Here is a 72,089-nt window from a genome sequence, read left to right as displayed (position 1 = left end):
GGGCAATTTCAGTTACCCGCTGAGCCAGCTCTGAAAGCGCCAGCTCGTGTCGACCTAAAGCAACCCCCTGGTGACGAAGCACGTCAATCACAGGGGGAGTCTCCGCTGGGTCCATAACTGGTCGCACCTTTCTGTAATGAAGAGAGGCGTAGGACCCAAAGGTGCGGAGCAAAAAATTATATTTATTAACAATAAATTATATATACAGAAGAACAAAGGAAAGGAGTTAAACAAAAAACAATTCGGGAAATCCCGAACGACGCCACTCTCGTCACTGGCAACTGAAAAGGAAACACAAAAACAGAAAATAGAAAAACAGCCAACGCGAGGCGCGAACCCGGGTCGCTCACTCACGGTATTTATAACCACCCCGCTACGCTACGGCGTTGCTGAGGTTATACACTCGCCTTCTGAATAAAAGGCTGAAACGAGAAGACGGATCTTAGTAAATAATCCGTTAAAAGGGGCAAAACTTGTAAAGATAATTGAAACGGGAATAGTGGATCGGTTATGTCACCAGTTTTAAAAGGCTGGGAAGAACTCTGATTGAGTTTGGAAAAAGGGTTCAGGCGAGTGGATTCGAACCGGGGATTCACACATGGAGGAGCGGAGACTTACCGCTCAACCAAACCAGCAGTGAATAACCCTGGAAAAAGTACACGCCTTTAAAGGACTGCGGAAGGTGGCAATTAGCCTGAGGCTAACCCGCTGCTAGCTTTGCAAGCGGGGGCATTATGTGGCAACGCCAAAACAACCACAGCTCGAGGGCTGCAAGGAATCGCACCAGCTCTCCCTATTAAATGAAACAAAACCCTAATTTACCTCAGTCTTTCAACTTACACACCCAACCGCGCTACAAGGCGCCTGGGGTACCGAACTAGCCCTGCAAAAGGAATGGCTGCAGCAGTGCAGCCGGTCAAAAACAAAGAACAAAGGTGCGACGTCTGCAGACTGGCGACGCCCCCTTAAGTAGGAAGCTGACAGCTGCAGGTCGTTGCCCTAATCAGCTGGCCTCCTATTTGAGGCCACGCTGCTCTTTGTTCTGTAACGCCTGCAACGCTGTGAACTGGTGGTATGTTCACCAGACGTTGCAGGCACCCTAACAGAAATAATACAAGAATTAAGATTTAGATGTTGGTGCTTCTATTTTTTAGCTTAATGATAAACAGTTCAAGTTAAACAGTCAGAGGCAGGCCCGGAGTGGCTAATCGGGAGATTCGGGAGGATTCCCGATGGGCCGGCTTATGTCAATCTCGAGTTTGGGCCGGTTGGATGGGAAAAATAATTTTGACACTTATCTGTCACTTATCAAATCTTCTTCTTGCATTCATTCATCTGACAGAGCAGCCCCTACATTGCAGTAGATTAGGTGGGTTCTACCATCTGAGGGAATTCTCCCCTCCCAAATGTTTAAGTTGGTTTGGCCCACAAGGCATCTTTGAATAGCGCAAACCATCAGTCGGTGGTGATGGAGGGCAGGAAGAGGCCAGGTGGAGCCAAAAAGGCCAGGTTAAAAAAAAGCTGCCAAATGTGCCAAATGTGCCAAATGAACAGACCTCTTTTCCAGAGGACAGACTCCAGTTGCAGCAGGTACAGAGATTTGGAAATAATTTTGTATTGTCACTGCAAGGCTATTGCGCAACATTTGCAACATCAACTTAGCGTAGTTTATTTTGTAGAACCCAGTACACACCATTAATCACAAATATCCAGTTTCAAGCTGAAAATAATAAACATAATTTGAAGTGTAATATATTAAATAGCCTAACTCATTAATGGAATGTTTTGTTCCGACGCTACTGTACTGATGATCCCGAGGAGGCCATGACTACTGAAGGGACAGGTAGAGGATAGTCTAACAGAGTTATTTAAACTAAGATAGTTATTTGTAATGTAAAATATAACGTAGAGAATATACATGATATATGTTAAATTGTTTAGACATTCAGAAAGATGTCAGCACGATAGCCTAATTTATTTTAACAAATGGAGACAAATAGCCTAAATCACTATCAATTTAAGAATTAACAAAAGAAAAGTATCAGTAATGCCCCAGTCATGCCTCTTTTGAGTGTGTTGCAGGAATCAAGTTCTGAATGTGTTTCTGTTTGTTCCTGATGTTCGACTGTAGAAATAATCTGGTTGTTTGAATAATTAATGATTCTGGGATTTACCGTTTGTTGTTGGGGTTGATATTGTTTTATCTGAAAGAGGAGAGAATAACATGTTCTGTAAAGAATTAAGCAGGATGGACCGTGTATTATCAGCATATGTGAATGAAACCCATTCATTTAAGAAGGCCTGATCATCCCAGTGGTCTTTGGTGGGGTCAGGGCTTTGTGCAGACCACCCAATAGTTCCATTCTCCACACTAATGCCAGGTTAACACTACACGACTTTCCAAGTGGTCAGGTCTCTGTACAGTTCACACTACACAACTGGATCTCTTGTAATCGGGAGTATTTCAGGTCGGTGTGTATTTCACACTACATGACTGATCGGTGATAGGGGGTTTCACACTGGAATCACAGGCATGCTTCTTTGGTCCTCCAAACTACGCTTTGTCATGAAAACAAACGCGAGAATTTGAGAAAAGGAGTCCAAAAATGCACATCAACAAGTAGCGAGTGATCAAAGTTGTTTGTGCGCTGATGTGCAGCGTAAAATCAAAGAGAAAAATAAATGAATACGAGTGAGTTTTGTTCTGTAGCGAGTTGGAGGTTAATAAAAAAATTTTTGTAATGCAGCGTGGGTATTATGGTTTGGCGTGGACGATAAGTTCACAAATATTGTAAAGCTTGTGTGTCCCCCTCACCACACTCATTGCCAGTCGCAACCAACTGTGCCAGATATTCAACATGCAAGAAATCTCTCTTCAGTTGCCGAATGCTCGGCGAGCCGCTCGAATCGAGTTGTTGAGTAGTTCACACATAGCGACTGAGAGCCGAGTTTAGATTGAGGAGCGAACGCAGAGTTGCTCCCAAGCCGGCAAATCTAGCGCCAACCAGTCTCTGAGCGAAAATCAGGGCAAAAATCGTGTAGTGTGAACTAGGCATAAGCCCATCAAGCAATTATATCAATTAGAATACATACTATGTACTATGTAGTAGTCAAGTCATGGCAGTTCCTCACAATTTTTACATGTATATCAAAACAGTGAGCTGAGCCTAAGATCAAACCAGGGACCACGAACCATTTCAAGCTTTTCTAATGAACCTGCGTCAAAGAAATCGTTAACAATGCTGATGGCTGAACAATAAACACCCTCCACCGGATTTATTCATTCACATATTCCATCTTAACTGAGGCCCTACTTAACTCAAGGGAAAATGTGCTTCATTTCACTGACATCGTTTTTCAAAAATCACAGATTTCATTTTGTATTCATGAAAAATTTCAATCAGGATTTAGACCCAACCATAGTACCGAAACCGCATTAATTAGAGTAGTTAACGAGTTGTTAATGTCTTCTGATAATGGATGTGTCTCTTTTCTTGTTCTATTAGATCTTAGTGCAGCGTTTGATACGGTCGATCATAACATTTTACTGGAGAGGCTAGAAAATACAGTAGGTGTTAAAGGACTCGCACTCTCTTGGTTTCAATCATATTTGACTGACCGCTCGCAATTTGTTTATGTAAATAATAAATGCTCAGAAACTACAAAAGTAAAGTGTGGTGTTCCACAGGGGTCGGTACTGGGACCCCTATTATTTACACTCTATATGCTTCCACTAGGTGAAATTATTCATAAACATGGCATAAAATTTCACTGCTATGCAGATGACACTCAGCTGTATATATCAGCCAAACCAAATGATACCGACACAATCAGTAAGATAGAAGATTGTGTAAACGACATAAAAAACTGGATGTCGTGTAATTTTCTTTTACTTAATTCAGATAAAACTGAGGTTTTACTTGTTGGCTCTAAAGCTGCAAGAGACAAGTTGTCTAACCTGGTGCTAAACTTAAACACGTTCTCTGTTACTCCCAGCCCAGATGTAAAAAACTTAGGTGTCACACTAGATTCAGATCTCTCCTTTGATACACACATTAATAATATTACTAGAGTTGCTTTCTATCATTTGCATAACATTTCTAAAATAAGAAATATACTATCTGTTAATGACGCTGAAAAACTGATCCATGCGTTTATAACTTCTCGGTTAGATTATTGTAATGCTCTTCTAACTGGATGCTCTGGTAGATCCATAAACAAACTCCAGTTAGTTCAAAATGCAGCAGCTCGAGTGCTAACTAGAACTAGAAAATTTGATCATATTACTCCTGTTCTATCATCTCTACACTGGCTGCCAGTTAAATTCCGCATTGAATACAAAATAATTTTACTAACCTATAAAGCGCTACATGGTCTGGCTCCACAGTATCTGAGTGAACTTATTAATCACTATAATCCAGCGCGTCCACTTCGTTCACAAGATGCAGGGTTACTTATAGTTCCTAAAATTAAAAAGACCAAAGCTGGTGGAAGAGCATTTTCTTACAAAGCTCCACAACTCTGGAATAATCTTCCTGCCTCTGTTCGGGATTCGGACACAGTCTCAATGTTTAAGTCTAGACTGAAAACATATTTATTTTCTCAAGCTTTTGAGTAATATAGACAAAGGCGCAGAGCTTGGGGGTTCTTGGTCATAGAAACTTGTGGTGATCAGGGATGTTGGGTTGCTGTCGTTCTGCCTCTCTTGTCCGATCACTCAGGTTTGATGACGGTGGGGAGATGGGCGCTGATGTCCTGTGAAAGCCTTCATGACCTTGTTACCTGCTTGCTCTCCCTTTTGCTGTAATAATTAGGGCTGCCGGAGTCTAAAACTCTCTGTAAAACTGTTTTACTCAACTAGCATTGCACATTATTAACTACATTCTTTGTTGTTTTACTCCAAGGGCATTCTGATGGAAACCTGTTTACCCGCCGAGGTTAAGGATTAAAGTCGAGACTGCTGTGGCGACGACACTGTTCCTGCCGGATGTGACGGGTCTGGAGTAATTTCCACCAAGAATGACAAGAAATCACTACAGACTTTATTGAAGATTATTTATCTATTTATTACCAGTTATAACTTTTAGTTCATTTAATTCTGTGTTTATATGCTTTGTGTAAATTATGTATTTATTTAAAGTTTCCTCCAGACCACCCAAGAAGGATGGGCCCTGCTGAGTCTGGTTCCTCTCAAGGTTTCTTCCTGTAATTTTTAGGGAGATTTTCCCTGCCACAGTCGCCCTCGGCTTGCTCAACAGGGGTTTTTGTATCTATTGGTCATGGATTTTGTAAAGTTGCTTTGTGACAATGTCTATTGTAAAAAGCGCTATATAAATAAAGTTGACTTGACTTGACAGATTTCACAGATTTTAAAAGAAAAGAGTCACATTTTACGGCAGTCATTAAATGACACTCATGAACTGAATGATAGAGTAAATGGAAGCTACAACACACAGCACAGCGACCTTAATGGTTGAATGTAAACCTAAAACTCGTCTGTGTTTTGACCCCCCACCCATCCCAAGCTGTGTCCACTTAATCGGATCAAACGCAGTTACCTGAGTCGTGTTTTTAGCTGCTTTAGCTGATTTTATCTAACCGATTTCTAGTGTAATTGAGAGTCTTTACATTTTCAACAATTAGCAGACACTTTTATCCAAAAGTGACTTACAGTACTGTGACAGTATACTGTCTAAGCAATTGAGGGTTAAGAACCTTGCTCAAGGGCCCAACAGTGGCAACCTGGAAGTAGTGGGGTTTGAACCAGCAACCTTTGGATTACTAGTCCAGTACCTTAACCACTAGGCCACAACAGTCCAGTATTTAGAGTTTGCTGAGTTTATAAAGAAAGGAAGGAACTGTACATAGACAGACTACCGGGAGCAGAGTACTTTACTGGTGTCACAAATTCAGTGTTCAGTCTCAAGCCAACGCCCTTCATTTTGATTGGTCCACTGGTAAAGATCCACAGCTGCATCTCGTTTTAGGTGTAATGCTGTGAGCATTTAAGGAAGGAGCTGTGGATCATTTGTTGGAGGTTATTGGTGGTACTCTTGCGCATGGGCTTGATTTTCTTGCTCATGTAAGTTTGGTAGTCTTGCTCCTGTTAGTTAGCTTACGTTATGTCATACTCAGAAGTCTTGTAAAGTGTTAATCTTGTTTGTTCTTTGTTAGCAAGTGTTAGCTTAGCTTAGGGTTTAGGTTCAGGTTTTATGTGTTTAGCAATTAGCATTAGTGTGTTGTGTACTCGTCTTTTCTCTTGTTGCTATTATTAAACATTTTTGTTAAACATCTGTGTGTGTGTGTCCGCCTATCATCTCAGCTAACCCAATTCATTACTTGTTTGTTCTTTTGAGTACAGAGTACATAAAGAGAAGCGACACTTCCATTGATTATGGAATCCACAAAGGGACAAGATACACTCGATACGTACACACATACATCAAACATTGTCAGCACACTACAGCACAGAACGTCTCTTACACTAACTTAATTGCTGTATTATTGCTAGGACGCCTTGCTATATTACACCGCATATGTCACTAAACACAAACCTTACTTTGTGAATTTAAAGAAAATTGCATATTACACGTGAAACGGCTCGTTTGTAGGCCTGTGACGTGACTTTCAAGGCCGTGAATTAGTTAGAACCTTAATCATAATGCATCAACAGAGGAACACATTCAGACTACATCTGAATAAAACGATTCCTCAGTGCTGCTGGAAGAGGGAAGATCTCAAAAAGCACAAAACCTACAAGATTTTACCTGCACGGATCATTTTATACCTCATATATAAACAAACATCAGTATTCATGTACTCACCACACTGAGCTGTGTGTACGAAGATCAGAAAACAGATCAGAAGCTTCATCGTCTGATGTTCACCTCAAACTGATGTTCATGTGAATCTGATGTCCATGTGAAACTGATGTTCATGTGAATCTGATGTCCATGTGAAACTGATGTTCATGTGAAACTGATGTTCATGTGAAACTGATCTGAGGTTTTTCAGTACAAACCAACAAGAGGAAGTTCTGCACCCAGACCGACAGACTGATTGGTCATTTCCTGTTTTAGTTCCATCATTTAAACCACACTCTCACGATCTTATTTTCTTCTTCTTTTTAAGAACAGCTATTCAGGGCATGAAAGAAACTGTGGCAAGTAATTTATATCACCATACAGACTATGGACAGAATATCAGAAACCTCCTATCAAAACACTGTTTACCTCAATAACAGCTTCAGCTATCGTGTATAATTACAGCTCTATATATGTGTCACGCTCTTCCTCCAGTGTCTCTAACCAAACCGCAAACTCCAACTATTATGATTCAGCGGGTTCTGACCTCACAGACACACATCCACCTTCCACCAATCCTGAACCACTACACACACCCTCTTTACCAGAATTCCAATCATCCTCACCTGTGTGTAATAATGTCTATATGTATACACCAATCAGGCATTAAACTATGACCACTTTCCTAATATTGTGCTGGTCCCCCTTTTGCTGCCAAAACAGCCCTGACCTGTTGAGGCCTGGACTCCACTAGACCCCTGAAGGTGTGCTGTCGTATCTGGCACCAAGATGTCAGCAGCAGATGCTTTAACTCCTGTAAGTTGTGAAGTGGAGCCTCCATGGATTGAACTTGTTTGTCCAGCACATCCCACAGATGCTCGATTGGATTGAGATCTGGGGAATTTGGAGGCTAACTCATTGATGTGCTCCTCAAACCTCAAAAAGGGTGCATTATCCTGCTTAAAGAAGCCACAGCCATCAGGGAACCGTTTCCATGAAAGGGTGAACATGGTCTTCAACAATGCTTAGGTAGGTGCTACGTGTCAAAGTAACATCCACATGGATGGCAGGATCCGAGGTTTCCCAGCAGAACGTCGCCCAAAGCATCACACTGCCTCCGCCGGCTTGCTTTCTTCCCATAGTGCATCCTGGTGCTATGTGTTCCCCAGGTAAGTGACACACACACACCGGCCATTCACGTGATGTAAAAGAAAACGTGATTCATCAGACCAGGCCACCTTCTTCCATTGCTCCGTGGTCCAGTTATGATGCTCATTGTTGGCGCTTTCGGCGGTGGACAGGGGTCAGCATTGCACCCTGACTCAACAAACTGTGATGCTCTGTGTATTCTGACACCTTTCTGTCAGAACCAGCATGAACTTCTTCAGCAGTTTGAGCTATAGTAGCTCGTCTGTTGGATCGGACCACACGGGCATCAATGAGCCTTGGTCGTCCATGACCCTGTCGCCGGTTTACCACTGTTCCTTTCTTGGACCATTTTGGATACATACTGACCACTGCAGACCGGGACACACCCCACAAGAGCTGCAGTTTTGGAGATGCTCTGACCATCCGCTAACAATGGGCACGTGAGCATCAGAACTGGACCACGAAGAAATGTAAGAAGGCGGCCTGGTCTGATGAATCACGTTTTCTTTTACATCATTTGGATGTCCGGGTGTGTGTGCGTCTCTTACCTGGGGAACTCATGGTACCAGGATGCACCGTGGGAAGAAGGCAAGCCGGCAGAGGCAGTGTGATGCTTTGGGGAACGTTCTGCTGGGAAACCTCAGATTCTGCCATCCATGTGGATGTTACTCTGACACATAGCACCTACCTAAGCATTGTTGCAGACCATGTACACCCTTTCATGGAGACAGTATACACTGATGGCTGTGGCCTCTTTCAGCAGGATGATGCTCCCTGCCACAAAGCTAAAATGCTTCAGGAACAGTTTGAGGAGCACAACAGCTGGTTTGTGGTATTGACTTGGCCTCCAAATTCCCCAGATCTCAATCCAATAGAGCATTTGTGGGACGTGCTGGACAAACAAGTCTGATCCATGGAGGCCCCATCTCACAACTTACAGGATTTAAAGGATCTGCTGCTGACATCTTAGTGTCAGATACCACAGCACACCTTTAGGGGTCTAGTGGAGTCCATGCCTCGATGGGTCAGGGCTGTTTTGGCAACAAAAGGGAGACCAGCAAAATATTAGAAAGGTGATCATAATGTTATGCCTCATCGGAGTATATATACTGGTGCTGGTCATAAAATTAGAATATCATGAAAAAGTTGATTTATTTCAGTAATTCCATTCAAAAAGTGAAACTTGTGTATTATATTCATTCATTACACACAGCCTGATATATTTCAAATGTTTATTTCTTTTAATGCTGATGATTATAACTGACAACTAATGAAAACCCCAAATTCAGTATCTCAGAAAATTAGAATATTGTGACAAGGTACAATATTGAAGACACCTGGTGCCACACTCTAATCAGCTAATTAACTCAAAACACCTGCAAAGGCCTTTAAATGGTCTCTCAGTCTAGTTCTGTAGGCTACACAATCATGGGGAGGACTGCTGACTTGACAGTTGTCCAAAAGACGACCATTGACACCTTGCACAAGGAGGGCAAGACACAAAAGGTCATTGCTAAAGAGGCTGGCTGTTCACAGAGCTGTGTGTCCAAGCACATTAATAGAGAGGCGAAGGGAAGGGAAAGATGTGGTAGAAAAAAGTGTACAAGCAATAGGGATAACCGCACCCTGGAGAGGATTGTGAAACAAAACCCATTCAAAAATGTGGGGGAGATTCACAAAGAGTGGACTGCAGCTGGAGTCAGTGCTTCAAGAACCACCACGCACAGACGTATGCAAGACATGGGTTTCAGCTGTCGCATTCCTTGTGTCAAGCCACTCTTGAACAAGAGACAGCGTCAGAAGCGTCTCACCTGGGCTAAAGACAAAAAGGACTGGACTGCTGCTGAGTGGTCCAAAGTTATGTTCTCTGATGAAAGTAATTTTTGCATTAACTTTGGAAATCAAGGTCCCAGAGTCTGGAGGAAGAGAGGAGAGGCACGGAATCCACGTTGCTTGAGGTCCAGTGTAAAATTTCCACAGTCAGTGATGGTTTGGAGTGCCATGTCATCTGCTGGTGTTGGTCCACTGTGTTTTCTGAGGTCCAAGGTCAACGCGGCCATCTACCAGGAAGTTTTAGAGCACTTCATGCTTCCTGCTGCTGACCAACTTTATGGAGATGCAGATTTCATTTTCCAACAGGACTTGGCACCTGCACACAGTGCCAAAGCTACCAGTACCTGGTTTAAGGACCATGGTATCCCTGTTCTTAATTGCCCAGCAAACTCGCCTGACCTTAACCCCATAGAAAAGCTATGGATTATTGTGAAGAGGAAGATGCGATACGCCAGACCCAACAATTCAGAAGAGCTGAAGGCCACTATCAGAGCAACCTGGGCTCTTATAACACCTGAGCAGTGCCACAGACTGATGGACTCCATGCCACGCCGCATTGCTGCAGTAATCCAGGCAAAAGGAGCCCCAACTAAGTATTGAATGCTGTACATGCTCATACTTTTCATCTTCATACTTTTCAGTTGGCCAACATTTTTAAAAATCCTTTTTTTTGTATTGGTCTTAAGTAATATTCTAATTTTCTAAGATACTGAATTTGGGGTTTTCATTAGTTGTCAGTTATAATCATCAACATTAAAATAAATAAACATCTGAAATATATCAGTCTGTGTGTAATGAATGAATATAATATACAAGTTTCACTTTTTGAATGGAATTACTGAAATAAATCAACTTTTTCATGATATTCTAATTTTATGACCAGCACCTGTATATATATATATATATTTACACTGGTACACTTGCAGTAAAAGTGGTTGATATTACAGCAGACACACACGCTCATTTGTCTGATTTTATTTTTGTTAGGTCAGTATACATTTATTACAAAGTGTTAGAAAACTATTACTGTTTATAAATACAGACATCGATCAGCCATAACAGTAGTCAGTCAGTGGTGGAGTCTGACAGAGATCCTCACTATACAATTGACAAATTATTATTTTTAATGAAATTCAGTAAAAAAAAAAAAAAAGAAGAAGAAAAATGAATAATAGATTTATTGTTTTATTTTTTTGGCTTGTTGACTTTGGTATAAAGCTGCTCAATCTTCTTCTGACCTGGAATTAAAAACAAACAAATACTCTGTTAAAATAGCTCTTTTATTTTGTTTATTTTAAAAAGAATGTACAGTATATTGTAAGAAACACATTTTCCATGGTAGTTTTGGTAGTGAGTGATTCTGTGACTGAAGAACTGGAACACAACCTTATATGCTGAATCTACAGCACTTCTGAACCATGTGATCTCTGAACTGGTGTCCCACAGGGTTCGGTACTTGGTCTGTTTATATTTTCCCTATATACCCCTTATTTTGGTGTTCTCTTGTCCTCCACCTTCCTTTATCCTACCATTTATCTTTGAACAGCTGAGTCTCTTGGTGTATTCAGTTGAAGACTCTTCTCTTCTTCACCCAAATTGCATCCAAGCTATTTGTCTCCGTTGGAATCAGTCACCAGTCGCCAGCCACATACAGGCACAGTCCTACGTGTCTGTGTGGGCGCCAGGGTCGGGTCCCAGTGGTGGTGAGTTCGCGCATTAGCCTGCCGCACCAACTTGGCCACGAAGACACACCTCTTTATTAAGTACCTGTATGGAAACTATTGCGTACTAAGATCAACACCAAGCTCCATGTGACCAACGCAGGCACCCGGACAAGACCCGGAGACGTCCATTTCCACGCAGCAGCGGGAAGTGAAGCCCCGTCCAGCAACGTTCTTGACTTGTGAACATCTAGTCCGCTTGCTTTGACATCTGTAGACTTGAACTCCCTAGACTTAAGGTCTACCTTGAGAGCTCAGCTTCTAAGACTTTTGTACAGAAATGCCTGTAATTTGTTCTAATAGGTACAGTCAAACTAGCCCAGTTTAAATGGGCACTGAGAAGTCACCAGCTGTAGTTGGACATAATTTGTAATGAGGAATTAGGAGGTCAAGTCAATTTTATTTATATAGCTCTGTTTACAATGAATACATTGTCTCAAAGCCACTTTACAGACTTCAGGACCAACAGACCAAAGACCCCTGTTGAGCAAGCCGAGAACAACAGTGGCAGGAAAAAGTCCTTTAAAAATACAGGAAGAAACCTTGGAGGTCAGGCTACACAGTTAAATGACATTATAGAACCTTTTATACCACCAATCTGATTTTCCCCCTTTTATCTCCCAGTAGTAATTTCCAATTCCCGATTGTGAATCCGCTGCCACTTGCCCGATCACCACACGTCCCCTCCAACACATGTCCAGTCTGTAGCCTCTTCTTATGACCTGCCAGTGTTGGGCTCCCACATGGAGCCATATGACATACGGAGAGTCACGCTAAGCTCCACGTGACCAGTGGGGGTGCCTGGACCCGACCCAGAGATGGCGTATCGCAGCGGCAATGGGAAAGAGACGCTCTGGCAGACCTTCCCTCTCTCAAACACGGCCAATTGTGTTTGTGTGTGTTGGTGCAGAGTTTGATGTTACCTTTCCTTTTGGTGAAATATATCGATAGCAAGATGATTAATGCCACGGCAGCTGTGCAACTCACTGCCATGATGCCAACCACAACCTTCCACACATCTAAAAAGAGAGTAAAGACAATTTATTTAACAGAAACCATGCAAAACTGCCGTGTTGGGTCTACACCACCATCATTCATTCATTTATACATTTATTCATAGTGTGTTTTAACAGCACTTTATCGTATTCAGGGTCACAGTGGGTACAATTCACTGGGCGAAAAGCAGTAAACACCCCGGACTCCAGTCCATCTCAGTCCACACACACACTCATGACTGAGTTAATTTAGTATCTCCAGTTAACCTGAATGCACGTCTTTGTACTGTAGGAGGAAACTGGAGCACCCACATGAAACCCACACAGACACGGGGAGAACATGCAAACTCCACACAGAAAGGACCCGGGGAATCGAACCCAGAACCTTCTTGCTGTGAGGCGACAGAGCTACCCACTGTGCCGCCACCTCCATCAGTAACTGGAGCACCAGTGTGTGGACGACTCGGTTAGAAGCACAGCTGGACAGATGAGACAATTAGCACCCAACGTTAGTGGAGGTCTGAACTGCAGGAGAATTAGCCATACCATGGATACACTATATGATCAAAAGTATTGGGACATCTCCTCTAATTAAGCTAATTAACCCAAGCTCTATACAGACATTATGAAAAGGTTGGTTTTCAGTGCAGTGACCTGCATAGAGTTGTGACCTCAGCCCCACTCAACAGCTCTGAAATGAACCATCAGCTTATCAATTAGCACCCAGCCATACCAATTCTGTCATCTTTTGACTGAATAGGCACAAATTCCCATACACAGACACACTTTAAAGTCTTGTGAGAAGGCTTTTCTAAAGAGCGACTGTTGTTATAGCTGAAAAGGTCACATAGAGGTCACTCTAGTTTAATACCGCTTGGTTTTGAAACTGAAAGTCTGACAAGCTCATCATCAGGTGTCCATATACTTTTAACCATATAGTGTGTATACATATGGGTCAATGTATAAGGGTGTTACTAATACCCCAAAATTAGCCCAGACCAGATACTGTATGCCCAGAGAACTGAATAAGCACCTCTATGATACAGTGTCAACAAAACCTTACAGTGGTTTGGAGGAAGCCAAAGGATACTTTCAACCCAGTGTCCACTGCTGGATGTTCAGTTATACACCGATCAGCCATAACATTAAAACCACCTCCTTGTTTCTACACTCACTGTCCATTTTATCAGCTCCACTTACCATATAGAAGCACTTTCTAGTTCTACAATTACTGACTGTAGTCCATCTGTTTCTCTACATGCTTTGTTAGCCCCCTTTCCTCCTGTTCTTCAATGGTCAGGACCCACACAGAGCAGGTATTATTTAGGTGGTGGATGATTCTCAGCACTGCAGTGACACTGACATGGTGGTGGTGTGTTAGTGTGTGTTGTGCTGGTATGAGTGGATCAGACACAGCAGCGCTGCTGGAGTTTTTAAATACTGTGTCCACTCACTGTCCACTCTATTAGACACTCCTACCTAGTTGGTTCACCTTGTAGATGTAAAGTCAGAGACGATCGCTCATCTATTGCTGCTGTTTGAGTCGGTCATCTTCTAGACCTTCATCAGTGGTCACAGGACGCTGCCCACGGGGTGCTGTTGGCTGGATGTTTTTGGTTGGTGGACTATTCTCAGTCCAGCAGTGACGGTGAGGTGTTTAAAAAATCCAGCAACGCTGCTGTGTCTGATCCACTCATACCAGCACAACACACACTAACACACCACCACCATGTCAGTGTCACTGCAGTTCTGAGAATGATCCACCACCTAAATAACACCTGCTCTGTGGGGGTCCTGACCATTGAAGAACAGGGTGAAAGGGGGTAAAAAAGCATGCAGAGAAACAGATGGACTACAGTCAGTAATTGTAGAACTACAAAGTGCTTCTATATGGTAAGTGGAGCTGATAAAATGGACAGTGAGTGTAGAAACAAGGAGGTTGTTTTAATGTTGCAAACCCCTATGGTGATGTTCTACTATTCCAGGACACTAACGACATGCAAACATTAGTGATGCTTTATCACTTTGTCAGGAGAAATGTATGTGGAAAATAATCGGACAGCATCAGCAAGACAGAGTATTAAGTAATAGTGGTGTGATTGAAAAATGTAAGAAGGTTCGAACCGTTTTTCTTAGCTGTGTGCTCCGTGTGATCTTCACTCTGGTCATCAGTAGTAGGTTTGAAAGTCTCTAAAGGAAACACAAACACATTCATCTCATGTGTCAGTCAATAGAGTCAAATTCATACCAAAAATGTTGAGACCAAGGCTCTGTATAGGCAATTGCACAGAGAACCCACTATGCAGGATGCTTTACCAAGGTACACCAATACTGTGGTTTAAATAAATGCTGGAAATAAAAGCATCACGGTTCCAGAGAAAGCAGGTTTCCACTAGAGGAGCTGGCAAGTCTCTGAGGAAGAAACCGTGATGAATAGAAACACTTCCACCTGGAGCAAACTAACACTCAATAAGGCGACAACAGGTCACTGTCATGTAAAAGGAACCGACATGTCAATCATCTGCGCCTCCGTGCTCCCTCTGCCGGCCATTTATGAGAAGGCAGAAAGACACGGTTTTAGGATTACTACTCAATTCTTCAACCTATTTTAACCACTGTGAGTATATTCTAAAGAACTGATTATTATTATTAGAAGTAGTGGCAGTATTTATGCTGTTCATGGTTGTGGTGGGTCCAGTGCCATCCAGAAACATTAAGTACATAGTAGGAACACTTTTAGATTTTCATTTTCAGCATTTAGAGGACGCTTTTATCCAAAGATGTGAGCAATTGAGGGCCCTTACCTTTTTTATGGGGCCCAACAGTGGCTACTTTGGCAGTGGTGGGGCTTGAACCTGCAACCTTCTGATTACTAATCCAGTACTCTAATCACTAGGCTACAACTGCCTCAAAACAGAGCATTTATGTTTGCAGCATTTAGCAGACGTCTGTATCCAAAGCGACTCACAATTATGACTAAATACCAGAATTTAAGCAATTGAGGGTTAAGGACCTCGCTCAAGGGTCCAACAGTGGCTACTTTTGCAGTGGTGGGGCTTGAACCTGCAACCTTCTGATTACTAGCCAAGTACCTTAACCACTACGCTACAATTGCCTCAAAACAGAGCATTTACATTTGCAGCATTTAGCGGACGCTTTTATCCAAAGCAACTTACATTACTGTAAACAATCTGAGCAATTGAGGACGCTTTTCCTTAAGGGCCTTGCTAAAGGGCCCTACAGTGACTACTTTGGCAGTGGTGGGGCATAAACTGGCATCCTTCTGATTGCTAGTCCAGTACCTTAACCACTGAGCTTCCACTACTCCATTGCAGGACATTACAAAGTGACCTGATCAGTTTGGAAGAAGAACAACGTGGTTTCTGGGCACCTATGGTTGTGGTAGTCAGAAGAGAAACGGGGGTAAAGAAGTTATTTCTGACACTTATAAGTGCTACTACCTACATGATATGTCTAAAAGTAAGTGGACACATCTCCTAATGATTGAATGTAGCTGTTTCTGCCACATCCATTGCTAACAGGTGTATAAAAATGATATGAGGTAAATGATCATATTGATTAATGATTAATATCGTTGAAACAGTTTGGGGAAGTCCTCTTTCTCTGTCAGCAAAGCTCTATAGAGACCTGGTTTGACTAGGTGTGTTGTGCTGGTATGAGTGGATCAGACACAGCAGCGCTGCTGAAGTTTTTAAACACCTCACTGTCACTGCTGGACTGAGAATAGTCCACCAACCAAAAATATCCAGCCAACAGCGCCCTGTGGGCAGCGTCCTGTGACCACTGATGAAGGTCTAGAAGATGACCAACTCAAACAGCAGCAATAGATGAGCGATCGTCTCTGACTTTACATCTACAAGGTGGACCGACTAGGTAGGAGTGTCTAATAGAGTGGACAGTGAGTGGACACGGTGTTTAAAAACTCCAGCAGCGCTGCTGTGTCTGATCCACTCATACCAGCACAACACACACGTAGAAACAAAGAGGTGGCTTTAATGCAATGGCTGATCAGTGTATACAATTCAGGCAATTGAGGGTTAAGGGCCTTGCTCAGAGCCCACTCAACACTTTTGGGTGAATCAAACTTGGAGCATTACTGACCTCACTGACTCTACTGACTGAATGGGCACAAATTCCCACAGATACAAAGTCTAAAGTCTAGTAGAGTGACTCATTAAAGCTACGAAGGAAAGAAGGAACAATTCAATGTAAATGCAGATGGGTTTGGAACTGGACGTCCTACAAGATCATGATCAGGTGTCCTAATACTTTTGTGCATTTAGTGTACAGGAAGCACCTGTGGGTTTTATGTTTTACCCCCCTGATAGTAACTCTGATGTTCTAACAGATTCACTGGGGTTCCACACTTACTCTTTGGTGCCACCGTGAGTTCCACCACAGCTCCGTTGCAGTAGTATTTACCAGCATCAGTACGGGAGGTTCTGAATATAGTCAGAACCAGATTCCCTCCTAAACCGTAACGGTTCTCTGGATCAGCGTGTTTGGTTACGGTTCCGTTACGAGAAGTGAGAAGGTCCACCCTCTTTCCATGAACGTCTCTGCTCCAGGTCACCTCCCCTCTGGTCAGATCACCACAGGGAAGAGTGGCCACGTTTTTCTCTTGAACCTTTATGTTGTACATCACTGTCATGAAGATCAAAGAAAAAAAAACATTATTACCACTATTCTAAACAATAAAGTCATGTCAAATTTATTTATGTAGCACTTTTTACAATGGACATTGTCTCAAAGCAGCTTTACAGACTCCAGAACCAACAGATCAAAAACCCCTATTGAGCAAGCTGAGGGTGACTATGGCAGGAAAAACTCCCTTAATAATACAGGAAGAAACCTTAAGAGGAACCAGACTCAGCAGGGACCCCCGTCCTTCTTGGGTGGCCTGGAGGATCATTTAAATAAAAAGGATTTAAACAAATCATACATATACAAAATTAAATTTAACTGAAAGTTATAACTAGCAAAAAAAATAAAAAATAAAAAAAATAATGTGAGTTCTTCATTGTTCAGTCCAGTCTGTGATAAAGTTCTGGACATTTTTGGTGCAAACATGCCAGGTTTCCGTCACATCTTGTAGGAGCAGCATTGTTGGCACTGCAGTCTCGACTTGCGAGTGCATTGGTTACATCATTCACGGTATAACCAAAAGTATGTGGACACCTAACCGTGAGCTTGTTAAAAGCCTTCGTGATAAGATAAGATATCCTTTAAATGTCATATATACATATACAGATGTACAGTACAATGAATTTCTTTCTTCGCATATCCCAGCTTGTTTGGGAGCTGGGGTCAGAGCGCAGGGTCAGCCATCGTACGGCGCCCCTGGAGCAGACAGGGTTAAGGGCCTTGCTCAAGGGCCCAACAGTGGCTGCATGGCAGAGCCTGGATTTGAACCACCAATCTTCTGTTCGATAGCCCAAAGCTCTACTCACTAGGCTACCACTGTCCCTATTATTATTATTGTAAGGTCAGGCATTGACGTTGGACAAGAGCGCCTGGCTCTTAATCAACATTCTAATTCATCCCAAAGCTGGTCAATGGGATTGTGCATGCTACTGGAGTTCCTCCACTCTATACTCATCAAACCACCAGTTCATAGACTCACTTTAAACAAAGGGTACAGTCATGCTGGAAGACAGCTTCACAATTATCCTAATGTTAGTGCCAAACTAGCATCATACATCACCAGTGATACACTATATACACAAAAGTATTGGGACACTGTTTCTTATCATTTATCTGACTACTGTCCTGCACAGAGCCCTGACCTCAGCCCCAGTGAACAGCTTTGGAATGAACTGGAACATCAACTGAGGCTTTAGACCAGCATCAGTGCCCAGCCATACAAACGCTTTTATCTTTTGATTGAATGAGCACAAATTCCCATACACATACATACTTTCTTGGTCCAGAAGTCTTGTTAGAAGCTGCTCAGAAGAGCGGCTGTTGTTCTAGCTGAAAGATCACACAGAGGTCATTATTTTTTAATAGCGTGGTCAGGCGTCCAAATACTTTTGGCTATATATTACCATAAGAACAGCAACTGTTGCTTCTTTGTGGTCTTGGCCGATCTTTTTGGCATGACCTAGACACACATCATCGTGCTCCAGAACACCAAACTGTTAAAGGTTCTGCTATTATAGAGGTGGTGACACTTGGGTGGCACTGTAGTCTATTACGCTAGATTCAGGTTTGAATCCACAGCGGTGCTACCGGCCTGCCAGGCACCAGAGGGGGTGAGATGGGGGTGAGATGGCCGAAGCCCTGCGATGGGTTGCCTTATCAGTGATGATGATACACCGATCAGACATAATATTATGACCACCTTCCTAATATTGTGTTGGTCCCCCTTTTGTGCTGCTCTGTGTATTCTGACACCTTTCTATCAGAACCAGCATGAACTTCTTCAGCAGTTTGAGCTACAGTAGCTCGTCTGTTGGATCGGACCCCACGGACCAGCCTTGAGCCTTGGCCGCCCATGACCCTGTCGCCGGTTTACCACTGTTCCTTCCTTGGACCACTTTTGATAGATATTGACCACTGCAGACCGGGAACACCTCACAAGAGCTGCAGTTTTGGAGATGCTCTGACCCAGTCGCCTAGTCATCACAATTTGACCCTCGTCAGACTCGCTCAGATCCTCATGCTCGCCCATTTTTCCTGCTTCTAACATCAACTTTGAAGATAAAATGTTCACTTGCTGCCTAATATACCCCCCCCTCCACTAACAGGTGCCGTGATGAAGAGATAATCAGTGTTATTCACTTCACCTGTCAGTGCTCATAATGTTATGCCTGGTGGGTGTAAATAGTGACCAGTCACAGGAAATGAACTGCATATGATGAAGCGAGGCATTAAAACCTGACCACACTGTACGTACTGTGAAGCATGGTGGTGGTAGTACTAATTGTACAATTTGATAGAGTGGTGGAAAGAGCTAAATGATACACCACTATATGACCAAAAGTATATGGACACTTGATCATGAGCTTGTTGGACGCCCCAAACAGAGTGACCTCTATGAGATCTTTCCAGCTTGAAGAGGCTTCTCACTAGACTTGAGACAGAAGTATGTCTGTGTATGGGAATTTGTGCTATTTTATGCTAGGTGCTACAGGTGTGAAGAGAGTGAACAATACTCACCGCTGCTGGCCGTGTGGACGCTAACACACAGCAGGATACAGAAGAAGCAAACACACTCCATCCTCATCATCCTCATCCTCATCATAATAACCCAGTGTGAGTGACAGAGATGAAATGTCAGAGCTTATAACAGTTAAAACTGCCCACGCTGAACAAACCCACCTATTACTGAAACAGGAAGTGCCCTTCCACATCACCCACAATCCATATTAGTCTATTCGCTGTGCTGTGCTAACCGACGTACTGGAAAAACTGTTACCCAATCGATGTGTGTCAGACGTTCGTCTGTATAAAAACAAGAAGTGACCTAATATCCTTCTGCTCTGTGTGGCTCTGTGCATCAACGTGTGGCCAAAAGTATGTGGACACTGCTTCTAATGCTTGTGTTTATGTGTCTAATAACACACATTTCATACATAAGGTTTTGGACGTGTTCAATCCAAACTGGTGTAAACAGTTTGGGGAAGGCCCCTCCTGTTCCAGCATGACATGCCCCTGTGCAGCATCTTCAGAACTTACAATATTTACATTTACATTTTCAGCATTTAGCCGATGCTTTTATCCAAAGCGACTTACAGAATGAGCGGAACACGATGAGCAATTGAGGGTTAAGGGCCTTGCTCAGGGACCCAACAGTGGCAACTAGGTGGTGGCGGGGCTCGAACCGGCAACCTTCTGTTTACTAGTCCAGTACCTTAACCACTGAGCTATCACTGGCACTATACAATAGTGGCGTTCCATTTTAAAAAACAAATGGTATAAAAATGCACTGACATCTATGTGATCTTTTCAGCTAGAAGGCTTCTCACAAGACTTTGAAGTATGTCTGTGGGAATTGGGGTCCATTCGGTCAAAAGATTACAGCATTACATAGCATTTTTTACAGTTGATGTTCTTGTTCCTTCCAGAGTTGTTGAGTGGTGCTGAGGTGGTGCAGATCACTGGAGTTTGTTTATAGAGCTTATTGTGGGAAAGGACCTTCCCTAAACTGTTGCCACAAACTTGGAAGCATATCATTTCCTTTATATAACTGATTTATTACACCTGTTAGCAACAGCGTGTAAAATAACTTTTTTACTTCAGCTATCATGCCATGACTTATTAGGCCAACAGAGGGAGCTGCTCATTCCAGCAGTTGTATCTTCTCACAGTGATTGTACCACTACATGCTCCAGTCTTTATAATAATAATAATAATCACATCTCAGTTAGTTTATTTGTGGACTAAGGCTGTTCACTTTCATTATTATTGAGAGCAGTGGTAGCTCAGTGGGTAAGATGCTGGACTAGTAATCATAAGGTTGCCGGTTCAAGCCTCACCACCACCACTGTTGGGCCCCTGAGCAGAATCCTTAACCCTCAGTTGTAAATCACTTTGGATAAAAGTGTATGCTGAAAATGTAAATGTATTATCATTCCATTATCCTATCTGTCTGAATGTCAAGAACTCACCACACACTGGACTGAATAATGAAGAACTCACATTGTTTACATTATTATTTATTATATTATTTTATTTCTTTATTTTTTGCTAGTTATAACTTTTAGTTCAATTTCATTTTGTGTATGTATGATTTGTGTAAATCCTATTTATTCAAAATATCATCCAGGCCACCCAAGAAGGATGGGGATCCCTGCTGAGTCTGGTTCCTCTCAAGCAGGGCCGGCGCCTGGGGGGAACTGGGGTCGGCATTGCCCCCCTAGATTTTCTCACTGCCCCTCCAAGTGCAACGCATGCATAGGCTTTTTTTGTTTTTATTATCTCCGAACCAATCAGAAAAATGCGTGTTGCTGTTCAGTGTGAAGTTATTTCTTTGTTTATTTCTGCTTCGAGCAGCTTAGTAGAGCAGACAGGTTCAGTGTGAACAGGAGAGGTGATTACATATCAGGGCAATTTAAAACACTTCATTGAGTTTAAACTCACTTCCACATGGTAATGTTTGCTTAAAGTGGTGATTCGTTGCTTAAAATTACTTACCCCTTATTATTATTTAAATTATTTTATTAGCACTTAGCTGCTAGTTAGTAGCAGCTAATCTGTTGGACTTAACTTTACTTGATACCTTTCTAAATGTTTTTTGTGTGAATTCTGCATTTAATAAACATATATTGTAGGAAAACCTATAATGCATCGTCTTCTGTTTTTAAAAAAAATCAACCGGACTTGCCAGTGTCCCATCTGAGGGCTCCCATTATGTTTTACTGCAAAGCAGTCCAGAACCGAATCTGCTGTCAAGGTTCTTCCTGTAATTTTTTGGTCTGTCGGAGTCTGAAGTGCTATACAAATAAATTTGACTAGACTCTCTATGGTCCACTGGTGGCAGGTTCCTCTCTACGCGTCTCACGCTGTGGGTTGGTGCCAGCATACAGAACCAACGAATGTTCTTCTTGACACAACCCTCCTTTTCAATCTAAGCTTGGGACCAGCACTAAGAGTGCACTGACAAAGTGAACTGCCCCATAGCTAGGCTGTTGAGATTCAAAGCCTGGATCTCAGAGGTAGTGGGCTGGCTTACTTTACCTCTGTGTTCTCCTTTTGGGCTCTGATGTTCTTCTTTTTTGGGGGTCTGATGCTCTACCTTTTGGGGGTTTGATGTCTTCTGATGTTACCCCTTTTGGGGTCTGATGTTCTCCTTTTTGGGGTTTGATGTTTCTTCTTTTTGGGGTCTGATCTCCTTTATGGGGTTTGATGTTTCTTCTTTTTGGGGTCTGATCTCCTTTATGGAGTCTGATATGCTTTTTAGGGTCTGATGTCCTCCCCTCAGGGTCTAATGTCCTCCTTTTGGGGTCTAATGTCCTTCTTTTTGGGGTCTGATGTTCTCCTTTTTGGGGTCTGATGTCCTTGTTGCGGTCTGACATTGTACTTTTTGGGGTCTGATGTTCGTTTTTGGGTCTGATCATCTTTTGAGGGTCTGATGTCCTCCTTTTTGGCGTCTGAGCTTCTTTTTACAGTCTGATGTCCTCCTTCTTGGCGTCTGAGCTTCTTTTTAGGGTCTGATGTTCTCCTTTTTGGGGTCTGAAGTCCTTCTTTTTAGGGTCTGATGTTCTCCATTTTGAGGTCTGATGTTCTCCTTTTTGGGGTTTAATGTTTCTTCTTTTTGGGGTCTGATCTGCTTTTTAGGGTCTGATGTCCTCCCCTCAGGGTCTAATGTCCTCCTTTTGGGGTCTAATGTCCTTCTTTTTGGGGTCTGATGTTCTCCTTTTTGGGGTCTGATGTCCTTGTTGCGGTCTGACATTGTACTTTTTGGGGTCTGATGTTCGTTTTTGGGTCTGATCATCTTTTGAGGGTCTGATGTCCTCCTTTTTGGCGTCTGAGCTTCTTTTTACAGTCTGATGTCCTCCTTCTTGGCGTCTGAGCTTCTTTTTAGGGTCTGATGTTCTCCTTTTTGGGGTCTGAAGTCCTTCTTTTTAGGGTCTGATGTTCTCCATTTTGAGGTCTGATGTTCTTTTTGGGGTTTAATGTTTCTTCTTTTTGGGGTCTGATCTGCTTTTTAGGGTCTGATGTCCTCCCCTCAGGGTCTAATGTCCTCCTTTTGGGGTCTAATGTCCTTCTTTTTGGGGTCTGATGTTCTCCTTTTTGGGGTCTGATGTCCTTGTTGCGGTCTGACATTGTACTTTTTGGGGTCTGATGTTCGTTTTTGGGTCTGATCATCTTTTGAGGGTCTGATGTCCTCCTTTTTGGCGTCTGAGCTTCTTTTTACAGTCTGATGTCCTCCTTCTTGGCGTCTGAGCTTCTTTTTAGGGTCTGATGTTCTCCTTTTTGGGGTCTGAAGTCCTTCTTTTTAGGGTCTGATGTTCTCCATTTTGAGGTCTGATGTTCTCCTTTTTGGGGTTTAATGTTTCTTCTTTTTGGGGTCTGATCTGCTTTTTAGGGTCTGATGTCCTCCCCTCAGGGTCTAATGTCCTCCTTTTGGGGTCTAATGTCCTTCTTTTTGGGGTCTGATGTTCTCCTTTTTGGGGTCTGATGTCCTTGTTGCGGTCTGACATTGTACTTTTTGGGGTCTGATCATCTTTTGAGGGTCTGATGTCCTCCTTTTTGGCGTCTGAGCTTCTTTTTACAGTCTGATGTCCTCCTTCTTGGCGTCTGAGCTTCTTTTTAGGGTCTGGTGTTCTCCTTTTTGGGGTCTGAAGTCCTTCTTTTTAGGGTCTGATGTTCTCCATTTTGAGGTCTGATGTTCTCCTTTTTGGGGTTTAATGTTTCTTCTTTTTGGGGTCTGATCTGCTTTTTAGGGTCTGATGTCCTCCCCTCAGGGTCTAATGTCCTCCTTTTGGGGTCTAATGTCCTTCTTTTTGGGGTCTGATGTTCTCCTTTTTGGGGTCTGATGTCCTTGTTGCGGTCTGACATTGTACTTTTTGGGGTCTGATGTTCGTTTTTGGGTCTGATCATCTTTTGAGGGTCTGATGTCCTCCTTTTTGGCGTCTGAGCTTCTTTTTACAGTCTGATGTCCTCCTTCTTGGCGTCTGAGCTTCTTTTTAGGGTCTGGTGTTCTCCTTTTTGGGGTCTGAAGTCCTTCTTTTTAGGGTCTGATGTTCTCCATTTTGAGGTCTGATGTTCTCCTTTTTGGGGTTTAATGTTTCTTCTTTTTGGGGTCAGATCTGCTTTTTGGGGTCTGATGTCCTCCCCTCAGGGTCTAATGTCCTCCTTTTGGGGTCTAATGTCCTCCTTTTGGGGTCTAATGTCCTTCTTTTTGGGGTCTGATGTTCTCCTTTTTGGGGTCTGATGACCTTGTTGCGGTCTGACATTGTACTTTTTGGGGTCTGATGTTCGTTTTTGGGTCTGATCATCTTTTGAGGGTCTGATGTCCTCCTTTTTGGCGTCTGAGCTTCTTTTTACAGTCTGATGTCCTCCTTCTTGGCGTCTGAGCTTCTTTTTAGGGTCTGATGTTCTCCTTTTTGGGGTCTGAAGTCCTTCTTTTTAGGGTCTGATGTTCTCCATTTTGAGGTCTGATGTTCTCCTTTTTGGGGTTTAATGTTTCTTCTTTTTGGGGTCTGATCTGCTTTTTAGGGTCTGATGTCCTCCCCTCAGGGTCTAATGTCCTCCTTTTGGGGTCTAATGTCCTTCTTTTTGGGGTCTGATGTTCTCCTTTTTGGGGTCTGATGTCCTTGTTTTAGGGTGTGATGTTCTCCTTTTAGAATCTGATTCTCCTTCTTGGGGTCTGATGCCCTCGTTTTGGGGTTTGATCTCCCTTTTAGGGTCTGATGTCCTTCTTTTAGGGTCTGATGTTCGTCTTTTTGGGGTGTGATCTTCTGTTTAGGGTCTGATGTCCTTCTTTTAGGGGTCTGATCTCCTTTTAGGGTATGATGTCCTTCTTTTTGGGGTCTGATGTTTGATTACTTGGATTGTACTTCGTCTTTTCTAAAAAGAACAAAATAAATCCCCTTGTTGCACTTCATGCCTCCTAGTGGCAACTTGATTTCTAATCAGGCGAGAACGGTCTACCTCTATGGGTCTTAACATGGAGTTACTACACGCTTTAGATAAATAAACACATAAAAACTACATATTACACCTTTAATTCTCTCTGTCCTGCACATTACAACTCACATATTACACCTTTAATCCCTGATCATCTCACACACCCAGTTCTGTTATGCTAGTTCACAACACTGCGCTCTTATACTCATATTAAATACAGTTTTACACGCTGAGTGTCTTATTATGTGACTTTGAACTGTTTTATGATGAATGTATTATATAAATGTGCATTTTAGAGTGAAACTATTATAGAATTATAATAAAATCGATTACAAGTGAAGATGTGATTAGCAGGGCGACCAACGGAAAAATAAGTCCCGCCCTGTAAATATGGAGCTGCGTAAGGGCTTTGGAGGATCTGATTGGTTGTGGTTGTTGTCAATCAGGATTTCCAGGGCTGTGATTGGATGAGTCTGAGAAAAAGAACGACGAGTGTATTTTCCTGTAGGTAAATGGATTTCCTGGTGTTTGTGTATCAGATGTGTGTTGATACACCGATGATTTTATCATATAAATAATACTTATATGTATTTATTAATATAGAGTTTATTTAGAGTAATATTAACTCTTCATTCCACCATGAGTGCGGATTTACTGTCTGATCTGGATAGTCGATTTTTCGCTGATAATCTGCTGACCAGCGAGGACTGGGGTGAGTATAACAATGCATTAGTATAGATATGTTTATATAGGATTATATTATATTTATTATTGTTTAACTACATGTTCAGCGTTTATTAGGATGATTATACATGCCTTCTGCATGTGGGCACTAATCTAACCACCTTGCAGCCTCAGTAAACCAACCACTGCTTGCATGAACCCAGCTAGTGTATCTATAATAGGGTTCAGTTTAAGGGTTTGGTGATTTCTACCCATATAAATAGGGTTAGATGGACTTCACACATCAGACTGAGCCATAAGTATTCATATTGGAAAGTCTAGGGAGCTCTGAAGAGAAGTAGACTGTTCCAGGGACTTCAAATTCAAAATCGTCTGTACATGGAACAGTGGTCTCTGCACCAAGGTTGGAAAGAAGAACCAAATACTGCCACCTTACGCTGAGAGCAGATTGGTCAAATTGGTCGTTGTGCACAAATAAATAGGGCTAGTTTGACCGCACACATGAGACCAAGACAGTGTGAAACTCTAGTTTGCTCTGTAGAGACCTTAGAACCCTAGAACTACATGGAACAGTGGTCTCTCTTCCAAGGTTGGAAAGAAAACCCAAACTGCCACCTTATGCTGAGAGCAAATTGGTCAAATGGGTGTTTCTGCCCAAATAAATAGGGCTAGTTTGACTGCACACATAAGACAGTGGTGAACTCTAGGGAGCTCTGTAGAGATCTTAGAACCCTAGAACTACATGGAACAGTGGTCTCTCTTCCAAGGTTGGAAAGAAAAACCAAACTGCCACCTTACGTCGAGAGAAAATTGGTCTGGGGTATGAATGATTATGACTTGTGCACAAATAAATAGGGCTAGTTTGACTGCACACATAAGACTAAGACAATAAGGAGCTCTGTAGAGATCTTAGAACCCTAGAACTACATGGAACAGTGGTCTCTCTTCCAAGGTTGGAAAGAAAAACCAAACTGCCACTTTACGCTGAGAGCAAATTGGTCTTTGTGCCCAAATAATTAGGGCTAGTTTGACTGCACACATAAGACTAATACAGTGGTGAACTCTCGGGAGCTCTGTAGAGATCTTAGAACCCTAGAACTACATGGAACAGTGGTCTCTCTTCCAAGGTTGGAAAGAAAAACCAAACTGCCACCTTATGCTGAGAGCAAATTGGTCAAATTGGTGTTTCTGCCCAAATAATTAGGGCTAGTTTGACTGCACACATAAGACAGTGGTGAACTCTCGGGAGCTCTGTAGAGATCTTAGAACCCTAGAACTACATGGAACAGTGGTCTCTCTTCCAAGGTTGGAAAGAAAAACCAAACTGCCACTTTACGCCGAGAGCAAATTGGTCTTTGTGCCCAAATAATTAGGGCTAGTTTGACTGCACACATAAGACTAATACAGTGGGGAACTCTCGGGAGCTCTGTAGAGATCTTAGAACCCTAGGACTACATGGAACAGTGGTCTCTGCACCAAGGTTGGAAAGCAAACCCAAAACTGACACCTTGTGCTGAAAGATCCAGAACATTTGTCTGGATGGTCAGATGTAGTCCAAAGTGAAGCTGCTGGACCACAGATGACGCTGTACGCAGTCGAGCAAGCTTCCTGTGGTGCCAGGAAGAGACACGGCTTCAAAACGACCACAAGGGAAGTCCTGTGTTGCACGGCAGCCTCGGAGCCCTTTGTGATGTAAAGCTTTTAACTCCTTGGATGACCTGTTGTTGGACCATGGCTCCATGTGTGTGTAGTGACTGGATAAAATCCAGAACTAAATCTGGACGTTTGACCAAGATAATAACTCCACACCTAAATGTAGTAAAAGAAAAGAAGATCTGATTAATGAAACCTGTGTGTGTGTGTGTGTGTGTGTGTGTGTGTGTGTGTTTCAGATGCGTGTCTGTATCAGTGTGAGAACATGGAGGAGGGTGAGGACAGACTGAAATTCGACACATCGGTGAGTCCTTTCTGTTTCTTTCTCTCACCCAGCCGTTCTTCACGTATGAGAGATGAGACGCGATGGAACCAGCTCAGGTGTTCACTGCTTTATTCCTGGTTTGAATGGAGGTGAAGCTCAGGAGCTCCAGTTTCCTTTCATGACGGCCCAGACTGGAGCTGTCGTTTATCCTGAAGAGATCGGGATGAGATCTAGTTTTGGAGCTCTGCTATCAGCCAGCCTGGAGCCTACACAGACACACGTTTGGCTCCGTTTTAATAGGGCAAGGGCCGATAGCTGAGACACGGTTCCTTATCGCTGGGACTATTATGACCTCTGCTGACCGGTCGAGGCAGCGCCTGGTTCTCTGCGCACAATACTGAACACTGTGGGACCTCACCCCCGGTAGGAGGTGTATGGTTTGGGACGTGTCCCCTACATAGTGAATAAGGTTTGTGTGCTCTTGTCATGTCACTACACGGTGAATGTGATGTGTGGTTTGAGACACATCCAGTGCGTAGAAAATTTACATTTTCAGCATTTTCAGCATTTAGCAGACGCTTTTATCCAAAGCGACTTACACAGTGAGCAATTGAGGGTTAAGGGCCTTGCTCAGGGACCCAACAGTGGCAACTTGGTGGTGGCGGGGCTTGAACCGGCAACCTTCTGCTTACTAGTCCAGTACCTTAACTAGAGATGGGACGATCGATCGGCTACGAATCGGTATCGGCCGATTTTTAATCAAAATATGCTATCGGCGATCGGCGATATTTCCTAAAAGTAGCCGATCCGATCGTGTGATATATAAAGATCACGTTAAGTTAACAGCTCAGTGGATCGATCCAGACTTTGAGCTACGAAGCACCAACCATCACATCACCATTCATCAACCATCGTACAGAAACCATGGTGAAAGCTCTTACGATGTAATTTTGCTGATTGTAATATTTACTTTAAAAAGATAATTCAACCCGGTCACATCTGAGTCGATTCTATCAGCACGTTATATAAACTCCTGGTTCACTTTGGTAAATCGTAAGTGGTTCTTACTTTTCATGTGGACGAGAACAGAAAACGTTACAGAGCCAATCAGAGGCAAAAGTTTATTCATGACCAAATTCGTTAGTTCAGGATCATCTGCTGAACTTTTAGGATCAGAAAACTTTTAGCTCCTTAGACGGAACGAGTCTGACTCGGTTACAGATCTGTGGTAATAGCAGTTTAATGAAGCTTTATAATGTAAGAGAGTCACACAGAATGTTCTGTAGTAGCTGGTGTTTATTTAAAACCACGACATTTAATTAATAACAGTAAACACGGAGAGATAACCGAGAAGAGAAACTTACGCTTCACATAAAAACGAATCAACTCATGAATCACTTATAGCGATACTGTGAACAAAGCGTCTCTTCTAAAGGCACAAACACACACACACGCTGCTCCGGTTTATCTTTACTGTGAGGCTCTTTTTAAGTTTATTTACTGCTAACCCCGATCGGTCCATCTCTAACCTTAACCACTGAGCCATCACTGAAAATAGGGTTTGCCATTGTTACATGTCCACTATATGGAAAATATGTGATCGGGACACGTCCAGTATATAGTGAATAAAGCGTGTGTGGTTTGGGACATGTCCACTACATGGGAAATAGGGTTTGTGATTGGGACCTGTACACTCTGTAGTGATTGTTATTAGGGATGTCCCGATCACGTTTTTTTGTTCCCGATACCGATCCCGATCTTTGATTTTGATCCCGATCCGATACCGAGTCTCAAACCGATACTTGTATTTTCTCGATATTGTCTAGATAAGAACTGGATAATACTGTTCACACAGTGCACACTTCAAGTACATTACAGTTATTTAAATTAATCCAGTGTACATGTTTAACAACTAAAAAGCTCTGCAGTGCTGTAGGAAAAAATGCTGCATCCAAACTATTGCTTAATGTTCTTTTACAAAATAAAAGTAAACAAACCTAGTGCAGCATTGTAGTAAAAATGAAGTGAGATAATTACAGTTTCACTTTATATTCAAAGAACATAATTCTGTTTAATGCAGTGATACACTAAACATGAAAAGAAATCTCCACTCACAAGTGGTGCAGCAGCTTAACTTGAATATAAAAAAACAAATAAGTTACTTAAAAGCATTACAGTAAAACCTGAATACCAAAATAAAATGGACAGGCTCTTTTGTTATGAAGGAAAGCCAGTTCTTAAAGTGCTTGTATTGTGACAGTTGTTTGATGGACGGGTCTACGCGAAGTGAGTGTGTTTTGACCCTTTGGGGCTTCCATAGTGCACGGGATAGCGTGCTCGGCTCTGGCTGTCCGCTATTCGGAACAGAAGAAGTTAATAAAGTGTTAAATGCTCCCGACAATTTGTGAATATACTGTGTATTTATTTCTCTATTAAGCGAGTGCATCACTACGACGCTCGGTTACATAACTAAGCCAATCAGAGAGCTCGATACTGAGATGTCGTTCAGTCTTGTAACACGTAAACTGGTAAAAGCTGTACGTTATGGTCCTGAAGTTTTCATACTGGGATTAAAAGTGATTGTTTTGTAAACCGGAGTGATCCTCGGCTCACACACCATATAAACAGTAAAATTCTACAGTAATGAACGCAGCTCTGCTCCCACCGCCTCGTGAAACGCTCGCAGTGCAGACGTTACACCGCTGTTGGACAGCGGACACGCTGACGTAAAACAAAAGATCGGGTTATGATCGGCATTAGTAAAGCCGATTTCCGATCAGTTAAAAATGCCCTGATCGGCCCCGATCCCGATCTGTGAGATCTGATCGGGACATCCCTAATTGTTATGTGATTGATACATGCCCACTAAATTGACCCTAAATTGTGAACAGGGAGTGTGGTTTGGGACATGCACACAACTTAGTGAATATGTTATGTGATTGGGACATGTCCACTACATAGTAAATGTGGTGTGTGGATTGGGACTCGTCCACTTTGTAGTGAATGTGTTATGTGATTGGGACATGTCTACTATATTGTGAATAGGGGGTGTGGTTTATGACGCGTCCACTACAAAGTGAGTAAAGTGTGTGTGTGGTTTGGGTCTTGTCCACCACATAGGGTGTAGGGTTCGTGATTGGGACCCGTACACGTGTACGTGTATGTGATTGGAACCTGTCCGTTATATAGGGGAAATGGGGTGTGGTTTGGGTCATGTCCACTACATAGGCTATAGGGTTTGTTATTAGGACTATAGTGAATGTTATGTGTGATTAGGGAGACATCCACTACTTAGTGTAAATGTTATGTGATTTGGGACATGTCCTCTGTATATAGAGAATAGCGGGTGTGGTTTGGGATACGTCCACACTGGATCGTTGATTGAGATGTTAGGTAGTGAGTAGGGAGCAGGGTGTGATTTGAAACACAGCCCTGAGCAATATTGCTGCATAGAACAGTTTCGAGTGTCCATGCTCTGACCGCACCTGTGTCTCCCTACAGCGCGCCAACGACCTGGTGCTGACTCTCGACCCTGACAACCCCACGTCACCATGGAGACACCTAGGAAACAACCTGCTGGAAGGTAAATGAAACCGGACCTGTGGCGTCCACGTACTTTTGCTGTATTGCCGCCATCCAAGAGATCGTCATGTGACGATAGCAGTCATGTGACGTCAGCTTAGCATGTTTTATTTCTTTACCTTGACACACGGTCAGCTCATCGCCAGGATTAAAATGGTCAGCCGTCTGATCCACAGTACATCTTCCGGTGGTCAGTACCAGACCCCAAATTAGCCCTCACGTCCTCACGTGTGGCTGGTCCCTCCTCTGTACCGCCGTCTGTGGGTACTCACCACGATGATGCTATGCTTCAGTCTGGCTAGCGGGCGAGTCTGCTGGCTGGTCGAGGCGCCTACTCAGATCTGGGGGTCTAGGGTTTGAATATTAAAGGTGCCATCATCCAGGTGGACGCCTGCACAGACAGGATCGGTTATGTCTTATAGAAAGAGGGACGTCGGAGGGAGGATAGCAGCCTAGCCGCTGGGGGAGACACTTGTCAGTGCGCTCTCAGTGCAGGTCCCAAGTACAGATAGAAATAGGAGTGTTGCATCAGCAAGGGCATCCTGCAAGTTTTCTAACTCTCTCTGTGTGTGTGTGTGTGTGTGTGTGTGTGTGTGTGTGTGTGTGTGTGTGCACAGGTAACATGTCCGCACTTAAAGATGAAATGACGATAACACAACCTCTCCCCGTCGACATGTGTAAGTGAGATTTCCTCCGATCAGCCATAACATTAAAACCACCTCCTTGTTTCTACACTCACTGTCCATTTTATCAGCTCCACTTACCATATAGAAGCACTTTGTAGTTCTACAATCACTGACTGTAGTCCATCTGTTTCTCTGCATGCTTCGTTACCCCCCTTTCATGCTGTTCTTCAATGGTCAGGACCCCCACAGGACCACCACAAAGCAGGTATAATTTAGGTGGTGGATGATTCTCAGCACTGCAGTGACACTGACATGGTGGTGGTGTGTTAGTGTGTGTTGTGCTGGTAGGAGTGGATCAGACACAGCAGCGATGCTGGAGTTTTTAAAACACCGTGTCCACTCACTGTCCACTCTATTAGACACTCCTACCTAGTCGGTCCACCTTGTAGATGTAAAGTCAGAGACGATCGCTCATCTACTGCTGCGGTCATCTTCTAGACCTTGTAGACGCTGCCCACGGGGCGCTGTTGGCTGGATATATTGTTGGTTGGTGGACTATTCTCAGTCCAGCAGTGACAGTGAGGTGTTTAAAAACTCCAGCAGCGCTGCTGTGTCTGATCCACTCATACCAGCACAACACACACTAACACACCACCACCATGTCAGTGTCACTGCAGTGCTGAGAATCATCCACCACCTAAATAATACCTGCTCTGTGGTGGTCCTGTGGGGGTCCTGACCATTGAAGAACAGGGTGAAAGGGGGCTAACAAAGTATGTAGAGAAACAGATGGACTACAGTCAGTAATTGTAGAACTACAAAGTGCTTCTATATGGTAAGTGGAGCTGATAAAATGGACAGTGAGTGTAGAAACGTCCTCATCGACTCTGTGTTCGTGTTTCAGTGTTTCAGTTGAAGGCCGAGCCTCCGTCCCCGTCCTCCTCTCTTGGTTCAGAGTCCTCACTGTCGTCCTTACCTGAAAACCAGGTACACACACACACACACACACACACACACACACACACACACACACACACACACACACACACACACACTCACACACTCACACACTACAGACCTCTCTACAGAGCAATGCTGCTGATTTGAAACACACCCTCACCCACCAGCTCTTTCTATCCCCAGCAGGAACGTTTATTCTGCACTTTTATTATTTAAATCCTGAACGGTAGAACGTCTGTGAACGGTGAAGTCTGTTCCACTGCGAGGTGCTTGGGTGGCATCACTGCCGAGTCTCGAGTCGCTTGGTCCGGCCTCGTTTGTGCCACCCACCATGTCTAAGGGAGGGAAGGTCACCCAGGGTTCCTCCTCACTGCTGTCAGGACGAGTGGTGGAGGAATACAAAGGGAGTAGCGTGGTCCTCCAGACATGGAGCACCTATCAGCTACGTACATTCAGTGATTGTTTTATAAGCTACACTGACCGTACAGATGATTTTGGTGGGTATACAATTACTGATTGTAGCACATCTGCTGCTCTGCATGCTGTCACAGGACTCTCATAGAATTCTCAAAATGCTACAACCATCACTAACAAGGTGCGTGTCCCTGATAAAGCTGATTTAAAAAAATCCCAACAACACTGCTGCACCTGCTACACTCACACACACACACACAGAACAACACAGCGGCGCGAACACGTCATTACCATGTCCGAACGTCGTCTGGTCGTCTGGTCTAACTCTCTTAGGAGTATCTTCTTTAACAGACGAGCTATAGTCAGTTGTTGTATACCCACACAGTGCATCTGTACGGAAGGTGAAGCTCATATAATAATCAATGCATGTATGTAGCAGATAGGCGTTCCTAATAAAGTGCTGGGTGAGTGTGTATACCGATGATTAGTCCGGTATCCTGACCGCCCTGGTAGCTCAGTGATTAAGGTAAGCGTGAGTGAAACAGTGAGGAGCGGGACGATAAGGGTCCCGGATCTGAAATAAAACGTAGGATGTGAGATAATAAAAGGTAAAGAATTACAGAACAGAGATGTTTACACAGCTGTACAACCTGCAGCGTAGAGCAAACAACCCCCGCGCGTGTGTGTGCGTGTGTGTGTGTGTGTGTGTGTGTGTGTGTGTGTGTGAACAAAGAGTATGAATATTTACCTGTTAGAATCACTATTATCAGTTTCGTTGACACATGCAGCTTCACGCTAAGGTTTACCCAACTTCAGGGTTAAGGGCCAACAGCGGCAACCCTAGCTTGAACCAGCACCCCAACCTTGTTGGATATCGTATTAGCATTCATTTGGAGCCCCTCTCTTCCTTTGCAGCTACAACCGTGTGCTATTTTCTCTGAAGCCTTTCTATGAGGTTGTGGAAATCTGTGACCGTTGAGAAGTTCTGGCTTCGAATTAGTAGGAGCTCCTGCTTGGTTGGATACAGGGCTCTAGAGTGCGACCTAATGTCTCAATGGTGCGACTGAAAAAAAAATCTGAGGTGGCACCGGTGCGACCAGCCGTTCGAGGGGCAAAGAAAAAAGTCTCCGAATTCTCCGGTGCACCAACAGACACACATTAGATCCATATCTAATCATATCTATATGTCTAAACCAATCAGAGATAGTGAAGGGCGGGACCGGCGTCATCAACGGTGGGCGTTACAAAGCGAACGTTAAGAGTATCATGACGGAGCGTGTGGATTATGTGTGAGCGTCTGTGCTGCTGTTACAGATGTTGGTTTTAATGTAAAAACATCGATCAAACATCGGTGATGAGAAGACGTGACGTGTTCGTCTCAGTTCTTGTTTTCTTTAGTTTATTGGCGTGAGAAGAGTTTTGCGCTTCGCTCTCACCGCGACTCTCGACGTAAATAACCGATTTGCTCAGCGCTCGACTCGAGAGATAAAACATCATTAAAGTTCCACGATACAAACAAACATCTGTGTGAAATAACCATCAAATCCAGTCTAACAGCTCCACATGTATCTGTGTTTAACTGGATTCACTTCACGTGTGCTGTTTATATTTCACGCTAAACGTTGTTCGTTCTGTCCGGGTCACTTTTACCACGTCATATCACACAGTTCATCTTTTTTTAAGGCACTTTAAAAATATCAGCAGCAAACTGACTCAAAATGTAATAGTCACGTAGCCTATGTCAGTAATATGTCTCTCATTACTGCATTAACCGTATGTAATGTTCTTATCATTAAATGAGATGTGCAGTTTGAAGCCCTTAAAACACCTTGCACTTTTAATGTAGATTTTTTTTTATTTCATTTATCTTGAGTTAAAATTTCAGCTCAGTGAAGCACTTTAAGCACCAACACTTTTGCAGTAAGTTACCTTTCCTGTAGAATTGTGCTTCAAATAAAGAACTTCATGTTGACCTGATTGTTAGTTAATCATTTGCAAGTCAATATTGCCTATATAGACAGTGATTCAAAAAAAAAAAAAGAAGTGAACCTGTAAAACTGAGGTGTTGAATGCGATGCGGTCGAAAATTTGGGTGCACCTAACTTTTGTGCTGGTGCACCTAAGAAAAAAAGTTAGGCGCACCAGTGCAACCAGTGCAAAAAAGTCTAGAGCCCTGGGATACTACAGTTGGACATACCCATCTTTTGTACCCACACGGTCAGTATAATTTTTATACTGAATGGAGCTTTCAGAGGGCAGACACAGAAACCCCTGACTGTCCAGACAGGAGACAATAATGTTCTTCAGGGTGGGTATAGGTAGATAGGGATGATTGGTTTGAATGGGTGGGTGTGGTAGATAGGTTGGGTGTTGGATGATGTATGTATGAAGAATGGAGGAAGGAATGGTTTGGTAGGATTAGGGCTGGGCGATATATCGAGATTTTATAATATATCGATATATTTTCATACGCAATATAAGATAAGACAATATCGCGTATATCGATATAGATGTTGCGTTCCAGTTAGATCTGACAGTTCGTCTTTCTCTTCTCCCAGTTTGTCTCTGCGCATGTTCACCTGCCCCGCCCCTCCCCCTCACTGCCCCGCCTCTCTCCCTCACTGCCCCGCCCCTCTCCCTCACTGCCCCGCCCCTCTCCCTCACTGCCCCGCCCCTCTCCCTCACTGAACACAACTCGCCCCTCTCCACCGCCGATTCCTTCTGCCATCAGAACACATTTCTGTAAGTAAAACTCCATGATAGCATGGAGACGGTGGAGGAGCTGGTTAGTAAAAAGAATAATAATGGCTCAGTTATTTGGAGATGGTTCGGATTCAGTGGTGGAGAAGTGTCAGATGAGCAGCAGAATAATGGATTCTGTAGAGAATGCCCAAAACAAGTCCAGACAAAAGGTTCCAGCTCACCCAGCTCCGTGTACCTTTGCTCATTCGTTTTTCACTTCAAATCCCAAAGTTGAAAAACAAGAAAACGAGTCGTTATAAGTTTCAAAAACCAATATTGGAAAACGGAAATGCACGCGCTGACATGCACGTATTTACTTTATAAACAGTGTATGCGAGTGTTGAGAAAGTAATAATAACGTAACGGTGCGTCTCCTGTTGTTCTGACTCGTGTGTTTGTATATGTGATGTGCATATATTTGCTCTATCTGTAAAAAACAAACATTATGGGAGTGATTTCTGTACTGGATGTTGTACGTGATCATGTTAGTTTATACTGGACGATCGCACGACGTCCGACACGTCATTTATTTATTTATCTTCTATTATATTATATCTTGTTGTTGGCCAATAAACAAAAATTAATACAATTGCACGAACTAACTCTGCAGTAAACAAGGAGCAAACAGCAATTAAACAACAAATAAAGCTGTTAAATAATAATAAAGTGCAGAACGCTGAATAAAATGCATTAAATAACGTAATAGGTACACAGTAACATGAACGATTAGTTCTGCCTGAATTACAGAACTTCTCTAGAGTTCTATACGGTATAAAAAAATTATTATCCAAATGTTAATGTTGTGGAGACGGATGTAAAACAATGTATAAAGTCCAAACATGTGAGTGGGGTTTAACGAGAACGCTACTTTTAATGTCATACAAGCTCAGTGCAAAACACGCAAGCGCATCTTCCCTACACACTCGCTCCCTGCGCCCTATAGTGCACTTAACATTCTTAAAGGGCCAGACTATATATTTGTAATTCACATTACACAACAGGCGAGACATTAGAAAACTTTTTCTTAGAATAGTTCTTTTTTTTAAGGAAAAATAGTTCCTGTGTGAAGCTTCCCCAGCATGAACGTTACTAAAAGTACCTGTAAAAAATTTGGAACATGTAGCTTTGTCTCAGAAGTGTCTTGTTGTTATTACCTTATGGGATGAAAAAATATCGAGATATATATCGTATATCGCCATTCAGCTAAAATATATCGAGATATTACTTTTGATCCATATCGCCCAGCCCTAGGTAGGATGAATGGATGCAACAAGGGCTGTTTAGAGAGGAGACAGTAATTGACTATCTTCTATAGGGATGGTTGGTCTGAATGGTTGGATGGTTTGTTGTATATAGGAATGATGGGTAGGAATTAATGGATGGGTGGGTGTTGTTGGATAAAGACCAATAACTAATAGAGATGTGTATTTATTTATTTATTTATTTAACAGGGACAATATATATTAATCAACATTTTTGTTTCCACATCAATGTAAATGTACCAGAGTTAGCTATAAAGCTAATTTCCATCTGTAGTCCCTAGGCAGGTTGTAAGCAGTGTCAATAGCTCAGTAAAACATTATACACAGAAAAAGCTATTAAAATACACACATATATACACATAAACGTACATACATATAACATCACAAACAGTAGATAGAAATATATGTGATTATCAATGATAACAGGTTTGATTTGCTTTCAGCCATGTCTTCAACTTATATTTACCAGTTTGATCATTTGTGCTCGCTCTTAACTCGATTGGTTCCAGTATTGGGTGGCTCTAACTGAGAAGACTGCTTGCCCAAATTTGCTTTGTCTGTATTGTACAATACAGTCCCCTCTAGTAGTTGCTCTTGTTATCCTGCTACCTCTACTATCTTTTTGTGCTATAAACTGATTCAAGGGAGGAGGAGCAAGCCCATTTAAAATCTTGAAAATGAGACAAGCATCTGCAAAATGTTTGAAATGATCAAAACTAAATAAATTATGCTTTTGTACAATATGACAGTGATGGTAGCTATTAGGCTTCCGGTCTAATACCTTTAGTGCCTGTTTATAAAGGGACTCGATAGGTTTTAAGATTGTAGAGCTTGTTTGTGACCAGCTTGTGAAGCAGTACGATATGTGAGAAAAAATCATTGCGTGCATGAAGAGTTTGGCTGTAGCAGCTGTTAGATATGGTCGTATGTGTCTAAAATTAGCTAAGTTCAGTTTAACAGTACTTGTTACCTTTTTAACATGCTTTTTAAATGACATGTTTGAGTCTAAGATGATTCCAAGATACTTAGTATCAGACACTACTTTGAGCTTTTGAGCTTTGAGCTTTCATCTCTATGTGTGGATCATAGAGATGAATTAATGAATGAATGGAACAAGGGCTGGTTGTTTTGGTAGGATGACTGGATGAATGAAACAAGGGCTGCAGTAGGCATGGTTGGTTTGGTAGAAGAGATGGATGGATGGAACAAAAGATGGTTTGTTTAGTCGGAGGGATGGATGAATGAAGAAATAAATGGAACACTAGATGGAAGGTAGGATGAATGGATGATGAATAGTACAAGAGATGGTTGGTTGAGTAGGAAGGATGGATACATGAATTAATGATGGAAGGATGGATGGATGGATGGATGGTTAAATATGGGATGGTTGGTCTGATAGAAGGAAGGGTTGACGAATGGATGGATGGATGAATGCAACAAGGGTCAGTTGGTTTGGTAGGAAGGATGGATGAGTGGATGGGTTAATGAAGTAATGGAACAAGGGATGGATGGAACAAGAGATGGTTGGTTTAGTAGGAAGAAGGGATTAATGGAAGAGGGGATGGAAGGATGACTGAATGGATGGATGAATAAATGAAATAAGGGATGGTTGGTTTGGTAGGAAGGTTTAATGGATGGATGAAGGAATAGAACAAGGGATGGTTGGTAGGATGGAGGGATAGATATATGGATGGATGGAACCAGAGATGGTTGGTTTAGTAGGAAGGATGAATGGATCAATTTGTTAATGGAAGAAGGAATGGAAGGAAGGATGAATGAATTAATCAATGAATGAATGGAACAAGGGCTGCTCAGAGAAAAGACAGTAATGGACTATCTTCTTTAGGAATGGTTGGTTTGGTAGAAGAGATGGATAGATGGAACAACGGACGGTTTGTTTAGTAGGATGGATGGATGAATGAAGAAATTAATGGAACAAGGGATGGAAGGATGAATGGATGGTTAAATGTAATAGGGGATGGTTGGTTTGATAGAAGGGATGGATGGATGATTGGTGATGGATGATAAACAAGGGTGTAGGAAGGATGGGTGAGTGCATGAATGTATGAATTAATGGAACAAGGGATGGATGTAAGAAAGAATGTAAGAGATGGTTGCTTTAGTAGGAAGTAGGGCTGGGCGATATGGATCAAAAATAATATCTCGATATTTTTTTCTGAATGGCGATATACGATATATATCTCGATATTTTTTTTATCCCATAAGGTAATAACAAAAAGACACTTCTGAGACAAAGCTACATGTTCCCATTTTTTTACAGGTACTTTTATTAATATTCATGCTGGGGAAGCTTCACACAGGAACTATTTTTCTTTAAAAAAAAAAAAAAAAAGAGCTATTCTAAGAAAAAAGTTGTTTTCTAAGGCATCTCCTGTCGTCTAACGTGAATTACAAATATATTGTCTGGCCCTTTAAGAATGTTAAGTGCACTATAGGGCGCAGGGAGCGAGTGTGTAGGGAAGATGTCGGAATGACACGGTTTCCGGCTGAGCTTGTGTGACATTAAAAGTAAAACCCAGTTAAAGTAAACCCCTCGTTAACCCCCCACCCCACCCCCCCATGTTTGGACTTTATACATTATTTTATGTATATGTCGCCACAACATTAACATTTACATTAATATTTTCTTTTACTGTATAGAACTCAGTTCTGTAATACAGGCAGAACTAATCGTTCATGTTACTGTGTAACTATTACAACATTTAATGCATTTTAATCAGCGTTCTGCTTCATGCACTTTATTATTATTTAACAGCTTTATTTGTTGTTTAATTGCTGTTTGCTCCTTGTTTACTGCAGAGTTAGTTCATGCAATTTAATAATGTTTGGTTGTTTATTGGCCGACAACAAGATATAATATAATAGAAGATAAATAAATAAATGACGTGTCGGACGTCGGGCGATCGTCCAGTATAAACTAACATGACCACGTACAACATCCAGTACAGAAATCACTCCCCATAATGTTTGTATTTACAGATAGAGCAAATATCTGCACATCACATATACAAACACAAGAGTCAGAACAACAGGAGACGCACCGTTACGTTATTATTACTTTCTCAACACTTAATGTGAAGTAAATACGTGCATGTCAGCGTGTGCATGAGCTTGTGTTGGTTTTTGAAACGAATAACGACTCGTTTTCTTGTTTTTTAACTTTGGGATTTGAAGTGAAAAACGAATGAAGGTACACGGAGCTGGAACCTTTTATCTGGACTTGTTTTCGGTTTTCTCTACAGAATACATTATTCTGCTGCTCATCTGATACTTTGAATCCGAACCATCTCCAAATAATTACAAAATTAGTCATTATTTTTCTTTTTAGTAAGCAGCTCCTCTTCGATAGCTTCTGTCGTGTCTTTATCCGTCTTCATGCTATCGCTGTCTGCAGGAATTACTGGTGAAGCGGTGGGGAGGGGGGAGTTGTGTTCAGTGAGGGAGAGGGGCGGGGCAGTGAGGGAGAGGGGCGGGGCAGTGAGGGAGAGGGGCGGGGCAGGTGAACATGTGCAGAGATAAACTAGGAGAAGAGAAAGACGAACTGTCGGATCTAACTGGAACGTAACATTTATATCGATATATGCGATATTGTCTTATCTTATATCGCATATGAAAATATATCGATATATTATAAAATCTCGATATATCGCCCAGCCCTAGTAGGAAGGATGGATCGGTGAATGAATTAATGGAAGAAGGATGACTGAATGGATGGATGAATAAATGAAATAAGGGATGGTTGGTAGGATGGGTGGATAGATATATGGATGGATGGAACCAGAGATGGTTGGTTTAGTAGGAAGGATGAATTAATGGATGAATGAATGGAACAGGGGCTGCTTAGAGAGAAGACAGTAATGGACTATCTTCTTTGGGGATGGTTGGTTTGGTAGAAGAGTTGGATTGATGGAACAACGGATGGTTCGTCTAGTAGAAGGGATGGATGTTGGGATGAATAATTGGATGGATAAATGAATGAATGTAACAAGGTATGATTGGTTGGTAGGAAGGATGGATGGGTTAATTTTTTAATGGAAGGGATGGACGGAAGGATGAATGAATGAATGGATGAATGAAACAAGGGATGGATGTTTGGTAGGAAGGATGGATGGATGGCTGCCCAGTGATGAGACAGGAATGCCCTGTCTTCCCTACCACAGAAAATAAATGTGAAATTTTGACCTTCATGGTCCAGGACTCTTGTCTCAGTTTTAGGAGACACATGAAGAGAAACTACCAGTGTTCCTCATGAAGGAAACGCCACTGCACTTGCTACAAAATCACCCGACCATACGCAGGTCCCCTTTCACCCCAAAAACCTCCCCACATCCTCACCTCACTGTCTGATATCAAGGTTTATTATGTATCGATCTCGCATCATTGATCGTGTTTTGGTTCCCTGACTCTCTCTCTGTTCCTCTCAGGCGAAAGGTGAGAACCCCCCGACTCCCCCCTACATGTACGGAGACGTTCTCCCACCCACGGTGGGTACCATGGAGGTTACCGTAGCAACCGGCTCCGCTCCCCCTCACCAAGCTCCGCCTATGCTTCCTGTTCCCACAGCAACACAGACCACAGGTACACACACACACACACACACACACACTCAGGTGTATATATCATACACACGGTTGTTAGACAGGAGAACAGACAGACACATTTATAGAGTAACAGTGACACAGTGACACATCAGGCCAATATCATGGTCTAAACCAATCAGAGATAGCGAAGGGCGGGACAATATTGTAGCGGTGATATGTGAGCGACATTCAGCTCAGCCAATCAGAATGCAGCACCAGGTTTATACACGTGCGTTCGGATGTTCAGCAGTTAGTTCAGTTTTGTATATGAGACTCGCCGGATGTTCCAGAATGGAAGTTGGGGTTCTGGAGCTCGGCGGTGTAAAGTGTTGTAACGCTCACTTAAGTCCTGACTAAACAGTTAAAGTGACTCGACCCTGTCGTGTGTCTTTATTCCCACACCTCCACCACCGCACAGCAAAAGACCCGCAGCATCCCCACCGGACAGCGGCTAGGTGAGCCGAGCCTCTACGGTAGCAAGGGGCTAATGCTAGCGGTAAAGTGCCGCGATAGCGAATATTTTCGTTAAGTAAAATATAAAAATAACTAAAAGACATAATATATTAGAATACATGTAGTCAAAATACACAGTGAGTGCACCGCAAGCGATTTTGTGTAAAAGATCCAGTAAAGCCGATAATATAATGCACTGCATTTAAGATTACACTCTAACACTCTAGAGCCCCATACACACACACACACACACACACACACACATATATACATATAATTTTAAATATACACACACATATAAATAGATATACACACATACATACACATTTACTCTATTATTATTTTTATAATTTTTATAAGTGTGCTATAATTAGTCTGTAATACTATAATTAACTGTAAAGAAGACAGTGGCCGGCAATAGTATATTTGTGACTGGTTCTAATACATTTCGAATTAAAAGGCTGAAAAAGCCCAATGCATCTATAAAATAGGGATGCACCGGTTGGGTGTGTTGGCAGGTAGGGATGGTTGGTTTGAATGGTTGGTTGGGTGTGTTGGCAGGTAGGGATGGTTGGTTTGAATGGTTGGTTTGAATGGTTGGTTGGGTTGGTGTAAATGGAACAAGGGATGATTGGTTTGGTTTGATGGATGAATGAATGGATGGATGGGTGGATGAATAAATAGATTAATTGATGAATGGATGCATGAATGAATAGGTGAATGAATAGATGAATGGAACAAGAGATGTTGGTTTGGTTGGATAAATGGATGGGACAAGGGATGGTTTGGATGGATGGATAGATGAATGGAACAAGGAATGGTTGGTTTGATAAGATGGATGGTTTGTTGAATGAATGGATGAATGGAACCAGGGATGGATGGTTTGGATGGATGGATGGATGGATGAATTGATGGGACAAGGGATGGATGGATGGTTGGATGGATGAATGAATAGATGAGTGAAGCAAGTGATGGTTGGTTTGGTTGGATGGATGAATGGAACAAGAGATGTTGGTTTGGTTGGATGGTGGGATGGATGAATGAATGGAACAAGGGCTGGTGGTTTTTGGTAAGATGGATGGATAATTGGATTTGAATGAATAGATGAATGGATAAATGAATGAACAGATGAATAAATAAATGGAGTGAATGGAACACGTGCTGGTTATCATCCAGGTTCTTCAACACTTGAATTTAAAACACCTTCACCTTCTATTAAAGTACAGATACTAAACTGTGTGTGTGTGTGTGTGTGTGTGTGTGTGTGTGTGTGTGTGTGTGTACACAGTGAACGCAGGTTCGATACTCAGCAGTAAACCCGTGCTGCAGCCGAGGCCGGTGTGTGTAGCTGCTAAAGCTCTGATTCTACAGAGCACCACACCAGGTGAGAACCACACACACACACACCTCATCACTGCTCGTATATAACCAGTGCCAGACTGCTACCGTCGGGCCCTTTAGCAAGTCCCCTAACCATAAATTGGTTTTGAGTCCCCGGTGGTTCTATCAACCATTTGTAGCACCTACACAGTCACGATTGGCTGTGTGTCTGTAGGGGGAGGATGTGCCGCAGTTGCACCCTCTTCCGGCCAGTCGAGGTCATCGATTGTGGATGTGTTACTGTGCTCTGTGAGACCCCGCCCCTTGCAGGTGAAAAGAAGTGGTCTGTGATGAAAGCAGATATGATAGAAGGTATGATACTAAACCTCACATTAAGTCTGTGTGTGTGTGTGTGTGTGTGTGTGTGTGTTGCAGCGGTGGTCCTCTCTCCGTCGGTGTGCCTGGGTTCCGCTCCGGCGATCGTTAAAATGGAGCCCGTATCTCCCAGCATTCACTGCGCCAGCCCTACGCCCAGCGCCAAGCCCATCATCCCAGCGTCCTCTCTGCCCGCCGGGACCTGCGGCGACATCAACGTAAGTGTGACGCCGGCGGCTGGTTCCACTATACGGCCAAAAGTATGTGGGGGGGGGGTTATTCAGGGGGTATGGGGTGGGGGCTATGCTCGAACAGGAAAGGGCCTTCCCTAGACTCTTTATCAACTGAACCCCTTAAGGATGGGTGTAGCTGGAATATCGGCACTTATTGATTAGAGGTGTCCACATACTTTCGGTTACCATGTATTTAATGGGATTAATGGGATCACGTCTGTGTAGACGCCTGGCCGGCTGATAGCACCACTAAGATTCGAACCTGGATCTTAGCAGTGGTGCAATAGAGTAATAGATCCAGTGCAGTGACAAGTCCCAGTAAGTCCCAGTTGGCTCTTACTGGTCAGGGTCGCTTGTGCTAGTGTGAATGCAGGGTCGAGCACACCACCTTTGGACCCTGGAGCAGTCTGAACCCATGCTTTTTAATGCTGGAGCTTCAGTAAGGGGTTCGGGTCCTGTAGGGTCCACTAATGGTCATGCTAGAGCATGTTACCGTGGTGATATACTGTAGGTGTTTAATAGGCTTGTCCATGAATGACTCCCTGGTAACAAATAGTGGTTCAAATCTCAGATGTGTTGTGTAATCATGAAGCATAGATTGATTTGGCTTTTAAGAGCGTAGCCTGCGTCCGAGCTCCGCCCGTCATCGTCGTCCTTAATGTGATCGTGCCTTTGTGATGGCGCTCCTCCTCTTCCTCAGATGAAGGTCCTGAAGCGACAGCAGCGCATGATAAAGAACCGGGAGTCGGCGTGTCAGAGCCGCAAGAAGAAGAAGGAGTACGTGCAGAACCTGGAGGCGCAGCTCCGAGAGGCGCAGCAGGAGAACGAGCGCCTGCGCCGGGAGAACCACGCCCTCCGACTCCGCCTCGCCGGCAAAGAGGTCAGAAACACGGACCGGAGAGGCCGATTTTTTTTTTTTTTCTAGGTTTGAATGTTTCTCAATATGTTTCATTTGGCACAGGTGCCACCCTTCCTGGCACCCCAAATATATCTGTGAGCCAAGCCCGGGATTCAAACCCCTGTCACTCAGGCACTGTTGTTACCAGCAGTGTGGCTCCTACCTTCAATAAATGTAACTGATCGGGGATGAAAACCCTGATGCAGTGTTGTAGGAACGTTCTTCCACGCAGAACGTTTCTTGTCTCGAGGAGTTCCAGGGTTCTGCATTCTTCAGCTCCTGCTTCATGCTGGACTTTAAGGTGTTTCAGATCTTTGGCATGAATTCATTTATCACCACCAACTTACCAAGTTTTTAATGCCGTCAGCAAAAAATTTAGGTTTCCGGTTGAGCTCGTAGCCACTGATGCAGCGCTGCTGTCACATCATCATCACATGAAAATCTTCTTCCCCTTAAAGCTTCTTTGTGCGTCCAAAAAGGTGGAAATCAGATGGAGCTAAATCCAGACTATAAGCGTCTCTCAGACACGACCGATTACTCCTCCTACTGCACCCTCGCCGCTTATAACCCAAATACAGTCGACCCTTGAGCTACGAACGGTTTACCATACGGACATTTCGGGTTACGAGCGATCTTTTTCAACTTAACATACGAACAAATTTCGGATCACGAACAGAAATCCAGGAAACACGTGACGTCACGAACACGTTGACTCCAAGCGTCTCTCTCTTTCTATATACATACATATACAGTATATACATTGAGCGAACATTCGGATAGCGGACGGTGTTTTTCCGGTGTTTTCTTTATCTTTTGTAAAATTCAATATTAAAATGTCCCCAGAGAAGGTGCAGAGGAAGCGCAGTGGTGAGAAAATGAATCTATTACTATTCGTTGTTGTATAATTACTCCTGCCAGTAGGTGTCACTGTGTATCAGACAGAGGGGACAGTGAGTGAGAGAGAAGAAGGAACTCGGCTGAGTAAAGTATTCTTTATTTCGTGTAATTACACCTACAAATACAGCACTACAGAAATAAAGAAGGAAATAATAGAGAAATATGAGGGTTATTGTTGTTTCTGGTTCATACATTTTATAAAAAAAGAAAGGAATTAATTACGATGTAAGGTACACACTGAAATGTGATGTGTGTGTTTATGTACAGTACTACTGTGTATTGTTGTTTATTGTTTATTACAGGATTGTCTATTCTATAATTTAAGATTTAAGGGAAAATATACGTGTATTTATAACAAAAAAGAGCATTTAAGACATTAGAGAGGTTAGGTGTAAGGGGGGGTTTGGGAGGTCTGGCACGGATTAATTCTGTTTACATTATTTCTTATGGGAAAAATAGGTTTAACTAACGAACATTTTGACTTAAGAACAGAACTTCAGAACCAATTACATTCGTCAGTCAAGGGTCCACTGTATAAAAGTGCAGGAACTTTATGAAGATCCCTCGTACTTACTATTGATTTTCTGACGTGCCTTCACTTCTGCAGTTCTCGTTTTCGTGAAATTTGAAGCCGGGGGAACATTGTAGATATCAGTTAATCAGCTTGGACACATCCGTACGGCGTCACGATATTGGAAATAATTGGCATTGCGAAATCTTTTTTTCCTGCGATATCTTTAAGATGCTGGGATTTCACCAGACGTCACTGATCCAACGTGCCCGTATTAATGATGCAGGTTTCTTACCCTACATAAGAGGCTCATCAGTGAATGGAGGATGACTAGAAGGGTTGCAGGGCATCACAGAAAGCTACGTCTTTGAACTCGGGGTTAGAACAGGGAATCGATGGGCGCCCAGGTGGCGCAGCGGGATATTTCTAAACTCCTCGGTTCGAAACTCGGCGTTGCCGCGGTCGACTGGGCGCCATCTACCGGGCATAATTGGCAGACACGTGTCTGCTAGGGCGGAATGACCGGACTATGTGGGTGTGGTCTTTAAACGCTGTGAGAGGACCCTGATTGGCAGATAGAGAGGCGCCTGTGCAGAGTGCATGGGTGAAAAAGGGTTCCGATAAGGGCTGCACGCAGGTCATCGGAGGTGTCAGCAGCAATATACCCACCTCAACTACAATCAGGGACCAGCAGCGGAATACAAATAACTCGCTATAAGACTAATAACTTGTAATAAATTTTATTAAACTTATAATGAATAGCAATATGTGTCTGATGGACAGTTCCTGACCAGACTGACCAGTCAGTCCTGAAACTGGGCGTCCAAAACATTTCCATGTAACTGTATGTGAATGTTTACGCAGCCATGCTGACCCTTCCTGTGTGTGTGTGTGTGTGTTTCTTTTCTGTGTCAGGGCGGTGACGCTGGTATCAATAAGCGTGCAGTGTGTGTGATGGTGGTGTTACTCTTCATCACCTTCAGCTTCGCCCCCGTCAGGTACAGTAGCTCACAGCACTACACACAAACCTCGTTTCCATCGTTTTTACTGACCAGATGTGTTTTGTTTTGTAAATATAAACAGATGTAGGGTTTGATCTGGACTGCAGGCAGGCCAGTCAGGCACAGGCACTCTGTGTCTATGTTGTTGCAGCACTTCCAGAATGAAAGAGAAAGCCATAAAGCCATAATTCATTTGGGAAGCACTACAAAAGCATGGACTCGTAGACACAGAGTGTGTGTGCTTGACTGGCCTGCCTGTGGTCCAGATCTGTCTCGACTTTCTTTCTAAAGTCTTGAAATCCATATGCAAGTCACCCATGATGTGGGCACTGATGCGCCCCCGTACCATGACAGATGTTGGCTTTTGCATCTTTCACTGATACAGTCTGGATGGTCCTTTCTGTCTTCTGCCCTGAGAACTTGACGTCTTTCCAGAAATTAAGCTAAACCGTTTCCACTGTCTTTTGGTCCATCTAAGATGAGCTCAGGTCCAGGGAACTCTGTATATAAATGATGTACAGCTTTCTCTTTGTGTAAAGAGTTTTAGGTTAAATTTGTAGCCTAGCGGTTAAGGTACTGGACTAGTAATAGGAAGGTTGTTGCCTAGCGGTTAAGGTACTGGACCAGTAATAGGAAGGTTGTAGCCTAGTGGTTAAGGTACTGGACCAGTAATAGGAAGGTTGTAGCCTAGTGGTTAAGGTACTGGACTAGTAATAGGAAGGTTGTAGCCTAGTGGTTAAGGTACTGGACTAGTAATAGGAAGGTTGTAGCCTAGTGGTTAAGGTACTGGACTAGTAATAGGATGTTTGTAGCCGAGTGGTTAAGGTACTGGACTAGTAATAGGAAGGTTGTCGCCTAGTGGTTAAGGTACTGGACTAGTAATAGGAAGGTTGTAGCCTTGCGGTTAAGGTACTGGACTAGTAATAGGATGTTTGTAGCCTAGTGGTTAAGGTACTGGACTAGTAATAGTAAGGTTGTAGCCTAGCAGTTAAGGTACTGGACTAGTAATAGGATGTTTGTAGCCTAGTGGTTAAGGTACTGGACTAGTAATAGGATGTTTGTAGCCTAGTGGTTAAGGTACTGGACTAGTAATAGGAAGGTTGTAGCCTAGTGGTTAAGGTACTGGACTAGTAATAGGATGTTTGTAGCCTAGTGGTTAAGGTACTGGACTAGTAATAGTAAGGTTGTAGCCTTGCGGTTAAGGTACTGGACCAGTAATAGGAAGGTTGTAGCCTAGTGGTTAAGGTACTGGACTAGTAATATGAAGGTTGTAGCCTAGCAGTTAAGGTACTGGACTAGTAATAGGAAGGTTGTAGCCTAGCAGTTAAGGTACTGGACTAGTAATAGGAAGGTTGTAGCCTAGTGGTTAAGGTACTGGACTAGTAATAGGAAGGTTGTAGCCTAGCGGTTAAGGTACTGGACTAGTAATAGGAAGGTTGTAGCCTAGCAGTTAAGGTACTGGACTAGTAATAGGAAGATTGTAGTCTAGCGGTTAAGGTACTGGACTAGTAATAGGAAGGTTGTAGCCTAGTGGTTAAGGTACTGGACTAGTAATAGGAAGGTTGTAGCCTAGTGGTTAAGGTACTGGACTAGTAATAGGAAGATTGTAGTCTAGCGGTTAAGGTACTGGACTAGTAATAGGAAGGTTGTAGCCTAGCAGTTAAGGTACTGGACTAGTAATAGGAAGATTGTAGTCTAGCGGTTAAGGTACTGGACTAGTAATAGGAAGGTTGTAGCCTAGTGATTAAGGTACTGGACTAGTAATAGGAAGGTTGTAGCCTAGCGGTTAAGGTACTGGACTAGTAATAGGAAGATTGTAGTCTAGCGGTTAAGGTACTGGACTAGTAATAGGAAGGTTGTAGCCTAGCGGTTAAGGTACTGGACTAGTAATAGGAAGGTTGTAGCCTAGTGGTTAAGGTACTGGACTAGTAATAGGATGTTTGTAGCCTTGCGGTTAAGGTACTGGACTAGTAATAGGAAGGTTGTAGTCTAGCGGTTAAGGTACTGGACTAGTAATAGGAAGGTTGTAGCCTAGCAGTTAAGGTACTGGACTAGTAATAGGAAGATTGTAGTCTAGCGGTTAAGGTACTGGACTAGTAATAGGAAGGTTGTAGCCTAGTGATTAAGGTACTGGACTAGTAATAGGAAGGTTGTAGCCTAGTGGTTAAGGTACTGGACTAGTAATAGGAAGATTGTAGTCTAGCGGTTAAGGTACTGGACTAGTAATAGGAAGGTTGTAGCCTAGTGGTTAAGGTACTGGACTAGTAATGGGAAGGTTGTAGCCTAGTGGTTAAGGTACTGGACTAGTAATAGGAAGATTGTAGTCTAGCGGTTAAGGTACTGGACTAGTAATAGGAAGGTTGTAGCCTAGTGATTAAGGTACTGGACTAGTAATAGGAAGGTTGTAGCCTAGCGGTTAAGGTACTGGACTAGTAATAGGAAGATTGTAGTCTAGCGGTTAAGGTACTGGACTAGTAATAGGAAGGTTGTAGCCTAGCGGTTAAGGTACTGGACTAGTAATAGGAAGGTTGTAGCCTAGTGGTTAAGGTACTGGACTAGTAATAGGATGTTTGTAGCCTTGCGGTTAAGGTACTGGACTAGTAATAGGAAGGTTGTAGTCTAGCAGTTAAGGTACTGGACTAGTAATAGGAAGGTTGTAGCTTAGTGGTAAAGGTACTGGACTAGTAATAGGATGTTTGTAGCCTAGTGGTAAAGGTACTGGACTAGTAATAGGAAGGTTGTAGCCTAGCAGTTAAGGTACTGGACTAGTAATAGGATGTTTGTAGCCTAGTGGTAAAGGTACTGGACTAGTAATAGGAAGGTTGTAGCCTAGCGGTTAAGGTACTGGACTAGTAATAGGATGTTTGTAGCCTAGTGGTAAAGGTACTGGACTAGTAATAGGAAGGTTGTAGCCTTGCAGTTAAGGTACTGGACTAGTAATAGGATGTTTGTAGCCTAGTGGTTAAGGTACTGGACTAGTAATAGGATGTTTGTAGCCGAGTGGTTAAGGTACTGGACTAGTAATAGGAAGGTTGTAGCCTAGCAGTTAAGGTACTGGACTAGTAATAGGATGTTTGTAGCCTAGCAGTTAAGGTACTGGACTAGTAATAGGAAGGTTGTAGCCTAGTGGTTAAGGTACTGGACTAGTAATAGGAAGGTTGTAGCCTAGTGGTTAAGGTACTGGACTAGTAATAGGAAGGTTGTAGCCTAGCAGTTAATGTACTGGACTAGTAATAGGATGTTTGTAGCCTAGTGGTTAAGGTACTGGACTAGTAATAGGAAGGTTGTAGCCTAGCAGTTAATGTACTGGACTAGTAATAGGATGTTTGTAGCCTAGTGGTTAAGGTACTGGACTAGTAATAGGAAAGTTGTAGCCTTGCGGTTAAGGTACTGGACTAGTAATTGGATGTTTGTAGCCTTGCGGTTAAGGTACTGGACTAGTAATAGGAAGGTTGTAGCCTATTGGTTAAGGTACTGGACTAGTAATAGGAAGGTTGTAGCCTAGCGGTTAAGGTACTGGACTAGTAATAGGATGTTTGTAGCCTAGTGGTAAAGGTACTGGACTAGTAATAGGAAGGTTGTAGCCTTGCAGTTAAGGTACTGGACTAGTAATAGGATGTTTGTAGCCTAGTGGTTAAGGTACTGGACTAGTAATAGGATGTTTGTAGCCGAGTGGTTAAGGTACTGGACTAGTAATAGGAAGGTTGTAGCCTAGCAGTTAAGGTACTGGACTAGTAATAGGATGTTTGTAGCCTAGCAGTTAAGGTACTGGACTAGTAATAGGAAGGTTGTAGCCTAGTGGTTAAGGTACTGGACTAGTAATAGGAAGGTTGTAGCCTAGTGGTTAAGGTACTGGACTAGTAATAGGAAGGTTGTAGCCTAGCAGTTAATGTACTGGACTAGTAATAGGATGTTTGTAGCCTAGTGGTTAAGGTACTGGACTAGTAATAGGAAGGTTGTAGCCTAGCAGTTAATGTACTGGACTAGTAATAGGATGTTTGTAGCCTAGTGGTTAAGGTACTGGACTAGTAATAGGAAAGTTGTAGCCTTGCGGTTAAGGTACTGGACTAGTAATAGGATGTTTGTAGCCTTGCGGTTAAGGTACTGGACTAGTAATAGGAAGGTTGTAGCCTATTGGTTAAGGTACTGGACTAGTAATAGGATGTTTGTAGCCTAGTGGTTAAGGTACTGGACTAGTAATAGGAAGGTTGTAGCCTAGCAGTTAAGGTACTGGACTAGTAATAGGATGTTTGTAGCCTTGCGGTTAAGGTACTGGACTAGTAATAAGGAGGGTTGTAGCTTTGCGGTTAAGGTACTTGACTAGTAATAGGAAGGTTGTCGCCTAGTGGTTAAGGTACTGGACTAGTAATAGGAAGGTTGTCGCCTAGTGGTTAAGGTACTGGACTAGTAATAGGAAGGTTGTAGCCTAGTGGTTAAGGTACTGGACTAGTAATAGGAAGATTGTAGTCTAGCGGTTAAGGTACTGGACTAGTAATAGGAAGGTTGTAGCCTAGTGATTAAGGTACTGGACTAGTAATAGGAAGGTTGTAGCCTAGTGGTTAAGGTACTGGACTAGTAATAGGAAGATTGTAGTCTAGCGGTTAAGGTACTGGACTAGTAATAGGAAGGTTGTAGCCTAGTGGTTAAGGTACTGGACTAGTAATGGGAAGGTTGTAGCCTAGTGGTTAAGGTACTGGACTAGTAATAGGAAGATTGTAGTCTAGCGGTTAAGGTACTGGACTAGTAATAGGAAGGTTGTAGCCTAGTGATTAAGGTACTGGACTAGTAATAGGAAGGTTGTAGCCTAGCGGTTAAGGTACTGGACTAGTAATAGGAAGATTGTAGTCTAGCGGTTAAGGTACTGGACTAGTAATAGGAAGGTTGTAGCCTAGCGGTTAAGGTACTGGACTAGTAATAGGAAGGTTGTAGCCTAGTGGTTAAGGTACTGGACTAGTAATAGGATGTTTGTAGCCTTGCGGTTAAGGTACTGGACTAGTAATAGGAAGGTTGTAGTCTAGCAGTTAAGGTACTGGACTAGTAATAGGAAGGTTGTAGCTTAGTGGTAAAGGTACTGGACTAGTAATAGGATGTTTGTAGCCTAGTGGTAAAGGTACTGGACTAGTAATAGGAAGGTTGTAGCCTAGCAGTTAAGGTACTGGACTAGTAATAGGATGTTTGTAGCCTAGTGGTAAAGGTACTGGACTAGTAATAGGAAGGTTGTAGCCTAGCGGTTAAGGTACTGGACTAGTAATAGGATGTTTGTAGCCTAGTGGTAAAGGTACTGGACTAGTAATAGGAAGGTTGTAGCCTTGCAGTTAAGGTACTGGACTAGTAATAGGATGTTTGTAGCCTAGTGGTTAAGGTACTGGACTAGTAATAGGATGTTTGTAGCCGAGTGGTTAAGGTACTGGACTAGTAATAGGAAGGTTGTAGCCTAGCAGTTAAGGTACTGGACTAGTAATAGGATGTTTGTAGCCTAGCAGTTAAGGTACTGGACTAGTAATAGGAAGGTTGTAGCCTAGTGGTTAAGGTACTGGACTAGTAATAGGAAGGTTGTAGCCTAGTGGTTAAGGTACTGGACTAGTAATAGGAAGGTTGTAGCCTAGCAGTTAATGTACTGGACTAGTAATAGGATGTTTGTAGCCTAGTGGTTAAGGTACTGGACTAGTAATAGGAAGGTTGTAGCCTAGCAGTTAATGTACTGGACTAGTAATAGGATGTTTGTAGCCTAGTGGTTAAGGTACTGGACTAGTAATAGGAAAGTTGTAGCCTTGCGGTTAAGGTACTGGACTAGTAATAGGATGTTTGTAGCCTTGCGGTTAAGGTACTGGACTAGTAATAGGAAGGTTGTAGCCTATTGGTTAAGGTACTGGACTAGTAATAGGAAGGTTGTAGCCTAGCGGTTAAGGTACTGGACTAGTAATAGGATGTTTGTAGCCTAGTGGTAAAGGTACTGGACTAGTAATAGGAAGGTTGTAGCCTTGCAGTTAAGGTACTGGACTAGTAATAGGATGTTTGTAGCCTAGTGGTTAAGGTACTGGACTAGTAATAGGATGTTTGTAGCCGAGTGGTTAAGGTACTGGACTAGTAATAGGAAGGTTGTAGCCTAGCAGTTAAGGTACTGGACTAGTAATAGGATGTTTGTAGCCTAGCAGTTAAGGTACTGGACTAGTAATAGGAAGGTTGTAGCCTAGTGGTTAAGGTACTGGACTAGTAATAGGAAGGTTGTAGCCTAGTGGTTAAGGTACTGGACTAGTAATAGGAAGGTTGTAGCCTAGCAGTTAATGTACTGGACTAGTAATAGGATGTTTGTAGCCTAGTGGTTAAGGTACTGGACTAGTAATAGGAAGGTTGTAGCCTAGCAGTTAATGTACTGGACTAGTAATAGGATGTTTGTAGCCTAGTGGTTAAGGTACTGGACTAGTAATAGGAAAGTTGTAGCCTTGCGGTTAAGGTACTGGACTAGTAATAGGATGTTTGTAGCCTTGCGGTTAAGGTACTGGACTAGTAATAGGAAGGTTGTAGCCTATTGGTTAAGGTACTGGACTAGTAATAGGATGTTTGTAGCCTAGTGGTTAAGGTACTGGACTAGTAATAGGAAGGTTGTAGCCTAGCAGTTAAGGTACTGGACTAGTAATAGGATGTTTGTAGCCTTGCGGTTAAGGTACTGGACTAGTAATAAGGAGGGTTGTAGCTTTGCGGTTAAGGTACTTGACTAGTAATAGGAAGGTTGTCGCCTAGTGGTTAAGGTACTGGACTAGTAATAGGAAGGTTGTCGCCTAGTGGTTAAGGTACTGGACTAGTAATAGGAAGGTTGTAGCCTAGTGGTTAAGGTACTGGACTAGTAATAGGATGTTTGTAGCCTTGCGGTTAAGGTACTGGACTAGTAATAAGGAGGGTTGTAGCCTTGCGGTTAAGGTACTGGACTAGTAATAGGAAGGTTGTAGCCTTGCGGTTAAGGTACTGGACTAGTAATAGGAAGGTTGTAGCCTAGCAGTTAAGGTACTGGACTAGTAATAGGATGTTTGTAGCCTTGCGGTTAAGGTACTGGACTAGTAATAGGAAGGTTGTAGCCTAGTGGTTAAGGTACTGGACTAGTAATAGGAAGGTTGTAGCCTAGTGGTTAAGGTACTGGACTAGTAATAGGAAGGTTGTAGCCTAGCAGTTAATGTACTGGACTAGTAATAGGATGTTTGTAGCCTAGTGGTTAAGGTACTGGACTAGTAATAGGAAAGTTGTAGCCTTGCGGTTAAGGTACTGGACTAGTAATAGGATGTTTGTAGCCTTGCGGTTAAGGTACTGGACTAGTAATAGGAAGGTTGTAGCCTATTGGTTAAGGTACTGGACTAGTAATAGGATGTTTGTAGCCTAGTGGTTAAGGTACTGGACTAGTAATAGGAAGGTTGTAGCCTAGCAGTTAAGGTACTGGACTAGTAATAGGATGTTTGTAGCCTTGCGGTTAAGGTACTGGACTAGTAATAAGGAGGGTTGTAGCCTTGCGGTTAAGGTACTTGACTAATAATAGGAAGGTTGTCGCCTAGTGGTTAAGGTACTGGACTAGTAATAGGAAGGTTGTAGTCTAGCACTTAAGGTACTGGACTAGTAATAGGAAGGTTGTAGTCTAGCGGTTAAGGTACTGGACTAGTAATAGGAAGGTTGTAGTCTAGCACTTAAGGTACTGGACTAGTAATAGGAAGGTTGTAGTCTAGCGGTTAAGGTACTGGACTAGTAATAATGAGGGTTGTAGCCTTGCGGTTAAGGTACTTGACTAATAATAGGAAGGTTGTCGCCTAGTGGTTAAGGTACTGGACTAGTAATAGGAAGGTTGTAGTCTAGCACTTAAGGTACTGGACTAGTAATAGGAAGGTTGTAGTCTAGCGGTTAAGGTACTGGACTAGTAATAGGAAGGTTGTAGTCTAGCACTTAAGGTACTGGACTAGTAATAGGAAGGTTGTAGTCTAGCGGTTAAGGTACTGGACTAGTAATAGGAAGGTTGTAGTCTAGCGGTTAAGGTACTGGACTAGTAATAGGAAGGTTGTAGTCTAGCGGTTAAGGTACTGGACTAGTAATAGGAAGGTTGTAGCCTAGCGGTTAAGGTACTGGACTAGTAATAGGAAGGTTGTAGCCTAGTGGTGAAGGTACTGGACTAGTAATAGGAAGGTTGTAGCCTAGTGGTTAAGGTACTGGACTAGTAATAGGAAGGTTGTAGCCTAGTGGTGAAGGTACTGGACTAGTAATAGGAAGGTTGTAGCCTAGCAGTTAAGGTACTGGACTAGTAATAGGAAGGTTGTAGCCTAGCAGTTAATGTACTGGACTAGTAATAGGAAGGTTGTAGCCTAGCAGTTAAGGTACTGGACTAGTAATAGGAAGATTGTAGCCTAGTGGTTAAGGTACTGGACTAGTAATAGGAAGGTTGTAGCCTAGCAGTTAAGGTACTGGACTAGTAATAGGAAGATTGTAGTCTAGCGGTTAAGGTACTGGACTAGTAATAGGAAGGTTGTAGCCTAGCGGTTAAGGTACTGGACTAGTAATAGGAAGGTTGTAGCCTAGCAGTTAAGGTACTGGACTAGTAATAGGATGTTTGTAGCCTAGTGGTGAAGGTACTGGACTAGTAATAGGAAGGTTGTAGTCTAGCAGTTAAGGTACTGGACTAGTAATAGGAAGGTTGTAGCCTAGCAGTTAAGGTACTGGACTAGTAATAGGAAGGTTGTAGCCTAGCAGTTAAGGTACTGGACTAGTAATAGGAAGATTGTAGTCTAGCGGTTAAGGTACTGGACTAGTAATAGGAAGGTTGTAGCCTAGCGGTTAAGGTACTGGACTAGTAATAGGAAGGTTGTAGCCTAGTAGTTAAGGTACTGGACTAGTAATAGGATGTTTGTAGCCTAGTGGTTAAGGTACTGGACTAGTAATAGGAAGGTTGTAGCCTAGCGGTTAAGGTATTGGACCAGTAATAGGAAGGTTGTAGCCTAGCGGTTAAGGTATTGGACCAGTAATAGGAAGGTTGTAGTCTAGCGTTTAAGGTACTGGACTAGTAGTCAGAAGGTTGTTGGTTCAATCCCCATCACTTCCAGGATGCCACTGTTGGGCCCTTGAGCAAGGCCCTTAACTCTCAGTTAATTAGACTGTATACTGTTATTCGTTTTGGATAAAGCAGCTTCTGCTAAATGCTGAAAATGTGAATGTAGAAGAATTTCTTGATGCAGCGGCGGACTGTGTTAAGTGACGATGGCTTTCTGAAGTGCTCCTAAAGCCTATGTGGCTTTATTTATCATGGAAGCATCACAGTTTCTCATAGAATGTGCTCCGAGAGCTCAAAGGTCAACCACATTCAGCAGAGGTTTCTGGCTTTGCCCTACACGGACTAAGAATCTTTCCTGAATCTTTCCACAATATTAAGTACTGTAGATGGTGAACGTGTTGAGAAATGCTCTTTAACTGATGAGCCACGACCCTTCTGAACCCTTGGTGGATCCTTCTTGTGGAATAGCTTTACTTTTCCAGAAACTGGGATTGTAGTAGGATGCACTATATGGCCAAAAGTATATGGACACCTGAGCATGAGCTCATGTTTGACATCCCATTTTAAAACCATGAGCATTTATATGTCAGTCAGCTTTTACAGTCATGACTGAACCGACTGAACCTTCTAAATAACAATTAAGAGGCGTGTCCTAATACTTTCGGCCTTATTGTTCACATTTGAACACTCACCTCGTCATTCTCCCTCAGCATCACCGACAGGAAGCTTCACTCCTCGCTGGAGGAGGAGCCGGAGCACCACGTGAGGCGCCGCCTGCTGGAGGCTCAGGACACCTACGAGGCTCCGGACGCCAGCCAGACGGCGAGCGACAGGCCGGCGGAGGACAGGCTGGACAGCGAGGAGGACCCGGGGGAGGACAGGTGGAGGAGAGGAGAGGTGGAGAGAGACACCGCTGACTTTCAGTTCAGGTACCTTCACATTTCTACTATTCTTCCATTTTTGGACGTATCCAGCGCCCCTTCACAATCATGAACACGTGAAACCTCCAGCCACTACTGGGAGATGTGTGTGTGTGGGGGGAGGGGGGGGGGGGGTATACCAGTGTACCAGTTCTCAGTCATTTCCACAGCCTGGTTTCTGTTTCCCAGCTACTCCATCCACACTTTTCCAGCAGAAGCTGGGGTCAGAGCGCAGGGTCAGACTCTATGGCTCAACAAAGGCTGGGATTCCAACCCACAACCTTCTGATTAATAGCCCAGAGTCCTAACCACTGCCTTGCAGCTGCTTTTATTTGCTAATTCCAGACGTATTGGTAATGAAGCCACAGTTCCTGGGCTCTGCGGACCCAAGAATCGAGGGCCTTGCTCAGGGGAAGGTGTGGGTCTCGAACCTGCAACCTTCTGAATGTTAGTCCAGTAGCCTAACTGTGATATGAAAGGTTTCCGACTGGCGCTGTATGATCCACCAGTTTTCCCTCCATCCTCCAGTGTATTCTTTTGCATGCTCTTACAAGGCGGTGCACGGTGTGCCCGTGGTGAGATAAAGGTTGTTCTTGCATGTCGGTAACGCTCAGTTTCTCCGCGCCCGTAGGAACGTGACCACCATGTTCAGCGAGGTGAGGGACCTGGTTCTGCAGGACATCGACCGGCTCTTCTCCTCCCCCGACTGCAGGCAGTTCAACCGCTCCGAGTCCCTCAGGCTGGCCGACGAGCTGCGCGGCTGGGTGCGGCGGCATCAGATCAACCGCAAGAAGTCCAACCGAAAACCCAAGATTGCTCAGAAAGCCAAAATAGCTCAGGTGTGAACACACACACACACACACACACACAAACGTTCTGAGAGCGATATCGTCCCGCCACAGAGAGAAAAGGAAACAGTCATGTGACAGTCAGCCAATAACATCCCCCCCACCATTTGCTCCCAGTCTGATCTTCTCCAGATGTTCACAAGTCACGAAATACGAGTCCGAGTCAAGTCATGAGTCAAGTCACGAGTCTTTAGGCTAGAGTCCGAGTCAAGTCATGAGTCTTTAGACTAGAGTCCGAGTCAAGTCATGAGTCTTTATGCTAGAGTCCGAGTCAAGTCACGAGTCTTTAGGCTAGAGTCCGAGTCAAGTCACGAGTCTTTAGGCTAGAGTCTGAGTCAAGTCACGAGTCTTTAGGCTAGAATCCGAGTCAAGTCACGAGTCTTTAGGCTAGAGTCCGAGTCAAGTCATGAGTCAAGTCACGAGTCTTTATGCTAGAGTCCGAGTCAAGTCACGAGTCTTTAGGCTAGAGTTCGAGTCAAGTCACGAGTCTTTAGGCTAGAGTCCGAGTCAAGTCACGAGTCTTTAGGCTAGAATCCGAGTCAAGTCACGAGTCTTTAGGCTAGAGTTCGAGTCAAGTCACGAGTCTTTAGGCTAGAGTCCGAGTCAAGTCACGAGTCTTTAGGCTAGAATCCGAGTCAAGTCACGAGTCTTTAGGCTAGAGTCCGAGTCAAGTCACGAGTCTTTAGACTAAAGTCCGAGTCAAGTCACGAGTCTTTAGGCTAGAGTCCGAGTCAAGTCACGAGTCTTTAGGCTAGAGTTCGAGTCAAGTCACGAGTCTTTAGGCTAGAGTCCGAGTCAAGTCACGAGTCTTTAGGCTAGAGTCCGAGTCAAGTCACGAGTCTTTAGGCTAGAATCCGAGTCAAGTCACGAGTCTTTAGGCTAGAGTCCGAGTCAAGTCACGAGTCTTTAGACTAGAGTCCGAGTCAAGTCGTGAGTCTTTAGGCTAGAGTCCGAGTCAAGTCATGAGTCTTTATGCTAGAGTCAGAGTCAAGTCACGAGTCTTTAGGCTAGAGTCCGAGTCAAGTCATGAGTCTTTAGGCTAGAGTCCGAGTCAAGTCATGAGTCTTTAGGCTAGAGTCCGAGTCAAGTCACGAGTCTTTAGACTAGAGTCCGAGTCAAGTCGTGAGTCTTTAGGCTAGAGTCCGAGTCAAGTCACGAGTCTTTATGCTAGAGTCCGAGTCAAGTCACGAGTCTTTAGGCTAGAGTCCAAGTCAAGTCACGAGTCTTTAGGCTAGAGTCCAAGTCAAGTCACGAGTCTTTAGGCTAGAGTCTGAGTCAAGTAATGAGTCTTTAGGCTAGAGTTCGAGTCAAGTCACGAGTCTTTAGGCTAGAGTCCGAGTCAAGTCACGAGTCTTTAGGCTAGAGTCCGAGTCAAGTCATGAGTCTTTATGCTAGAGTCCGAGTCAAGTAATGAGTCTTTAGGCTAGAGTCCGAGTCAAGTAATGAGTCTTTAGGCTAGAGTCCGAGTCAAGTCACGAGTCTTTAGGCTAGAATCCGAGTCAAGTCACGAGTCTTTAGGCTAGAGTTCAAGTCAAGTCACGAGTCTTTAGGCTAGAGTCCGAGTCAAGGTACGAGTCTTTAGGCTAGAGTCCGAGTCAAGTCACGAGTCTTTATGCTAGAGTCCGAGTCAAGTAATGAGTCTTTAGGCTAGAGTCCGAGTCAAGTAATGAGTCTTTAGGCTAGAGTCCGAGTCATGTCACGAGTCTTTAGGCTAGAGTCCGAGTCAAGTCACGAGTCTTTAGGCTAGAGTCCGAGTCAAGTCACGAGTCTTTAGGCTAGAGTCAGAGTCAAGTCACGAGTCTTTAGGCTAGAGTCCGAGTCAAGTCACAAGTCTTTAGGCTAGAGTCCGAGTCGTCATGAGTCTTTAGGCTAGAGTCCGAGTCAAGTCACGAGTCTTTAGACTAGAGTCTGAGTCAAGTCACGAGTCTTTAGACTAGAGTCTGAGTCAAGTCATGAGTCTTTAGACTAGAGTCCGAGTCAAGTCACGAGTCAATATAATAAACACAAAACATATATTGGAAATGTAGCGTAGAAATAATCTGTAAGTTCAGATAAAAACAACAACAGATTAGCGAGTGTATTTAGCCGTTTTACTTCGTGCCTTTACTTTCCTCCTCATTGTGTAAATGAATGTAATTTCTGTAACAAGAAGGTTCCAGTTAAAAGCTTCAACTTATATGTTTTGTTTTCATTACAAAACAAAAGCGCTCGATAAATCACGGCACGGCGGCCAAAATCCCAAACACAGCAAAAACAATCATAAGCACTGCTTACCTTAGCTTCTGTTCTTCCAGATGCTATTACATTTATAAGCGTGCGTCCCATTAGGAACAGAATCCGTTATTTTGTAAATGTGCTTATAATTAAAAACCTCCAAACTTTTCCCGGTTGTGAAGTAAAACAGGAAGTCGTTAGAAAGCTGATCGAGCGTTTCATTACCACGTCATCTGTGTGACGCAAACCGAATAAATGCAAATAACAGCATTTCTTACTAACAATTACAATCAGAAGCTCTGATTGGCTCAGAAAGCGTCTCTCATCCATCAGCACCGATTCTGTAGGAGCGTTCCATTCACCCCGGTCGTTCCTGTGAAGTGCACTACGTAGGGTATTCCACCATTTTAAGTGAGATTCTGATCCAAAGGTAACGAATATGTTCAAATGAAGTGAACTTCAGACTGTGTAGGGAGTAGTGAGCGATGATTCATCACTACACCGGAAGCTGGCTGTTACATTAACACATTGCGTGCGTTGCGGGTTAAGACGACCAAAATGGGTTAATTGTCACACGTAACTAATGTTAACACATGCTGACGCTAGAGACTCTTGTTGTTTACAAGTCATTTTTTACGAGTCATGAGTCGAGTCCATCTTTGTAGACTGTCCAACACTAGTACGGGAGCATCAACCAGGCAGCAGATGGCGCTGTTGCACTTCCATAATGAATCTAATAATTAATATTCCTTAATCCCCCCCCACACACACACATGCACACACGACCGTGCCTATGTGCAGAAGATTCGAACCCAGATCTCAGTCCGAATGAATAATAAATGAATAATTTATAAGAGAGAAGTGTTCGCACCATAGGGTGCACCTTCCTGGGTAAAATAGGAACACACACTGTAATAGTCGGGTGTATTGATTTCCACCAGGTTCCGCTTGCTAAAACAAAAGTGGACTTATCAGAGCATGTTACTTTGTGTGTTGCTCAGGGGTCCAGGTTGTGTGCTCTTTACACCATTTGTTGGATATCAGCTGGCACTTCTATACAGAACGCTCACGACTGGGACTGAATACAATCCGATCTGTTGAGAATCGAGGGCATTGCATCCGATTGTGGCGTAAGTCCGGATCTTTGTGGTATGAAAGGTTCCTGAATGGTGATGCTGTCATGGATTCCGGTTCCAGGAAGCTCGTTCATCTTTGTTAATTTTGGTGGTTGCTGGTTGCTGGTTGAAGCCCCACCACCGCCTGCTGCCACTGCTGGGCCCCTGAGCAAGGCCCTTAACACTTGATTGCTTAAACTGTATTCAGTCCACTAAATACCACAAATGTAATGTAAATGGTATTTTTGTTGTTGAAACTGGATCATAGAGGTGCTGGGGGGGTTTTGGGGGGCTGGGCTAGTTTTGAGGGCATTGGGTAACAGCCCTGGAAAGTGGCTCCTGTCCCTGTCGAGTTGCTTCCACTGCTGGGACTATAGGGACTCTGTTAGTTGCCCCCCACATGTTAAAGTTCTGATTATCAGAAAACCTGCTTTTAATATAATTTGGGCGTCATCGTGACTGTCAATATGTGGTTTCCGTTATTATGTCCACCACAGTTAGACACAACATCACCCATCCTGACCTCTACGTCCTTCCTTTCCTAAAATTGGGACGCCGCTGAGCTTCTAGCTTCTCACCTTTGATTAACGTTGATTAACGATGGGCGTGTTTTTCTTTCCGCCAGCAGAAAGCTCAGCACAGGAAGACCAACTTCTCCCGCTACCTACCCATCGAGACTCACCGCGCCATCGAGAGGTACGAAGTACTACATTTCCCAGCAGCCTCTGCTTCTAATACGGTGTAATGCTAGCTAACAGCTTTAATAATAATAATAATAATTTAATACTACTAATAATTTAATACTAATAATAATTTAATAATAATAATAATTTAATAATAATAATAATTTAATAATAGTAATAATAACAACAATAATAATAGTAATAATAACAATAATAATAATGTTAATAATAATTTAATAATAACAATAATTTAATAGTAATATTTTAATAATAATAATGATAATGATAATTTAATAATAATAATAATGATAATAATAATTTAATAATAATATTTTAATAATAAATAATAATTTAATAATAATAATGATGATAATAATAATTTAATAGTATAATAATAATTTAATAATAATAATGAATTAATAATAATTTAATAATAAATTAATAATACTTTAATTATATTAATAATAATAATTTAATAATAATATTTTAATGATAATAATGATAATTTAATAATAATAATAATGATAATAATGATAATTTAATAATAATAATAATGATAATAATAATTTGATGATAATAATAATTTAATAGTATAATAATAATTTAATAATAATAATGAATTAATAATAATTTAATAATAAATTAATAATACTTGAATAATAATAATAATAATAATAACAATTTAATAATAATTATTTAATAATACTAATTATTAGGGATGTAACGATACACTCTACCCACAGTGCGATACGATTTTTTCCCGATTTTTTTTTCTTTAAAAGAAATAAAATAAAATAAAATACTGTATTTTTGATTATCTTTTATTTATCTAAATAATGAACGTCCTTCTGTTTGAGGTAGGTACAAACTATACAAAACAATGCTGCACATTTCCCTTTTTGTGTAAAAAAAAAAATGAAATTAAATAAATAAATGAATAATACAAATAAAGAAAGTATTCTCACAAAAATACATTTGGCTGGAAAATTCCGAACCTGGCAACCCTGCAGTGATGTTAACCAGGCGAGGTGAATAGCGCCAGTGCACAAATTGTATGAATTGATACAATCTGTGCAACAATTATTATTATTTTCTCCACTGTGATACCGGTTGTAATTATTATTTATTATTATTTGGCTGTGTCTGAGGGAGGGAGGTCGACGGGGTTCCTCAAAGCTGCTGCCAATGCTTCCAGTACTGCCGTCCCTCCCTCAGGCACGGCCAACGGACCACTGTTCCACCCAAGTGGCTGCAGTTCACCTTGTCACCACTAGAGCGTAAATTAAACCTGTGTGTACTGTGTGTTATCAGTCAGCTGCAGCTCTTACCCGGACCGGAGGTGAGCTACGCCGACTTCCTGGACGCCATCGATCGGCGCGAGGACACCTTCTACGTGGTCTCGTTCAGACGGGTGAGAGACGGAGCGCGTCGCTTATTAAACGCCGTTCGTTTTAAGACCGTGACGATCGAAAATGTGCGTGTGTTTGTTTCAGGATCATCTGCTGCTTCCTGCCATCAGTCACAACAAAACCACGCGTCCCAAAATGTCCCTGGTCATGCCGGCCATGGCCGTCAACGGTGAGATGCTGTCAAATACTAACGGGTAATTTACTGGACTAGTGAGCACTAGGGCGCTGGTTCAAACCTCATTACTGTGTGTGTGCGCAGAGTCGGTGTACAACTCGTCCAAGGGCGGCTACGAGCTGATGATGCAGGTGGACTGCGAGGTGATGGACACCCGGATCGTCCCCATCAAATCCTCCGTCGTCCCTCCCTCCCTCAGAGACACGCCCCCGAACCCGCCCACTCACCACCACCACCACCATGCTAACCACACCCGGCAGCACCACCCGCCGACGCCCAGGCAGCCCCTGCCGGCCAGGAGGAGGGGGGCGGAGTTTCTGATCAGCCAGTCAGGATCAGTGTGAAAGAAGGGAAACTCACACACACACACACACACACACACACACACACACACACAGATACACACACTAGATTTATACACACACACACACACACTTACCCATATATGCCCACACAGATACACACACTTACCTAGACTTACACACATACACACTTACCCATATATGCCCACGCACACACACACACACACGCACACACACACACACTTATCTAGATTTATACACACACTGAAATGTATACACACACACTTACCCATATATGCCCACACACACACAGATACACACACTTACCTAGATTTATACACAGACACATACACACACACATTACCCATGTATATATAATACACACACACACACACAGATACACACACTTACCTAGATGTACACACACATATACCCTGTTATATACAGGTCCTTCTCAAAAAATTAGCATATTGTGATAAAGTTCATTATTTTCCATAATGTAATGATAAAAATTAAACTTTCATATATTTTAGATTCATTGCACACCAACTGAAATATTTCAGGTCTTTTATTGTTTTAATACTGATGATTTTGGCATACAGCTCATGAAAACCCAAAATTCCTATCTCAAAAAATTAGCATATCATGAAAAGGTTCTCTAAACGAGCTATTAACCTAATCATCTGAATCAACGAATTAACTCTAAACACCTGCAAAAGATTCCTGAGGCTTTTAAAAACTCCCAGCCTGGTTCATTACTCAAAACTGCATTCATGGGTAAGACTGCCGACCTGACTGCTGTCCAGAAGGCCATCATTGACACCCTCAAGCAAGAGGGTAAGACACAGAAAGAAATTTCTGAACGAATAGGCTGTTCCCAGAGTGCTGTATCAAGGCACCTCAGTGGGAAGTCTGTGGGAAGGAAAAAGTGTGGCAGAAAACGCTGCACAACGAGAAGAGGTGACCGGACCCTGAGGAAGATTGTGGAGAAGGGCCGATTCCAGACCTTGGGGGACCTGCGGAAGCAGTGGACTGAGTCTGGAGTAGAAACATCCAGAGCCACCGTGCACAGGCGTGTGCAGGAAATGGGCTACAGGTGCCGCAATCCCCAGGTCAAGCCACTTTTGAACCAGAAACAGTGGCAGAAGCGCCTGACCTGGGCTACAGAGAAGCAGCACTGGACTGTTGCTCAGTGGTCCAAAGTACTGTTTTCGGAAATCAAGGTGCCAGAGTCTGGAGAAGGAAATGCCAAAATGCCTGAAGTCCAGTGTCAAGTACCCACAGTCAGTGATGGTCTGGGGTGCCATGTCAGCTGCTGGTGTTGGTCCACTGTGTTTTATCAAGGGCAGGGTCAATGCAGCTAGCTATCAGGAGATTTTGGAGCACTTCATGCTTCCATCTGCTGAAAAGCTTTATGGAGATGAAGATTTCATTTTTCAGCACGACCTGGCACCTGCTCACAGTGCCAAAACCACTGGCGAATGGTTTACTGACCATGGTATTACTGTGCTCAATTGGCCTGCCAACTCTCCTGACCTGAACCCCATAGAGAATCTGTGGGATATTGTGAAGAGAAAGTTGAGAGACACAAGACCCAACACTCTGGATGAGCTTAAGGCCGCTATCGAAGCATCCTGGGCCTCCATAACACCTCAGCAGTGCCACAGGCTGATTGCCTCCATGCCACGCCGCATTGAAGCAGTCATTTCTGCAAAAGGATTCCCGACCAAGTATTGAGTGCATAACTGAACATAATTATTTGAAGGTTGACTTTTTTTGTATTAAAAACACTTTTCTTTTATTGGTCGGATGAAATATGCTAATTTTTTGAGATAGGAATTTTGGGTTTTCATGAGCTGTATGCCAAAATCATCAGTATTAAAACAATAAAAGACCTGAAATATTTCAGTTGGTGTGCAATGAATCTAAAATATATGAAAGTTTAATTTTTATCATTACATTATGGAAAATAATGAACTTTATCACAATATGCTAATTTTTTGAGAAGGACCTGTATATACATACATACACACATATAATATACAGTGGGGGAAATAAGTATTTGATCCCCTGCTGATTTTGTAAGTTTACCCCCTTACAAAGACTTGAACAGTCTATAATTTTTATGGAAGGTTTATTTTAACAGAGAGAGACAGAATATCAACAAAACATCCAGAAAAAAAACACTAAATAAAAGTTATAAATTAATTTGTATTTAATTAAGGGAAATAAGTATTTGATCCCCTACCAACCAGCAAGAATTCTGACCCCCACAGACCGGTTATGTGCCCATGAGGCTACAAATTAGTCCTGTCCCTGTATAAAAGACTCCTGTCACAGAATCAGTTTCTTCTGTTCAAATCTCTCGACCACCATGGGCAAGACCAAAGAGCTATCAAAGGACGTCAGGGACAAGATTGTAGACCTGCACAAGGCTGGAATGGGCTACAAGACCATCAGCAAGAAGCTTGGTGAGAAAGAGACCACTGTTGGTGCGATCATTCGAAAATGGAAGAAATACAAGATCACAGTCAATCACCCTCGCTCTGGAGCTCCATGCAAGATCTCACCTGGTGGGGTAAGAATGATTCTGAGAAAGGTGAGGTCAGTCCAGAATTACACGGGAGGAGCTTGTCAATGATCTCAAGGGAGCTGGGAGCACAGTCACCAAGAAAACCATTAGTAACACACTTCGCCGTAATGGATTGAGATCCTGCAGTGCCCGCAAAGTCCCTCTGCTCAAGAAGGCTCATGTACAGGCCCGTCTGAAGTTTGCCAATGAACACCTGAATGATTCAGAGAAAGCTTGGGAGAATGTGATATGGTCAGATGAGACCAAAATTGAGCTCTTTGGTATCAACTCCACTCACCATGTTTGGAGGCAGAGAAATGCCCGGTGGGGATGGTGTTCTTGGGGTCATATCCAGCATTTCTCTGCTCCCAGCTCTCTTGAGATCATTGACAAGCTCCTCCCGTGTAATTCTGGACTGACCTCACCTTTCTCAGAATCATTCTTACCCCACCAGGTGAGATCTTGCATGGAGCTCCAGAGTGAGGGTGATTGACTGTGATCTTGTATTTCTTCCATTTTCGAATGATCGCACCAACAGTGGTCTCTTTCTCACCAAGCTTCTTGCTGATGGTCTTGTAGCCCATTCCAGCCTTGTGCAGGTCTACAATCTTGTCCCTGACGTCCTTTGATAGCTCTTTGGTCTTGCCCATGGTGGTGGAGAGATTTGAACGGAAGAAACTGATTCTGTGACAGGAGTCTTTTATACAGGGACAGGACTAATTTGTGTGCCTCATGGGCACATAACCGGTCTGTGGGGGTCAGAATTCTTGCTGGTTGGTAGGGGATCAAATACTTATTTCCCCCACTGTATGTGTACATGTATCTGGGTACAAATTACATGTATATTACCCAGATACACCCACGTCCTGCTAATTATGAGCCTCTTCAGATCCATTATTCTACAGTTCTAGTCACTAATCCCCCTTTCTCTAAAATTCTATTATTCCACTGTACCTGTAGTGGATTACCCAGAATTCCCTGGTGCACGTTGCATAGCAGTGCAGCGTGTTTTGTTTATATTTGAACTCTGATGCCAGTCGTCGTCATCATGTTGTTTTTATCTTTTATTTTCCATTCTGGATTAGATTTCAGAAGGGCAGCGTTTGGGTAGAAATGAAGTCGTGGATGTAAATATCAGAAACTGTGTAAAGAATTCATATATATATATATACAGACACCTGTACACACACACACACACACACACACACACACACACACGTTTACCTTGCTCAGGATGATGGGGTGTGTTCCGGTGGTGTCCTAACTTTTGACTGAGACTGAAACATTCATCTGTGCAACATTAAAACAAACTAATCTTCATCATAAAGAAAATATTTTAACTATTCCATCACTGGAATGATTCACTAGAAGCGGTGTCCACATACTTTTGGCCTGGTTGTGTGTGTGTGTGTGTGTGTGATACTTCATGTGAAAGATGTGAGGAACGTTATGAGCACGTGTACGAGCAGCATTACTAACAACAAGAATCAAACCTGCTCGCCTGCTGCTCAGTCCACACACACTCTCAAAACGAGAGCCCATGCACACCAAAACGACGGACAATCACCGTCCTGGATACAGTTACCCTGGATACAGTTGTCCTGGATACAGTTACCCTGGATACAGCTGTCCTGAATGCAATTACCCTAGATACCGTTGTCCTGGATTAAAAAAAAAAAAAAAAAAAAACCCTGGTTGCAGTTGTCTTGGATATGGTCACCCTGGATATGGTTACTGTGGATACAGTTACCCTAGATACAGTTGTCCTGGATTAAAAAAAAAAACCCTGGTTGCAGTTGTCCCGGATACTGTAACTCTGAATATGGTTACTGTGGATACAGTTACCCTAGATACAGTTGTCCTGGATTAAAAAAAACCCTGGTTGCAGTTGTCTTGGATACCGTCACCCTGAATATGGTTACTGTGGATACAGTTACCCTCGATACAGTTGTCCTGGAGGCAGACACCTTGGATACAGAAACTCCTGATACAGCTACCATGTGGATGCACTTCTCCTGGATACAGTTACCGTAGATACAGACCCCTGGATATAGATAATGTGGATGCAGTTAACCTGGAGGTAGTTGTCCTGGATAAAGAAACCCTAGATATAGTTACCCTGGATACAAGGGTTCTGGATACAGAAACTCTTAATACAGATACAGTTAATATGGATACACGTCTCCTGGGTACAGTTACCCCGGATACAGTTACCCTGGACACAGCTTTGTTTTTATTGACCTCACTCATCGTCTTCACATGGACACTCGGCCAAAACCCAAACCTACGTTTCCAAAATGACCCGTACTCGCGTGGGCGCACAGGTTGAAACGTTCATGCTCAGTAAGAACAGCGCCTCCTACTGGAAATGCTGCAGCTTATGTTCTGTACGCTGTAACACAACATTGGAACGTGATGTTGGATCCGTTTGATTCTAGTGGAACCTGGAATCATTCTTCAGTGCAGAACAGGAAGGAACTGGTACGGTTCCGTTTGTTTCTGGTTCTTCTGGACGTTTCCAGGAGGAGACTTTAAGCTATAAGCTTATTCGCTTTAGGGATGAATGTCAGCTTTTTTATGATTAATTTAACCACTTTGGGCACAAAATTAATGATTTTTTATGTCGTTATTGCCTGTAAATAATTGTGATTTGTTATGTCGTGCACTTCTTCACTTTTTTTTTTTTACTTTTGTAGTTTTTTTATAATACTAATTTCCCCAGATTTGTATTTTTGGTTGAGAACTCTTTAAACAGATGGAATATTTATTCATCCTTCATCCGGCACGTATAAAAGGTGAATTGATTTTAATGGCATGTGCTGATACTATCGTTGTGGACCTGGTATTTACACCTTCCTGCTTATTCCAGCTTTGAATTCCAATTTTACGTCCATTTATAAACGTTCTGAACATGAAATTTGATTGAGAATCATGATCAGCAACATGCCCAGGTACATATATGCACCGAGCACTTTATTAGGAACACCTTCCTATTGGGTTTGTACATTCATCGGTCATTTTTTAAGCTACACCTGCCATACAGATGAACTTTGGGCGTATACAATGACTGACTGTATCTCATCTGCTGCCGTAGACGTTCGTCAGCCTTCGTCACCCCGTCCGTTAATGGATGGAACCCGTACGAGTCCTAGATGTATTAGATGTCATTGGGTGGAACAGTGTGCTGCAGTAGTACCGACATAGTAGAGTATGTTGTTGTGGTGCAGCAGTGTTGTTGGGATTTTTAAACACAGCATATACATTTACATGGTCAGCATTTAGCAGTCAAGGGCCCAACAGCAGCAACCTGGCAGTGGTGGAGCTTGAACCAGCGAACTTCTGATTACTAGTCCAGTACCTTAACCTCTAGGCTACAACTTGCCCCACAGCAGCAGCTTTGCACAGATTAGTGTTCCTAATAAAGATTCAAAAATCCCAACAACACAGCTGCACCTGCTACAATCATACATACTATAGAATGCCTTTATTCGTCATGTATACATATACAGGTGTACAGTACAATGAAATTCTTTTTTCGCGCATCACAGCTTGTATGGATGCCAGGGTCAGAGCGCAGGGTCAGTTATCGTACGGCGCCCCTGGAGCAGAGATGGTTAAGGGCCTTGCTCAAGGGCCCAACAGTGGCTGCATGGCAGAGTTGGGATTCGCTGCCATCTGGTCAGTGGGGTCCTGTGTAGGGCCCCTGCGTATGTTAGGTGTAGCTCATGAATGGCCGTGTGTAGACGGTAGGTGTTCCTAATAAAGTGTCAGGTGGGTGTAGGATTATATGAGGGATTCCTTTCTGGATGATGAATGAACGATCGTTGTAAATATGTTTCTCGTGTTTTTTATAATTTATCTGGTGCAGATGTTTGTACTTCCTGTCTGTGTGGGAGCTGATGAAGCACCGTGTACATGTCTGCAAAATTAAGATCCTGCTTAATAAAAAAATAATTAAATGAAGTCGGTCTGTGTGAGAACTCGCTTTGCCGGGGGAAGATGAGATGTTGGGAAAATATTTTTTACACCGAAGTGCTGATAATCCAAATTCAATGTCTACACACACACACACACACACACACACACACACACATATATATATATATATATATATATACAGTGGTGCTTGAAAGTTTGTGAACCCTTTAGCATTTTCTATATTTCTGCATAAATATGACCTAAAACATCATCAGATTTTCCTAAATAGATAAAGAGAACCCAGTTAAACAAATGAGACAAAAATATTATACTTGGTCATTTATTTATTGAGGAAAATGATCCAATATTACATATTTATGAGTGGCAAAAGTATGTAAACCTCTATGATTAACAGTTAATTTGAAGGTGAAATTAGTCAGGTGTTTTCACCTGATCATGGAATGACAATCAAGTGTGAGAGATCCCTGTTCTTTAAATAAAACAGGGTGCCCAATCAAAGTCTGCTCTTCACAACACACGTTTGTGGAAGTGTATCATGGCATGAACAAAGGAGATTTCTGAGGACCTCAGAAAAAGAGTTGTTGATGCTCATCAGGCTGGAAAAGGTTACAAAACCATCTCTAAAGAGTTTGGACTCCACCAATCCACAGTCAGACAGATTGTGTACAAATGGAGGAAATTCAAGACCATTGTTACCCTCCCCAGGAGTGGTCGACCAACAAAGATCACCCCAAGAGCAAGGCGTGTAATAGTCGGTGAGGTCACAAAGGACCCCAGGGTAACTTCTAAGCAACTGAAGGCCTCTCTCACATTGGCTAATGTTAATGTTCATGAGTCCACCATCAGGAGAACACTGAACAACAATGGTGTGCATGGCAGGATTGCAAGGAGAAAGCCACTGCTCTCCAAAAAGAACATTGCTGCTCGTCTGTAGTTTGCTACAGATCACGTGGACGAGCCAGAAGGCTACTGGAAGAATGTTTTGTGGACGGATGAGACCAAAATAGAACTTTTTGGTTTAAATGAAAAGCGTTATGTTTGGAGAAAGGAAAACACTGCATTCCAGCATAAGAACCTTATCCCATCTGTGAAACATGGTGGTGGTAGTATCATGGTTTTGGCCTGTTTTGCTGCATCTGGGCCAGGACGGCTTGCCATCATTGATGGAACAATGAATTCTGAATTATATCAGAGAATTCTTAAGGAAAATGTCAGGACATCTGTCCATGAACTGAATCTCAAGAGAAGGTGGGTCATGCAGCAAGACAACAACCCTAAACACACAAGTCGTTCTACAAAGAATGGTTAAAGAAGAATA

At 42.9% G+C, this 72,089-nt stretch overlaps 1 protein-coding gene across 2 annotated transcripts; it reads left to right on the top strand.

Moving 5' to 3' along the window:
- Positions 1-25,730: 25,730 nt before the first annotated feature.
- On the top strand, positions 25,731-64,676 carry atf6b (activating transcription factor 6 beta). Of its 2 annotated transcripts, none has more exons than XM_062999489.1 (16): positions 25,731-25,810; positions 27,675-27,739; positions 31,202-31,283; positions 31,900-31,959; positions 32,813-32,895; positions 41,732-41,885; positions 43,629-43,724; positions 44,096-44,253; positions 44,969-45,148; positions 47,490-47,572; positions 57,305-57,523; positions 58,146-58,353; positions 62,320-62,387; positions 63,686-63,785; positions 63,868-63,952; positions 64,043-64,676. In XM_062999489.1, exons 1-16 carry the CDS (start codon positions 25,738-25,740, stop codon positions 64,300-64,302), a joined length of 1,974 nt encoding a protein of 657 aa, XP_062855559.1. In that variant the 5' UTR covers positions 25,731-25,737; the 3' UTR covers positions 64,303-64,676. The 2 variants fall into 2 exon arrangements, with proteins under 2 accessions (XP_062855559.1, XP_062855550.1); XM_062999480.1 differs by having other exon boundaries at positions 62,317-62,387.
- Positions 64,677-72,089: the final 7,413 nt, after the last annotated feature.

Source organism: Trichomycterus rosablanca, chromosome 1, assembly GCF_030014385.1.
Source record: "Trichomycterus rosablanca isolate fTriRos1 chromosome 1, fTriRos1.hap1, whole genome shotgun sequence".
Lineage (NCBI taxonomy): Eukaryota > Metazoa > Chordata > Actinopteri > Siluriformes > Trichomycteridae > Trichomycterus > Trichomycterus rosablanca.
The sequence above is the reverse complement of the archived record's forward strand: the minus strand, read 5'-3'. Positions and strand labels throughout refer to the sequence as shown.

Bases quoted from the DNA above. Each gene is read 5' to 3' on its own strand.
- atf6b (XM_062999480.1), top strand. From the start codon at position 25,738: ATGAGTGCGGATTTACTGTCTGATCTGGATAGTCGATTTTTCGCTGAT. The intron at 44,254-44,968 runs GTAAGTGTGACG...CCTCTTCCTCAG, and splicing joins GGACCTGCGGCGACATCAAC to ATGAAGGTCCTGAAGCGACA. The intron at 63,953-64,042 runs GTGAGATGCTGT...GTGTGTGCGCAG, and splicing joins GCCGGCCATGGCCGTCAACG to AGTCGGTGTACAACTCGTCC.